The 70,856-nt window shown below is 42.5% G+C and overlaps 3 protein-coding genes across 12 annotated transcripts; 1 reads left to right on the top strand and 2 right to left on the bottom strand.

Moving 5' to 3' along the window:
• Positions 1-571: 571 nt before the first annotated feature.
• ALG5 (ALG5 dolichyl-phosphate beta-glucosyltransferase) lies at positions 572-12,912 on the bottom strand. Of its 2 annotated transcripts, XM_066618018.1 has the most exons (10): positions 12,825-12,912; positions 10,109-10,280; positions 9,932-9,978; positions 9,723-9,791; positions 8,563-8,655; positions 6,985-7,098; positions 5,590-5,649; positions 3,897-4,048; positions 2,844-2,929; positions 572-1,183 (listed from the first exon to the last, which is right to left on the bottom strand). In XM_066618018.1, exons 1-10 carry the CDS (start codon positions 12,885-12,887, stop codon positions 1,071-1,073), a joined length of 969 nt encoding a protein of 322 aa, XP_066474115.1. In that variant the 5' UTR covers positions 12,888-12,912; the 3' UTR covers positions 572-1,070. The 2 variants fall into 2 exon arrangements, with proteins under 2 accessions (XP_066474115.1, XP_066474116.1); XM_066618019.1 differs by lacking the exon at positions 12,825-12,912 and having other exon boundaries at positions 10,111-10,191.
• A 2,703-nt stretch (positions 12,913-15,615) lies between these two features.
• Positions 15,616-34,343, top strand: EXOSC8 (exosome component 8). 2 transcript variants are annotated; one of them, XR_010793926.1, is made up of 12 exons: positions 15,616-15,703; positions 18,147-18,183; positions 20,656-20,719; positions 22,240-22,313; positions 24,046-24,091; positions 26,050-26,155; positions 26,237-26,282; positions 27,983-28,079; positions 29,239-29,356; positions 31,195-31,301; positions 31,473-31,588; positions 32,198-32,279. XR_010793926.1 is itself a non-coding variant. In XM_066618020.1 (11 exons), exons 1-11 carry the CDS (start codon positions 15,681-15,683, stop codon positions 32,311-32,313), a joined length of 834 nt encoding a protein of 277 aa, XP_066474117.1. In that variant the 5' UTR covers positions 15,616-15,680; the 3' UTR covers positions 32,314-34,343. The 2 variants fall into 2 exon arrangements, 1 of the variants encoding a protein (XP_066474117.1); XM_066618020.1 differs by lacking the exon at positions 31,473-31,588 and having other exon boundaries at positions 32,198-34,343.
• A 5,636-nt stretch (positions 34,344-39,979) lies between these two features.
• On the bottom strand, positions 39,980-70,631 carry SUPT20H (SPT20 homolog, SAGA complex component). 8 transcript variants are annotated; one of them, XM_066618016.1, is made up of 24 exons: positions 70,548-70,631; positions 69,238-69,335; positions 67,370-67,405; positions 65,862-65,920; positions 65,709-65,775; positions 63,925-64,051; positions 63,387-63,490; positions 63,052-63,168; positions 62,686-62,742; positions 60,988-61,127; positions 60,479-60,635; positions 59,814-59,870; positions 58,890-58,961; positions 56,199-56,356; positions 54,934-54,966; positions 53,091-53,208; positions 51,963-52,068; positions 49,130-49,282; positions 46,846-46,915; positions 46,112-46,266; positions 44,068-44,123; positions 43,020-43,130; positions 41,771-41,876; positions 39,980-40,749 (listed from the first exon to the last, which is right to left on the bottom strand). In XM_066618016.1, the coding sequence occupies exons 2-24, from the start codon at positions 69,238-69,240 to the stop codon at positions 40,703-40,705; spliced, it is 2,109 nt and encodes a 702-aa protein (XP_066474113.1). In that variant the 5' UTR covers positions 69,241-69,335; positions 70,548-70,631; the 3' UTR covers positions 39,980-40,702. The 8 variants fall into 8 exon arrangements, with proteins under 8 accessions (XP_066474113.1, XP_066474108.1, XP_066474112.1 ...); XM_066618011.1 differs by having other exon boundaries at positions 46,846-47,158; XM_066618015.1 differs by having other exon boundaries at positions 51,963-52,071.
• Between the last annotated feature and the right edge of the window lie 225 nt (positions 70,632-70,856).

The raw sequence follows: 70,856 nt of genomic DNA on the forward strand, positions 1-70,856 counted from the left end.
CACATTTGCAACCCTCACCGCCAGCACAGCACCAGTGGTATGAGCTCAGGATTGGGCTCTCAGTCTCTTACAGCGCACACCTTTGCTTGCTACTCAAAAATTAAAAGTCCCATAGTTCAACAGGCTTCTTCTCAGGTAAGTGTGTATAGGATTACTGCCTTAGTAACTACAACTACAGCAGCCTTATATCTCCAAACGGTTTTGACAGCACCATTTTTAAATTTAATATTCCACAATTTAAAAATAGATAAAATATCCTGGAGAATATTGAGATTACAGCTGTAGTCAGTGAAAGCTCAAGACAAAGTCCTACTTAATGCAGAAAATGTGTGACTGTGCAATCTCTGTTACACAAACATTCCTTTGTTTTAAGCTTATTTACATTATTGGGCATATCCTCCATCTCACACATTAGTGCAGAATACATGAAGTTGGTGCAATCCAGCTATCGTTAAACACTTTTGCACCCTCAATTTCAATTTGTGCATCCCAGTAGCAACAGAACCTTAATTTGTCTAATTTTGTCCACATGATCCATGGTACAGGTACTTCTAGAAAACAGGTGACAACATTTTTGAAACTTGAGTGGCCAGTTTAATGTTTGAGTAAAACAGATGAAATGTCCAAATCGTTATTTCTTAAGAGTGCTGGCAATGTCCCACTCAAAGAGATTCCCAATTCACTTCAACAAAGATGATACCCTCTGCATTCAACAAATGTTGGTCTGATCTGGTACTTAAATATACAATAGCTGAAATGACAGACATGACAAAGTAGCAGTCTTTTTTTAAACATGTGTTCTTAGGTCCCAAAAGAATTTTGTCCAAATGGAAATGTTCAAAGGTCACAACCAAAGTAAAAAGACTTACCCTGCCCCCCCCTCACCACAAAACTTAAAAAAATTCAAAAAGGCTTACATAGGGCATCTTGGCAACTTCAAAAAGACTCACAAAATCAGGCAAAGAGAAACAGTAGAGGAGTCAACTCGGCTTTGCCCATATTTCATACTGCTGAAATCATTCACCATAATTTGGACGTAAAACAATCCCATTTGGGCAAGTGCAAATAACCTAATTAATTTTCCTTCTTTCCAGCTGCCAGGCACCAGTCAAATATCGAAGTCGTATAAACAGAAGGTCCCTGCCCATCTGCAACCAACTCCAGAAAGGAACCAATTTTGAACCTAGGATTATTAGAAACAGGAATAAAATTATTATTTCTTTAATGTTCCCACAAGATATACATGTATAGAGAGATTTGAGTTTCTTTGCGGGTATCTGAAAAGAGCTGAAGAAAAACAGCACTTCTCATTTGGAAATCGCATATTACATATGACTAATACTAGAATAGGACATGCACATTCTCTTTGGGCATGAACATTCAATATAGCCTTAGGATCTTTACCCAGCAGCAGTTGAGCAAAATCAAAATCTAAGGCCTGAGAAACATAGCAGCATCTAGTTAAGTGCCAGTTTTTACATTAAAGTATAGGTGTTCCACATTTAGCCATTTAAGGATAGGGATCCTCATTGTTATGCGATTAGGTGATTAAGGGAACATTCAGCCCAATCTAGTGCCTTTGTTGTGTAAACAGACACTCCTTGCCAGACACTAGCTGGTTGCACAGGCTCCTGGAGATATATTGCCTCTTCTTTGCATTAAGAGCCTCTCTGTTGTGTAAACAGACACTCTGCTACAGGCTAGGGGAGAGTGAGACAGGAAAAGTTGCCCTCCTCCAGATGCAGGTGCCATTTCTGACAATGGCACTTTTGCAGTAAATAGCCACTGGGGGAGATTTTTGGAAGGAGGATAAAGTTAAGGGTTAAACAGCCCATACCTCAGCGCTAGATTCCTAATCTGAATCAGAGCTCCTGATGTTAATGTCTGTCTCAGTCCTGGGAAGATGGGGTATGCAGACTTGTTTGTTTGTAATGGCAGTTGTTTGCTTTTTTGCTCTCTGTTATGAATTTGTAAATTTGTACTGAATTTGTAAATCAACAAAAGTGTCTTTTGTTTGTGGAAGAAGAATTTAGGATATAACCCAACGCTTTTACAAAATTGAGGCTCGATAAAATGACTGGAGTAACTTAGTAACCACGTTAATTCTTAAGCAGTATGGAAGAGGGATAACTATTGCTAAGCTAGAAATAGAGCAGGTATGACATGACACCTTTCTACCTGCTGATGAGGCGTGGGGGGGGAAGAGTGGGGAGGGAAGGAGGCTCTGCCCCACCAGATTCAAGGCGCTCCTGTGCGGCTCAGTGCCCTAATGAACACCATTACTTTACCGCCGACCTTTTGGTGGTGGTAAAGTGAGTAGGTACATTGCGGGGCTGCTTCCCTTACAAAGGGGAATGGGACAAAAGTCCCCTTCTCCGGAGGTGCCGCCTGCGGTAGCCCGAGGTGCATAGGATCCGGCAGCAGTCGTTCTAGGTACGGCCAAGGCTGGGTGCCCCGGGCAGCTCAGGATTGGGCTGTTAGTTGGGTTTGTTGGGACATAGTACAGCAGTTCTGAAACTTACTGTGGTCACGGCACCCTTCATTCGCAGTGGCCTCTTCTTTCCGACTCTCCAAGATGCTGCCATCTTGGATCACACAAGATCTTGCATGATCCAAGATGGTGGCACCCAGGAGGGCTGGGAAGAGGCTGCTGGGATATGCCGCGGTTCCTGTGACGTGGTGTCCGCAGACACCATGGTACATAGTCTGGGAACTACTAACATAGTATATAATATTTTTATGTTAGGAAAAATGCCTGCTTACTGACAAGGAACCCAAATAAAGCAAACTACTATTTTCTGGAACAGTCCTGATGGATTAAAGAAATATAAAGACAGACTAACCTTCAATTTCTGTCCAGTTGACTGCAACCTCTGCTATTGGTATTTTAAAGCACTGAGCTATATAAAGGAGTTCTACATCAAATGCCCTGTAACAAAATGAATACTTATTGGTACTAAATTGAAATCACATTAAACTTTTCATACATATTTGTAGAATCAAACATCATCTGAACATAGCAAGTGATTCAAATAAACTAAAGAAGATCATATGTGCAGCAACCATTGGTTTGTCTCTGGTAAAAAAAATGAAAGGGATTCAGGCATGTCAGTCCTCCTTTGTAAATTGCTATTTGCATATACAGTGCACCCATGGTATCTGCGGGTTGGGCATCCGTGGATTTGACTCACCTCGGATGCCAGTGAATACTGGGGTCCACATTTAAAGCATATTAACAAACCAAAAGTGCCAAAATAAGGTTTTCTACCTTTGTGCAGTCAAACCACACTGTTTCCCGGCCTCTAGAGTTATTTTTAGACTTGAAAGACCCACTTCCAGGTCACATGGAGGTCCCTTTCTGCTCCCAGTATTACCCCAGAATATACCAGGGCAATGTTGGAAGGAGAAAGGAAACTCTGTACAACCTGGAAGTGGGTCTTTCAAGTCTAAAAATAGCTCTAGAGACTGGGAAATGGCATGGTTTGACCACGCAAAGGTAGGAAACATGATTTTGGCACTTTTATTTTTAAACACAAAAACCAGAAATGCCTGCTGGAAGGCTCCAGCCAGAATGCTGACGCATGGGGAGGTTGAGTGGGACCTCCCCATGTCTCAGTAAACAGATTGGATCGTAGATTCATTATCCGCAGTTTTTGGCATATGTGTGTATGTAAAATGCATAACACTATAAAAAACAAATAATATTTAAAAAGCCAACCAGTGGCAAATAGAAACTATAAAACATTAAATAATAAAAACCAGACTGCAACCAGCAAATGTACCCATAAAAAACCCCTTTAAAAGGGTTTTAAAGGCTCTTTGAAATAGGAAGTAGCATTTGTTAATTTTATAATTTGTTGGTAGCTCTAATACCTTTTTACAAATACATTACCTACCAGCGCTCGATATGGAGAGCTGAAAAAGTCCGGGAAGCTGCTTCTCGGGTTAATAGTTTAAAACCACATTGGGTGTCTTTAATTTTCTTAACACAAAGAAACCACACTAGAAAATGAAATCCATACATGAGAAGTGTTCGGAAGTAAGCCCGCTGCAGGGAAAGCGAAAATATTGGTTACATGTATGGAAGAAACTGTTCATGTTAAAAAAAAGTTCAACAAATTTCCCCATAAGTTGCATGGTCTTTCCTGAAACTGTATGGGTTTCAAAGTTACATTTTTGTGACTCATATTTTAAAACAAGTTAACATACAAAATTTGCTGTAGAGATACACACACACACACAAACACAAACACACACACATCTATGGATCAAATAGCTGTGAAAGGTACTAAAGTAAAAACTACCCCCCAAAATGTTGAAAATGACCATATCTTTTATTGCCAACATATTTTAAGGCTTACAAGAATTTTCAAAAGATACATATTTTACAATAAAATCAAGACCACTGAAATGTGTTTCTATGTAATGCTCATTCAACAATGATAACCGTTGAATGATCCAAGACTAAAACACTGTCTCTCCCAAAAGCTTACCCGAGTAATCAAGGTAGCACAAAATTATTTGTATCATAAAAACAGACAAGCATAACACTTGGTATGAATGGAAAAACAAAACAAATTCATGCCTTTACTAAACAGGATTATTTGGACTCTTTTTATGAATACGTATCCATTCATCTCATTTGTAGAGAATGAGCTGCAAGTTAAACGTTTTCCTAAAAGACAGTTGTTGTTCAGTCAGAATTATAACATAGTGCCCTTTGTTAGTGTAGTATGATTGAGGCTACAATCCTATCTTCACCTGAAAGGAAGCCCCATTGACTATGACTCAGAACTGTGTAGACATGCCTAGAGCTCTGAGGCTGCAACCCTATACACATTTACCAGTGAGTAAATCCAGTTTAACTCAATGGGGCTTACTTCCGAGTAGGCATGCACAGGGATTGCACTGTGAGCTTTAAATGAAGCTGAACTGTATCACAGTACTATTGTGTATCTTTCCTATCATGCTTATATTGCTATTTTTGTATGTTCTTTTCTTCAAAAAGTTGTATAAATGTGTTTTTAATAAGATCATAGTTTAAAAAGAATACGAACAAAACAATATTAAACTATAAAGAGGGCTTTACAGCACAGAACAGAGCATGCTTTTTAAATTTATTTTAAAATGTATTATTCTGCCCATTTGTAATCCTCCCTTTCCGATAGAGATTTCTTAAGATATACTATAAAATACCCATAATGACTTAGTTGCAGAATTCTTTTTTAGTGGTAAATGAGAATATGTATTATGTTTTCAGCTACAGATGTTGACCAACGAAAATCAGTTCTGCCCATGAAAAAGAAGCATTCAAAACATCCAGTCCTATCACAACATTGTTCAGAAGCTCCAGATTTAGAATATCTTTTGAGTATTTACTCATCTGAATGCTTCGTCCATAAAAATTACTGTCCTTGTTCAACCCATTATCATCCTGCTTTTATTGGAAGCCTCTGAAGAATCAGGCAATTTAAAGAACTAGGGGCTGAGTATTCAAAAAAAGAAGGCATGTTCTCCACTACTTCTGTGTTAAATGAACCAATGGTTTGATAGTTTATGCTGGAGAAAAAGTAGCAACGACAAGTTTACCTGTGCTATTGAGTCTTTTTCTAAGTGAGCTCGAGAGCCGCAGGCAATGGCCATCTGGTCCTGAGGGGAAAAGTGCATTAACACCTGTTATATACCAAACCAACTGTAAAGAACTGATGGCCTCCCCACATTATTTTTCTACATGCAACTCATCCTCAGATTAAAAGACTTTTCATGTATTTTAAAAGACATTTAATTAACTAATAGAATATGTAACCACCCACTAAAATCTAGCCATGTACCAAAAGACTGAGTATGAAGAGACATTTCTTAAAGCAACATAGAATGGAGTAAGGTACCAATAAGCAATCAGGTTGGTTAGGTACCAAGCTTACTACTCATTCACAAAGCAGAGGCTTATAGCCCAGTGCAAACCTCATGTGCTGCACCAGCCTAGCGTGTCATAAACATCATGTGAAGCATATCTGCAGCAACTGGAGAGCAGGCAGCACCGGGAAGCCCTGTGCTGACGCGCCAGCAGTAAATCCCAGAGCAGTGCCCAACAAAGCAGGTAAGTGTCTGCTGGGCAGCCCAGGGATAGAGAAAGGGCAGAGATCAGGCCTAAGAAGGGAAACGGGATCGGCGGCAGCAACCTGCACCATATTCTATTCCTTCTCCTGGACTTGAAAGCCCAATATGGGGTTACTTGGACACGGACAAGCAATTTTGCTGGTGCAGATCCAAGTATCCCCATTGCACAGACTAGGACTTTACACTAGCCATACAGATGTCCTCTAACTCCAAGGAGACATCCAGCCTGCTCTTAGCAAGCATAGGATACAGTGTGAGCTGTGCCAGTGCTGGTTAGGATTGGAATGTTATTTAGGTATTGTAAGTGAACTGAACTGATAAACAAAAAACAAAATCTGAGACAACTCCAAGTGTCCTGCAAACAGTAAGAGAAAGGAAACTAGAAAGCAAGAGATGCTGATCACAGTATGTTGGCTTAGAATGAAAATACTCTCACATGTTAATATTCAATTATAACACGGGCATAAGAAAACTAGCCAAGTACAGTTCAACAAAGAGCCAAGTACTGAGCAGTCAAGTTCAGAACAAGCATCTGTCTCACACATGGGAAAAAAAGTGAGGCACCAAACCAAAGTACAAACGATTATGCCTTTCTACTTTGGATGCCCACAAGATAAAGCTGTACACTCAAGTCCCCCTGACTTCAGTGAGAAACAAGTGTGCTCAACCTTCTTTGGTTGTGAATGTTAAAACATTAAAAGGAAAAGGATTACATGCAGCACATTTGCAATGGCACATACAAATGCCTTAGCTAACAGACATGCAAACTTGAACCAGTTTTTTTAAAAAAGTAGGTATATACCAAATTCTATCTACACATTAATCCACCTGAAGAAAAGAACTGGTGACTAAATATGAACTCACAGGCCAGGGCTGGAGATTTTCAAGACCTTTTTCTACTTTTTCAATATCTTCAAATTTTGTGGCTCCATCAGCATCTGCCATCAGTATTTTTTTTCCTCTTGAACTGAAGACGCCCTGCAGGTAAGAGAATAATTGAAGACAGCGTTTCCCAAACACAAGCCAATGTGCAGTGGGTTGTGACCCAATGGCTCATTGTCATGCCACAAAGCAATACTGGGAGTCACTGGAGGCTGCTTCAGGGTTGTGCTGGGCCTGCGACCCACTCCATTGGCCTCCGAGATCCCCAAAATGCCTTGCAGAAGCATCAACAGTTATTTGGAAAATATTGAAACACAGTCCCACTTGCGGTCATGGACAAAAATTAACAGCTCCACATCAAAATGCACTGAGCAAAGGGAATTACAATTCAGATGTGCACAGAAGCCTGCGAGATTGGGGTGCAACTATTTATGTAGTTATTATTGAACTGCCCTCTGATACTGATACGGGCAGTTCTGGAAAATGAGAGGATCTCTGACACTGTGTCTCTTGAGAGGATTCTTTGAAAAATACATTTATCTCTTGCCAAACAGATAATTCACAACGCATTGAAAAAAACTAAAATTGGTTGACTGTAGTCAAGCAAACTGAAACTACCTAATTCATTTTCCAGGTTTCAAGGCCATGTTCACCAAGTCTAGACAGTAACCCAACATTTTGCCCTCAACTCTGTAAAACATCAAGAGAATAAAGAAAAATACAACTAAGTTAACACCTGGAAATCCTGAAACCCGATAGAAGCAAAAATATCACACTACTACATAAAAGAAACTAGGGAAAATATCCCCACCAAAAGCTCAAAGGAACCTTTAGCATAGTCAGCTGCTTAACTTGAAACTACAATTACATGCATATTCTTCCATTTTAGTTTCTATCCTGCTTCTTCCCAAGGCTCAAATTGGTTAGCAGCAGTTTACAAATTCAAACACAAAGGCGTGTTAAATTAAATACAGGTGGGCAGCCCAATCCTGAGCTGCCCGGGGCGCCCAGCCTTGGTGGCACAGACAATGGCTGCCACTGGATCCTGCGCACCTTGGGCTACCGCAGGCGGCACCTCGGGTAATGGTTCGTCCCCTTCTCCCGGGTAAGGTAAGCAGCCCCACAATGCGGCTACACTACCTTTTGGTCGGCGGTAAAGTAAAGGCGTTCATATAGGGCGCCGATCCCTGCATAAACGCCTTGGATGTGGTAGAGTGGAGCTCCACAGACATGCCTCCCTCCCTCCCCCCAGCACGCCACCCGCCCATCCACCTCTCTATCTCCTGCCTTCCCATCACCCCCCCACCCATCCATTAAATATATCCCATCCTATAAAAAAGATCACTTCAGAAAAGTCCTACTCATGGAAATTCATGTAAATAGATATTTGCCAATAACATGATGAATACAGTGTACCCAGGCTTCTTCAATTACTATTTTAAAATTAATTGAAATGCTCAGAGCACAAACCAAACAAGGAGGACATCCCTGGCCAATTTACCCCTCCCCCTGAAATAATAATCTGGGTTACAGAAAAGAAAATTGATTAAAGTTTAATACCATCTTGACAGCTCCCCCCTTTCCACGATTCTTCACCAAAGTGAGGACCCTCACTTTGTTACTACCGTATTTTTGGGTATACTTCAATGCAACCTACGGCAAAAAAAAAATCATAATAGAAGAACTGGATGCCATTCTCTTTTGTCATTTATGTTCATGACATTACATGAAATCAAATAAAGATATATTGGAATGCAGAACCTGCTTGGGTGATAGAAAGGAAGCTCAGCAGACACCCTGGGTTTCCTTCCTTCCCCCTTGCCAAACCGCTTACTCTCAGCCTAATTTTGCTTCTACTACAGTTAAAACAAAAATTCATTTGTTTGAGAATACAATGTAAAACAGGTTTACACCACCTACTAGTCAATATTTTAGCATTATTATTATCATTATTAACAGTATTTATATACCGCTTTTCAACAAAAAGTTCACAAAGCGGTTTACAGAGAAAAATCAAATAACTAATGGCATCCATGAATTAGATGTACAAGGTTTATATATTAAGTTAGAAGCTCATATCTCATCTTTAGGAAAACATTCTGGGAAGAATAAAACACTGTTAATTCAAGGAAATTAACAATTCAATTGTTTTCACAATGAGAAAAATTACAATGAAAGTGAAAAGGCTGAGTAGTGGCAGCATAGCAGAAATACTTATTTCAGGGAACTTCTGTTTCCAGGAATTCTGGCATTCCATTTGTGCAAATTTGGATACAACCCAACATTTTTCTATTGCCTTTCTGTGAATGTGTTTCAATGGTTTAAAAAAAGGTTATTATATGGCACCTTTATGCTTCACCTTTATCGACGTATGGTTCAAGTGTTATGGACATACGGGGCAAATGTTACTTCACGTATGCAAATCTAGGTGCAACTTATTAGACATAAGTAATTCGTATCATCTTGGTGGGCATGTCAAATTTATTTTAGCAGAGCTATTCCCAAATGTGAATTATTGCTCAAAATAATAACATGAGTACAATAAACATAAGATCTGGAATAGAAAGCATTCTTTTTTTTTAATCTTTCATGTTCTGGGCCTTGACACCATGCACCATGCTATCAAATATTTCCAGAACAAGGACTAAAAGGGTTTTCAAATAGAACAGACACGGTCAATATTATAAATTAGAGACTGTGTGGCCAAATGTGACTCCTACCTTTGTGGTTTGATCTCTGCTGCCATCATCAACCACTATGACCTCATATGTAAATGCAGGATCTTGCTTCTACAAAAAGGACAACAAAACCTGAGCATTTTCTCTGACATCATATCCTTTCCCATTATGTGAACCAGGACACCAGCAAAATGCAGGTGATGTTTATATCCATGTACTGGATACTGCAACAGAATGTGAATTTTTCATACCTGTCTCTTCTCTAAGTAGTCTAAAGCTTCATTCATCATTGATGGTACTGTATAGAAAAAAAGCACACACACGCACCACAAAACCAAGATCTGGTTTAAATAAAACTGCATTGATGAAAAATGTCTAAGATAAATGATAAAACAATGTTATACAGAAAAACAAGGATTTATTCTTACACCGTTCCTCCTCATTATATGAAGGTACAACCACAGAAAGCTCAAGCGTTGGGGGGTCATGAATGCTGGGCACAAATTCCTTCTTGTTTTCAGCAGTCAGAAAGAACTTTTCGTCATCATATCTATTAAAGTGTGGCGTCTTTGTTGCAGTTATGTGTGCAATGACAACTATCTAGGAAGGAGGAAGAAGATTCAAATGTAAGAGTTAAGTTTGCATAATATAATATTCATAAACAGCAGTCTCAGGCAAAAAAAAAATCATTCATTTTAAAAATAGGAAGATGAATAATCAGGATAGCCAAATGCAACAACAGCAGCTAGCAACCAAAGGCAAAAGTGTTGTGCATTCTCAAATGGCATTTGAGGCACAACACACACACACACAATATGAAAAGTTACTGCAGCACAACATGCTTGAGCTCTTACAGCAATTTTAAACTGCATTAGTGCCTTCTGCTATTGCAAGTGACGCAATATAGCACAAATTTATAGCACAATGTTATGCTTGTCTATTTGAAAACATGCCCCACTGAATTCAAAGGTACTTTGTCGCTTGTAAGTCTGTTTAGGATTCCAGTCATTGCACAGGCACACCAGCAGAACTTAGATCAAGTCTCCAGACCTGTAGCCCAGCAGGGTGAATGCAACCCGTCAGGGATTTGATAAATTTCCAGTTTTTGCTATCTGCCTCACAGCTACAGGAAGGAACTACACAAACTGGATTGCCAAGCACCTGGTAGGACTAAACACAAAGCTCACAGGCTGTGTGCAAACTGGTGATTTACAAGCCATGGAGGATGGATTAAGCCTGTAAACTTCAGACAACAGAGAGGTCTTTTCTTAATTCAACTCAGTAAAATGCCAAATACAATAATATATATGTATGTCAATTATACATATATAATTATACATAATTATATAATTATACATAATGATTATTAAAATTACTATAATATAACAAGTTATATATATACATAATTATAGACATACATATAAAAATATAATTATACACAAATAACTATTATACCTGATGAAATAATCAGCTACATCAGTTTCCAAACTATTTTCCTCATCAGCAGAATTTTGTCTCTGTGATCAATTTGTTTCCAGTTATCTGACAGAACGGAAAGCACTTTCTGCTGCATTTTCCAGGATAATTAGCAACAGATTAGCCATAAGGCATATATTACTGCACATATAGGTGGATTCCAGTGCTACCATTTGGGAAATGTAAAGCTATCTGTTTAACGCCATTGCCCAAGAAAAACTGGGAAACAAAAGAAGTTACAATTTGTCCAAAGTCCAATTCAGCTACTTGACAAGGAAGAAGGCTGGAGATCAACCATTTACTAAACGCTCCTACAGAATGATGGACTTGGGCTGAATCCACATCAATCAACATTACTAACTGATGACTTTTCATGGTGATCAGCCTCAACTCCTCCTTGATACAATAGCCACAATAGTATTCTTTTCTGGCTTGCTGTCACCATGAATAAGAGAAGCACCACAAATCAAGAGCGGCCAAGAATGATAAGGGTGAAATTGCACTGAGGTTGCTACTATAACTACATCCCAAAACAAGCCCCTTGCAGAGTCTATATGGGCGTCAGCTGTAAGATCCTGGGAGCAGAGAAGTGCTGGTGCTCAACCCTGCCTCTCAGGGCCTCTGTGAGGAATTTTATCAGGGGATACAAAGTTTATTTTGGGCCCCTTCCCTTCCTAATTTTTATGAATTACAATATATAAAACAATACAGACATACAAAATGTGAATGCCAGTCTTCCCACAATACATGCAAACATTTTCTGGGATCCCAGGACATTTCCAGCTCCCCTCCTTCGGCTCCTGGCTCCTCCTCCAGGCCAGGGTCCATGAGAAGGGGAGTGCAGGGGGTACATCCTACCTGGGCCTACCTGGTCCTTTTGACCTTCGGCCCAGGTAGGATATATCCCCTGCACCTCCCTCTCATGGACCTGGTGAGATTGGAAAGTGCAAGATCCCAGGAAACATCCCTCCTTTGGCTCCTGGGCACCCTTTTTGACCCTGGGCCCAGTTAGGATGTACCCCTTGCACCCCCTCTCATGGACCTTGGTGAGACCAGAAAATGTAAGATCCCAGGACATTTCTGGGTCACCTCCTTTGGCTCCTGGACACCCTTTTTAACCCTGGGCCCAGCTAGGATGTACCCCCTGCACCCCCTCTCATGGACCTTAGTGAGACTAGAAAATGTAAGATCCCAGGACATTTCTGGTCCACCTCCTTTGGCTCCTGGACACCCTTTTTAACCCTGGGCCCAGCTAGGATGTATCCCCTGCACACACACCCCATGACCCCGGTAAGACTGGAAAATGCAAGATCCCAGGACACTTCCTTTGGCTCCTCGGCCTCCTTTTGGACCCCAGGCCCAGTGTCTCACCCCCTGCACCCCTGTGCCATGGGCCCTGCTGCAGCAACTGTGGGGCTGCCCAGCACAGTAGGGAAGGGAGATCTGCTTTGTTAACTTGTCGCAAGGCCTTGAAGGGCTGGGGAAGGTCCCAGGGGTGCCTCCTGGCTCAGATGGCCTGGAGATGACAGAGGGGAGGAGGAGGAGTGGAGGGGGCATGAGGCAGTGCGAGGGCCAAGCTGGCTGGGCGTGGGTTGGTCTCTCTGCCTGCACCCTCTGGGCGAAAGGGAAGGCTGAAGGCCACCAGAGCTCTCTCTCTCTCTCTCTCACCAGACCCAGGCCAGCGATTGCCAGCGCTGCCAGCCCCTCGGCCAGCCACAGCACCTCCATCATCAGCCACCTCCACGCTATTGCTTCACTCCACTTCCGCCAGCAGCTCCTAGGGACACGGAGGCGGAAGGACAGATCATAGAGCTAGACGTGGTCTAGAGAGACACACAACTTCTGGCGTTAGACTGAAAGCCGGAAGCGCACAAGAGTCGTTTCGCTCTACCCCATAACATCTCTATGGCTTAACTTGTTGGCAACCTTCAGTCTCGAGAGACTATGGTATCGCGCTCTGAAATGTGGTTTTGGAACATCGTCTAGTGTGGCTGAAAAGGCCAATCTGGGAGTGACAATCCCTTCCACACTGGGAGCAAGTGCAGTCTGTCCCTGGTCTGTCTCCCTGCCTATGGGCCTGCCTTCTTTGCCTCTTTGCCTCAGACTGTTGGCCAAGTGTCTCTTCAAACTGGGAAAGGCCATGCTGCACAGCCTGCCTCCAACCGGGCTGCTCAGAGGCCAGGGGTTCCCACCTGTTGAGGTCCACTCCTAAGGCCTTCAGATCCCTCTTGCAGATGTCCTTGTATCGCAGCTGTGGTCTACCTGTAGGGCGCTTTCCTTGCACGAGTTCTCCATAGAGGAGATCCTTTGGGATCCGGCCATCATCCATTCTCACGACATGACCGAGCCAACGCAGGCGTCTCTGTTTCAGCAGTGCATACATGTTAGGGATTCCAGCACCTTCCAGGACTGGAACGTCCTATCTCTATGGCTAATCCCCACCAATCACACTTCAGCCTGAGAACTTTAGGCTGGAAGGTTGTGCAGATGTTTCCACAGAGAAACTTAGGCTGCAGTCCTAACCACACTTTCCTGAGAGTAAGCCCCACTGAACAAAATAGGACTTACTTCTGAGTAGACCTTGTGAGGATTGTGCCTACAGAGAGCTAAAAGCTGCCACCCTATCCACACTTACTTGGGAGTCAGCCCCATTCACTGTAATGGGATAGTAATGCATAGGATTGGGCTGAAAGACGTGCTCTTGGGCTGCAGTCCTGTACACACACTTTCCTGGGGGTAAGAGCTCCATTGAACAGAATGGGACTTCCTTCTGTATAAGCATGCATAGGACTCTGCTATTGGATTTTTTAAAATTAAGCTGAAAATCCTATATACAGACGTTCCTGGGACGAAGCCCTATTGAACAGACTGGGACTTACTTCTGAGTAAGCATGCATAGGATTGTGCAGGGTCTAGGAGAGGGGGGTAAAAGGGGTAATTTGTACCTAGGCCCAGGGTGAAAAGGGGGGCCTGGGAGCCAAAGGAGGGGGCCCAGGAATTTCCTGGGATCTTACAATTTCCTATCTACTCAGACTTGTTGCCCTCAGGGATGCTGGGGACACTACCATGACTGGAGATGATGTGGACACTACTGATGCCACATGGGTTGGTAGACTTGGGCTCCAAAGACTTTTCCAGCTGTCCCAACCCTCTCCCCACTCTGTTTTGTCCCACCCTGCCCCTATTCTGCTTTCCCATCACCACCCTCCCTGCTCTGTTTCACCCTTTGCAAAGGGTGTTCACACTGTTTCACTCTTTGCAAAGGGCCCCCCCCCCAAGAAACTTTGTACTCTCTGATAAAATTCCTCTCAGAGGCCCTGGGATTTCTCAGAGCACCTCTCAGATGCTATTGGATTTTTTTAAAGTTAAGCTGAAAATCCTATATACAGACTTTCCTGGGAGTAAGCCCTATTGAACAGAATGGAACTTACTTCTGCATAAGCATGATTAGGGTTGTGCTCTTGGATTTTTTAAAGTTAAGTGAATTCTATCCACACTTTCCTGGGAGTAAGCCCCATTGAACAGAATGGAAGTGACTTTTGAGTAAGAATGCATGGGATTGTGCTGTTGGATCTTTTAAAGCTAATCCGACATTCATGAACAGTTCTCCAAGGACACGAGGATCAGGAAATACAATGTCCCCACAAGGACATCCGTCTCTCCAGTTTTTTATCCCCAACCTCTGTGAGTGTGTTGCCCTTTGCCTTGGTTGTAACAGGGTCACAAGCTTCGTTTTATGCTGTCTGACATAAGAACATAAGAAGAGCCCCGCTGGTTCGGCCCAAAGGCCCATCTGGCCCAGCTTCCTGTATCTCATGGAGACCCACCAGATGTGGGGGGGGGCACACAAGACAACCAGAGACCTGCATCCTGGTGCCCTCCCTGCACCTGGTTTTCTGAGGAAGCCAACTTGTAATGGAGGCTTTTAACCCGTAATGGTCTTTTCCTCCAGGAATGTGTCCAATCCCCTCCTAAAGGCCTCCAGGCCAGACACCATCAGCGCATCCTGTGGCAGGGAGTTCCACTGACCAACCACACGCTGGGCAAAGGAATTTTCTCCCTCCTCTGTCCTGACCCTCGCACCCCAGTGAAGACAGCGGCCTGTGGCTGAGCTTTGCCTTGGGACCCATGCCAGAAGGCGAACGAAGCCCCTGAACACACCGCCTCTCCCTGACCAGCCTGCAAATGGGCTCCAACGAGACCGGAGTCCCACGAAGCGCCAACTGCGCCGTGCCAGGCTGGTGTGCAGAGGCGCTTCGCCCCACCAGTGGGGCCCGCTCCTCGTGCCTCCTTTCTAGGGGCAGCAGTTGTGACTGTGAGCTCGCAGGAGACAAAAAATGGGGACGGGAAGTCCCGTCTTAAGGCCATGACATTATCACTCTAGGGTCCGCTCTATGCGCTCCACCGCAGAGATGTGACGTATTTCCGGTTAGTGCCGGAAGTTTAGGCTTTCCAAACTCGTGCGCGGCGCTTGGTGGTCATCGTAGTGAGGGAGTCGCCGCAGGGTAGGCTGCAGCGGCTACGATGGCGGCGGCGGGAGGTTTCAGGTCGGTGTCTTAGGGGACCCTCTCCCACCTCTTGGAGGTTCTCTCCGTCCGCGGTCAGCTCTGGGAGCTGCACCCTTTCTGTCCCCTGGTCGGACACGTGTGTCTCATTCAGGCGTACAAGCAGCACACGCGTGTTCTGCCCCAGGTTTACCAGTCTTGAAGAAGGGGCTCTAGAAAGAAAGTGTGTGTGTAAGAAAATTTGTGTGTATATATATATGTATGTGTGTAAGAACATAAGAACACGCATGTGTATATCTAAGAACATATATGTGTGTATATGTTTGTGTGTGCATGTTAGAACACGTGTGTGTGTAAGTAAGAACTTGTGTGTGTAAGAACACGCATGTGTGTAAGAACATATGTGTATATGTTTGTGTGCATATAAGAACGTGTGTGTGTAAGAACATAAGAACACGTATGTGTGTATCTAAGAACATATTTATGTGCGTGTATATGTTTGCGCGTGTGTATAAGAATGTGTATGTGTGTGTATCTAAAAATATATATATGTGTGTGTGTATGTTTGTGTGTGTATGAACATGTGTGTGTGTTTGTGTAAAGCAATAATAACCAGAGAAAAGACCCTCAAACACTTATCTCCCTATATTGACATATGCTTGCAAACTGCAGGAGCTCAACTCCTTGCAGGGCATTTAACAGCTATCTTGCAAGCTGCCAAAGCTCTTTGCAGGGTAATTATTAGCAGCGACAGCATCTGATTGGGCTTGAAGGCAATTAGTTATCTGATATTTCCTTCACCTTTTGGTGAGCTGCCAAAAAAAGTCAGATTGAGACTCACCATTTGGGAACCACTGGTGTAGCAATGACTTTGGGAGCAAGCAAGGACTCAAGAGTCGAGCTGCTGGATGTAGCACAGGAGCAGAGGCACTCTGAGGGTTGAGGAAAGGAACTGAAGCAGCAAGGAGTCAGAGAGGCAGAAATGAAGAAACAGCAGGCAGGTTTCAAAGATAGAGTAGCAGGAGGGAAGCCTGTTGTACCAACCTCTCTCCAGCCTTTTATTCACCCTCCTCCAACAATACAGAGCAAGCTGATGTTACTTTCGGTTAAAGATAACACTAGCTGGCAACAACACATTCCTAGGTCTGACTGATTCCTGTCTCATCCTGTTGTTTACAGCACTGGGCTCAGACACTCAGCATAGTACCAAGGCCAGCAGAGTTTGCTCTGTGCAGAAGCAGGTATGCCTGCTGTTGCCACATATGCTAAAGCATTTCAAAGCCCAGTGCTTCTGCACTGCTACACACTGGTATACATGAGTAAATGAGATTTAAAAGAATGAATAAGTTTTACTTGGATCTTTTTTGTAATCAGTATGATGTGATCCAGAACAAGAGAGAAATGTGACAGTTGCAAAGAAACAATGCTCTTAAACTGAGAATTAATATATAAAGGCGTAACAATAGAGGAATGAGTTTAACATTAAGAACATAACAGCCCAGCTGGATCAGGCCATAGGTCCATCTAGTCCAGCATCCTGTATCTCACAGCGGCCCACCAAATGCCCCAGGGAGCACACTAGATAACGAGACCTGCATCCTGGTGCCCTCTCTTGCATCTGACATACCCCATTTCTAAAATCAGGAGGTTGCACATACACATATGGTTTGTAACCTGTAATGGATTTTTTCTCCATAAACTTGTCCAATCCCCTTTTAAAGGCATCTAGGCCAGATGCCATCACCACATGATGTGGCAAGGAGTTCCACAGACCAACTACATGCTGAAATAATTAAATAATTATGGTTTGAGGGTGACTGAAATGAGGGTTAGACACCACTCTGGCCATATGGAATGGAGTGTGGTGGACAGAACTGCACATGTTAACTGTCCAACTGTGTGGTTGGGAAAACATGTTAAGTTGCTGTGGGCTGGATTAAATCTTGTGGTGGGCCGAATGTGGCCTCTGGGTTGTAGTTTGATGACCCCTGGCTTAGAACATGTATCGAGTGCCTTCCCCTGGCCTGCCACAAAAGACTTCCATACCGCATATTTAATTTACAGAGTTCTCTGACAGCAAAATGTGGTGATGGCCACTGGCTTAGGTGGCTTTAATAAGGGGTTAGGCAGATTTGTAGGGGACAAGCCTATTAACCATGATAGCTAAATGGAACCTCTGTGTTCAGAGGCAGTGTATCTCTGAATGCTGGTTGTGGGGGACAAACAAAGGAGAAGATTTTTTGTCATAATGGTCCACATGTTTTGCTATACCCAACTGTCTGTACCCTTGTGCAGGTGACTGGTAGAAAGGTATGAATTTTTATGTGAACGATTGTACAGATCAATTTTTATGGATGTGTACACTGTGTGCAAGTTCTACCTTCACTGAATGGAACTGTTCCCAGGTGCACACTAACAGTTAACATAGCTGGATGCTGTTTAATGTGTGAACAGTCCTATAGTCTTTATTTTAAATTTGTTTCAGAACTGTGGAACCTTTGGAGTATTACAGAAGATTCTTAGTAAGTACAATATAGTCTTTTGATTTTTTGTTTAAATATTGCTGATTTTGTGTTTTTTTAATGATCTGTAGGGGCTTTTTCATCTAATTTTGAAAATCAAATGACATTTTGATTTTCCAGTCTCTCTTGGCTGGGGCAGAAAACCTACCCTTTGAAATGAGAGACTGAAATTGTATCTTCCACCATGCATATCTCTTTTTTGATGTCAGCCTAAATGAAACCATGAGGATCATAAGCGGCTGTATAAAATCCAATCCTATTTGTTGGCTCTCCGTTTTGAGCCACTTAGCACCACCAGCCCTACATAGGCAAGAGGCTTTTGTGAAAGAATATGGAAAAATAATCAACAATCCACTTTTACCAGTGCCTGCTGATCTTCCTCATCTATCAATTGGTAGGCTTAAATCCAAGAAGCTGTCTCTGGCGCTCGCACAACATCTGCATAATAATTTCAACATCAACATGCAAAGGAACATTAAATGAGCAGTCTGACTCCCAGAAACAGGTAGATACATAGACTATTCTACACTTAAGGTGCCAGGTTTTGACTTACCTTGCCAGCACTGGAAAACTTTGAACAGGATTCGTACCTTACATGGTATTTGTCAGAATTCAGTGTTTAAATGGGGGTTAGTATCTACCCCACAGTGTGATTGCGAGTTTCCCTGCCAAACCATATACCATATTGTGTCTGGCTGCAGTTTGAGGGTGTATACTGGCCCCTGTTCTGACTTTTTCAGCGAAGGTAACTCTATCCTTGAATGGCTGGACAAACTGTACGTTGATATTTGATCTAGTTTAAATGTTATACAAGTCCATGTATTATATGCCATACGCTAAATAAATAAATAAACTCCTTTTCTACCTCCACCAATGAGATATCCACATCTGACCTTACTCTCTGCACACTTGAAATTCAACACATGATGGTCCAAAATTGCATTATCAGTTCCAAGCATTGGAATAGACCTGGCTGCTCACACCTTTTGTATATTGAATTTTTCTTGTATACACACACAGGGTTTTCCAGAATCACTGTGCTTTGTAGCTCTGCAGACTCACAGCCCAATCCTGAGCTGCCCGGAGCATGGGCCTGCCATGGCGCCAAAAACAGCTGCTGCACTATCCTGCGTGACCCGGGCAGCCACCACCGTCTCCTTGGGAAAAGGGCACTTTCGTCCTCTTCCCCTGAGTAAGGGAAGTAGCCTCATGATGGGGCTACTTGATTCTGTGGCGGCTCTGGAGCTGACGCAGAATCAAAGAGTCCCATGCTAGGCCGCCTGGCTCGACCCAGGCCTGAGTATCCGGTGGAGCTGAGATCTGCCAGTCCCGCCCTGCTCCCTTCCCTCACCACACCTCCTCTGCCCCCCCGCCCCCCATACACCTCTCCACCGACTGGCAGCAGACCGTGGGGCTCATGCTAGGCTAGCTACAGTTCTGGGCCCATGGTAAGGGCTCACAAACGTGCCTTATGGTACCTTTGCAACAGTGCACACTGGCAGTAAGCCGGTGCGTAGAGCTCAGGATCAGGCCCTCAATCTCTCTCCACTGTGCTTAACAATTAATTCTCCAATGTAATTAAAAAGCAGCAGCTTCCCAATTTTTATCACTCTGGAACTAGGACTGATTTGATGTACATCACTGAACTAAATCAGAGCTAATTCCAGAGTGGTAAGTATGGACAAATGGTAAACATGACAGCTGTAGCCGTTTAAAAGTTTTGCATTGATTTCCAAGGTTTTATGTAATGTACCCAACTTTGGGGGGGGGGGCACTTAACCTTAAATTTCTCTGCTTGGTGGTTTAAATATGACAACAAGTTAAATATACTGTAAGTTAAATATACTGTAAGTAATCAACTCTTTGGTTGATTAGCTGAAAATCTGTTTAATGAGAAGCTATGAGATTCCAAGGTTACCCTTGGCAGATTAAATCAGTCATTTAACTTTTGCCCTAATTTTATGTGTACCTGTTTGTTTTGAAAACTAAAGTTTCTTTAGTGACGTTTGCTTCTACTATGAGAATTAAATATGCCCATTTTCAGACCGAGCAAGCTTGCTGCTATCCACTTAAGAACAACTTTGTAATTATCCAAAAGTTGGAGCAACTTAACAGTTTCAAGTTTATTAACAGTGCAATCCTGTGCATGTTGACTTACAAATGTCCCATTCAGTTCAATCAAACATACTCCCGAGTAAGTGAGTGTGTTTAGGATTCTATCCTAAGATAACTGGTCAATCTATTATTTTCCCAACATCACTGAAGTAATAGGGCCTGCAGACATGGGGCCTAGCATCAGTTGTATAGTGTGCTTGAGAGGCCATTAATGCTGATAGTTCCTGAAACCTAGAAAATATTAAGTTTGCTCGCATTAGATTGTTCTTTGAGTTTGGTGTAATTAAGCTCTTCTTTTGCAAGCTGACAAGATCTTTGTACTTTGTAGTATATGCCTGACTTAAAAAATTTTTTTAGAAAGAAAATTGTCGACCTGATGGAAGGGAGCTTGGTGAATTCAGGACAACAACTGTCAACATAGGTAAGTCTTTAGTGTGGAACAGCATTTGCTAATAGTTTTTTGAGTGAAGATGAGAGGATAGTTTGGTCTTCAATATCGATAGTGTTGATTCATAGGAAGCATAATAGGAGGCATGGGTAATAACAGATTGTGGTTGCTCTGATATGCCAAGAAAAAGGTAGAGAGAATGAAACTCTGGTTTAATTTTTCTGGATCTCTCAGTGCTTGCATGAAAGCACTGACCTGATTGTCTAGATCAGGGGTGTCCAAAGTTTTTGGCAGGAGAGCCACATCATCTCTCTGACACTGTGTTGGGGGCCAGGGAAAAAAAGAATTAATTTACATATAAAATTTGAATACATTTACATAAATGAATATATTAAAGATGAACTTTTATGAATGAATGAAGGTCTTGCAATAGCTCAAGGCCTATAAAAGGCCTTGCACAAAGTAAGGCTGGCCTTTCCTTTGCTGCAGCTACTGCATCACAGACGTGAAACAGCAAGCAGTGGAGGAAGCCCTTATCCCACAGCTCACTGAGAGGTCAAACAGTCAACCTCATGCTGAGAGTGGTTGCATCGGGCAAGTGTGGGCTCCCACAAATCTCTAGAGGGCCAGAGGCTCATTGGAGACTAGGGGCTCCCTGAGGGCCGCACTGAGAGGCCTTGAGGGCCGCATGTGGCCACAGGGCCGGGGTTTGGGCACCCCGGTATAGATGACTGAATGTCTATAAGTCAGACATCCTTAACTTGGACACTACCTGTATATTACCCTTGACTGCAAAATAACTTTCCCATTCAAGAGATGGTCAATGCTAACAAATTTTAGTTGTTTTTAAATTTGTCCACTGAAAATGTAAAATAAAAGTTTTTTCCAGTTTATCCATGGTTGCAGTTTAAACATTTAAACTTTAAGGTAAAGCCTGAACCATCTAGCATTTTTTATTCTGTGGGCAGCATTGAGCTTCTCAAACCTGGGTGTCGCAGCATCCCTGCCTGAGAACCTCAGTTCCTGGCCTCTTAAGCAGTGGGGAAAAGGGGAAGGCAGTGACATGATATCCAGGATTACGTCGCTAATGGGGCGAAGCAGGTTTTTTTTACTTACGGGGTGCTGCCGCAAGGTGCAGGAGGTGTGGGGAGCCCTGCTGAGCAGGGGCTCCCCGCACCTCCTCTGCAGGCACCCCCCAAGTCTTAAAATACTGAAAATAAGTTATCAGAAACCACTTCCAGCTTGCAGTTGCGAAACCAGAAGTGGTTTCCAATTGCTTATTTTCAGTTCTAAGGGAGCCCTGTGGAGGGCTCTGCAGGGTTCCCCACACCTCCTGGAGCAGCTCCCTGTAAATAAAGAACTTTCTTTTGCCCCCATTAGTGATGTAATCCTGGGAATTGCATTACTGCTCTCTTGGACCACCCCCCCCCCCCCGGCAAAGTCTTACCTTGGGAGTTTTACCCCTGAGAAGTTTGAGAACCGCTGGTCTGGTCTATAAAGGTATTTTCACAGGTAGAAGGTTTAGATTTTACAAGGCATTTCTCTCTTTCCAGGTTCAATTACTACTGCAGATGGCTCCGCTCTTGTGAAGCTAGGAAACACAACGGTGATCTGTGGCATAAAGGCAGTAGGTTTATAAACACTTTTTTTTAAAGTGACCATAAATTCAGTTTATGTGGTCCTTGTAGAACCAGTTGGACCTCAGAATTCTGTAGTTTCTTCTTGCCTGCTTGGTTGATAGTAGCAAGGTAATGCAGTAACAAATTGATATAGTGCCTCCCAGATGCCTTCTTTCACTGGAGAGTTGAGGTGTTGAAGTGGGAGGGTACAAATATGTTTGACTTGACAAATAAGTTTGTCCATAGGTAGCATGCAACCTGTGCAAATGATTGTAGCATACAGCATTTTTTTTTTACATGCCAGGATAACTGTGAAGAAATTCTTCTTTCTGCTGCTATTGTGTCTGTAGAACTCCATCCAGAGAACTATAGTGGATGGGTGTAGCCTGGTAAACCTGGGGCTGACTCTCACTCCACCCCCAGCAGGCAGAATCCTTTGTATTTGGTTCATATCCAGAACTGGGGGGTTTTAAGTTCAGCTTTTGTTTAAAATGTGTATCCTGGCAAATGTGGCTGTATGGAGACTCCTTTTATCCTGTATTCTTCAGGATGTTTCAGTTAAAATTGCCTACTGAGGCAGGAGTTTTGTATGTAGCATTTGACAGCCAAGGAGAAGCATTTAGGAGCATTGGGTGCTCGCAGTTATTTCTGTTTTCTTCTGATGCTGCATGTCTTTAGCTGCCCTCAGCCTCTTGGGAACAGGTGGAATGACAAATAGAAATTCATCAGGAGAATTTGGAGTTGTCCAAGAATGAGAAGAACTGACAATTTAGCCTCCAATTAAAATGTGGTTTGATGCGGCAAAGAGTAAGGAGCTATACCTCTGTTTAAAAAAAAACACAAAATACCTCTTAATTCCAAATCTCCCATTAAGACAATTTCTGTTTGCGTCTGTTTTGCCAAATTCCCAGTCCAAGCTTCGCCTGGAGAACCTATGCCCACTTTCAGCTAATTGGCTCCCTTTTTTTCTCCAGCAGTGGCCCTAGTTCTGCACTGCTGGACCCCACTACCAGGGTAGCTCACCTGTTCAACCTCCAGAGATCCTCCTTCCTCCTTTCTCCTGCTAGCAGCTTCTCCAGCCACCACCACAACACCTTGGTCCTCAGTAGGTCTTGGGCATAGCAGCCATACACCAGTCTCCATTAGTCTCTGTTCCAGCAGTCCCCATTCCAGCAATCCTCAGAAGTCCATTCGCCCATCTGTCCATTAGTCCAATCTGTCCATTAGCTTGACCAAGGTCAGTCAGCAGGTCCAGTAGTCCATTAGTTCCTCAATCCATTAATCTATCAGTTTAGTTCTCTCTCTCCTTCCTTCCAGCTTTCCTTCTTCTGCTACCTACACCCTTTTTCCTTCCTGCAGGTGCTGCTTTTAACCCTGAAGGCCTTTTTGTCTCCCAAGTGGCTGTAGCTGTGCAGCACACTCACTGCAATCTAAGGCCCTGGTGCTAACCCCATGCTTGCCTGCCAGAGCAGGGGGCCACTGTTGACACCCTATCTCTTTGAGGGATCTTGCGCATTTCCATTACAGGGTCTTTGTTAGATCATTATTAAACATGATTGCATAAATATTACCCTCCTGATGTTTGCATATTAGTGCCAAATTTTCCATTAAAATAATTAATAAATTGCTGTTAAATCCTTGTACCCCAAAAGGGTGTGTTAGGCTTAAGGAAATTTCCAGAGAGATCATTTCTTCCGATTCTTATATTTTTTTACCCCCGCCTCAAAATGTCTCATGCAGGAATTTGCAGCACCTCCGGTTGATTCCAGTAACAAGGGATATATTGGTAAGATTTCTTTGCTCCCTTTTTTTCTCTGATGTTGCTATAGTCATTTTTTCAGTAAAAGTAGTTTTTTGACTGGACAATTCTGTTACATGATTAGGGACTCAATCCTATCCAGTTTTCCAGTGCCAGTGCTGCTGTGCCAAAGGGGCATGCACTGCATCTTGTGGTGGGGCAGCAGTCACAGAGGTCTCCTTAAAGTATGGGAACATTGGTTCCCTTACCATGGGGCTGCATTGTGGCTGCACTAGTACTGGAAAATTGGATAGGATTGGGCCCTAGAATTCTCCTCCCATTTTTTTCCAACATTGTACTTGTTCTGAAACCATGCTTTTGTTTTTATTTTTCAACATTCAGTTTCCCTTCTCATATGACCCTCATTTAAATGTATCATTCATTCATCCATTCCCTTAGCAATAGTTAATTGATTTCACATTAACTGATAGTGAGTTTTTTTTACCACCTCCTTTTTCAGAGTTACTTAAATGTCATTATTACATTTACCTAACATGGGTGCTGGAAGGTTGGGCTGGGCTTCTAAAAGTGAGAATTATGGGCCTGCTAAGGCATTTTGGAGAGTGGGAGAAAGGCAAAGTCTTTTTTTGTTGTTCTAATAAAGTTAAGACTCTGCCCAATCCTAACCCAGAATGGGCAGGCCTGTTATGTATGCTACGTGGGGTTGGGCCTGGCTGCGGCTCAGCCTGGGAAAAGGGCAGTTGATTCCCCTTACCCCAGGTAATGCCACAGCAGTCCCAGTGGGGCTACAGGTGCAACCTATTTATCTATGGATTTTTTATCTGCAGATTTGTCTCAGTTGGGTGGGGGAAAACTGAAAGTCACACACTCCTTTGCCTAAAACATTGCAAAAGGCTCTGCCTCGCCCAGGCAGGGAAATAGCTCTGGAGCCATGGAAGAGGTTCCCCTTGTGAAGGACCAGTAACACTCTTGGAGCCCCTGAGCCAGCAAAGAGGCTGAAGAGAGGGGCGGGGAAAACTCTGTGTAACCAGAACACATGCAGCAAGGTGGAGTGCACACACACACACACACACAGAGGTGCAGGTGCAGGTGCAATAGCAACAGAAGGGATTGCTTTAAAAAACCCAGGGAGTGTTTGCCAAATCCCCCCCCCCCTTTGCAGGCTCTCCTGCTCCAGTCGCAAGCCTTCCCAGCAAGCAAAGCATGAGATTTAGACTACAATCCTCTCCACATTTTCCTGGGAGTAAGCCTCATTGACTGGAATGGGACTTACTTCTGAGTAGAAATGCATAGGACTGGTCTCTTAAAAGTTCAGCATCCTACCTGTGAAAGGGGAAGGGGGGAGATTGATAACAGCTGCCTTAATTTCCTTCCATCCGGAAGTGTCAGACTGCAGCATATTTGCTTAACTCTATGGCAGTGTTTCTCAAACTGTGGGTTGTGACCCACTAGTTGGGTCGCAAGACAATTTCAGGTGGGTCCCCATTCATTTCAATATTTTATTTTTAATGTATTAGACTTGATGCTACCATGATATGTGATTGCATTTGGGGAAATATTATAGACCTGTACATTGAACAGACTACTCTGTATATGCTTTTAATAATGATAGTAAATGGGACTTACTCCTGGGTAAGTGTGGGTAGGATTGCAGCCTAGGATGATTAAAAATTTTCCTGCTTGATGACGGCACTTCCAGATTCTCATTCTGTCCCAGTGCTAAATGTGTGAGAACCACTGCTCTATGGAATTTAGCACAATGTGTTTTTTGTTAATTGCACTGAGTCACAGAATGGAACAAATGTGGATAAATAGGCTCCACCTGTACTTGGATCTGCACTACCTAAAAAGTTGGTGCAGATCTGCCCTGCCCAGGTGTGGAGTTAGGATCCAGCCCAAGAACATAAGACTGAGAGATGGGTGTTGTACTAGATGTCTTCTATTAAATCTTCTAGTTTGATTACTAATTATTTATTTCCCCTCAGTTCCTAATGTGGATCTCCCCCCACTCTGTTCACCAAGGTTTCGACCTGGACCTCCAGGGGAAGAGGCTCAGGCAGCAAGCCAGTTTATTGCAGATGTGATTGAAAAGTAAGTATTATTATGCTTTACATTTTCAATAGAGTTTGTGAGATCAACTGGGTTTCTCTTTTAACCATATGGCTGCTTTAGTTCACAGCTAGTAATGAAAGAAGATCTGTGCATCGTGGATGGGAAGGTAAGGAAAAGTTCAGTTTTCTCAAATAGTCAAACCATTATATACTGCGACTTGATAAGGTTTTCAGTGTTCCAGAATCAACTACAGGTGTGCACCACTTAACAATGGGGATACATTCTCCTATTCCCATTGTTATGTGATTAGGTCATTAAGTGAACATTCATTCCACTCTATTGCCATAAGAACAGCCCCACTGGATCAGGCCATAGGCCCATCTAGTCCAGCTTCCTGTATCTCACAGTGGCCCACCAAATGCCCCAGGAGACACACCAGATAACAAGAGACCTGCCCTCCATTGCATTGGCATTCTGACGTAGCCCATTTCTAAAATCAGGACGTTGCATATACAAATCATGGCTTGTAACCCGTAATGGATTTTTCCTCCAGAAACTTGTCCAATCCCCTTTGAAAGGCATCCTTGCCAGATGCTGTCACCACATCCTGTGGCAAGGAGTTCCATGGACCAACCACACTTTGCGGTTGTGTTGTACCTTTGTTGTGTAAACAGATATCCCTGCCAGACACGAGCAGGCTGCACAGGTTACTGGAGTGCCTCTTCTTTGCATTTAAGAGCCTCTCTTTTGTGTAAACAGACACTCTGCTGCAGGTTCTCTAGGAGACCTGACTGCCTCATTAAAAGTATCTTTGTTGTGCTTTGACAACCATCATATGCAGTCCGTCATCAGGTGAATGGCTGTTAAGCAATGCACGCCTGTAGTTCAGTTTCAGCTCACGTGGAAAAAGTTTACATGTCATTTTGGGTCCAATCCTACCCAACTTTCTAGAGCATGCAGCCTTGCCAATGCGACACATACTGCATCCTGCAGTGGGGGGGGGGCAGTCATGGAGGCCTCCTTCAGGTAAGGAAACGTTTGTACCCTTACCTCAGGGCTACACTGTGGCTGCATCGCATCTGCATCGCTGGTTGAAAGTTGAATAGAATTTGGTCCTTTCTATTTGTCACATAGGTTGTGGCTCTGATAAATGTGATATTTTTATACTACTATTAATGCTGCTAATATTACATAGGAAAGCCTATAGCTATGAAGAAAATGGGCATGGGCTGGAGGTAGAATAGGATACCCTGGAAAAGCAGTGTGTTCCTGGATTATTTGATTGTGCGTAATATAAAATAATGAAAACACTCGAAGCTTAAATTTACAAATATAAATACAATTCACTCCCATGTGTCCACATTCCCCCTATCTAGTCTTTCGGGGCCACCTTCAGCTGGGCTTGGCTGTTGGGTGATAGCCACACGCTGCACTGCCTGTGATCCCGTAGGCCTAAACAGCATAGATTATGCCTGTCTGTCCAGGAACTTATAGTTATTTATGCCATTAATAGTCATGTTTGGAAGCTCTTATGGTAAGGCATGGTTTGTTGATCCACATATGCAGATATTGTAATCAATGGTACAGTTTGTGTGTCAAAGGGTTAGAAAGAAAATGAATATTCATGGTAAGTCTTCTGTTCCTATTTAAGCATAGGCAGGCCTCATTCCTTGTCCTGTGTAAAGAACTTTGTAAACATTTTTGTTGAAAAGCGGTACAGTATGTAAATATTCTGAATAATAATAATAAGGGAAAACAGATTTGGAGAAATGTATGGATTTACACAGTTGTTTCCAAAGCTTCACTTTTGTTGTGGTGCCCTTCATAGCTTTTTCAGTATTTATATCCGCAACATTCTTTCCTTAGCTTGCGTGGGTTCTGTACTGTGACATTATATGCTTAGACTACGATGGGAACCTCCTGGATGCCTGCATGTGTGCATTCGTAGCAGCTTTAAGAAATGGTGAGCTGGATTGCTTTATATTTGCAAGCTACATGAACATCTGGCATGGGATTAGTGAGAAGCCAGGCCCTGGCTGGCTGATGTTTCTGAAGGATAAACTTAAGGGGGCAAATTGGAGGTATGAACAGGGTTACCAGATACAAAGTAGGACAGAGTGCCTATACCTTTAACCAAAGTATAGAAGAGGGAATTTGGGCAGGTGCAGTTTTTTAAACCCTTCCATGTTGAGTTGCATCTGCCCAAATTCCCTTTTCTATACAATCGTGAAATGTATAGGCACTCTGTCCTACATTGTCACCCTGGTTATGAAGGATCCCAGAATTCCCTTCTTGCAAAGCAGAGTCTTGCTGGAGACAGCAGTTGGAGTTCTTTCCCTCCTTTCCCCCTCTCCTCCAATTAGCATAACACGAGAAGAACTGGAGGGTAGGCACTTTTGTGCCTTGCAATGAGAGATCACATCTGTCCTTTGGAATACATACGCCTTCAGTGAGAAAAAATGCTGCAATCAAGTCACCTTTTTTTGTTAACTTTAAAAGAGTGAACAAATTTTTCTCTGCTTGGAGATTTTCCCAGTAACAAAGCTCATGGATGTCCATAGGACTTTTTCACTTCTTCACACTACATCAAAGACAAGGTCACTGCACACTGGTCACTGAGTTGGTTTTTGGCCTTTTACATTTTCCTGAGCTTCTACTTTAACTTTGCTCTTAATGGGTTTGGGGTTTTTTGTGGCCATTAGGTTGTATTTGTAGACTATAACCCTAACTTGACTTAACATGTCAAGTTAGTCATGATTAAGTCCCACTGAAATCAGTGGCACTTAAGTTGGTCACAACTAACTTGTCTCATTAATGATGCTTAGCCTTGACTTTTTTGGGGTATAACCCATTGAGTAAAGTATTTCCAGGTGAATGTAAATGACAGATTATTATGATTTCTTTTATGTATGCTGCCTTGAGCGTACGGAAAGAAGGCATAGATATTTCTATAATAATTTTTTTAAAAACCACCCGGAAGTATGGTCTTGCATACTACTTTCTCCTCATTCTCTTTTTCTCCTTCCCAATGTCTGCATCCCTCTCTTGCTCTGCTTGTTGCTCAGCACAAATCTCTGTTTAGAGGACAACCCTTACCTGCTCAATGTTTGCTCTTGTTTCAGTACAACTGCCTGCAGTTACTATAAATGAAGAAACTGGTTTAGCGGAAGTTAACTTGGAAGAGAAGACTCCTTTGACTATGAGAAAGCAACCTGTGGCTACATCATTTGTATTGTTTGAGTAAGTAGGTCACTGTTTTCAAAGTTATACCTTAAAGCACTGGTTCTCGAACTTTTCCGGCTCGCACCTCTCCTGATCCTTGCAGCCATTGGCCACAGCTCCCCATTACAACACCTCACCTCAGTTACCCGCAAAATGGGGATGAAGGTGTTATAATTACACACTAGAAACAAGGCTGCCAGCACTCTGAGGCTACAATCCTAACCACACTTACCTGAGAGTAAGCCCCATTGAACAAAATAGGACATACTTCTGAGTAGACCTGGTTAGGATTGTGCCCTGAGTTTGTTAGCAGCACACCTGGAAGGTTTTGGAAAGGGAGGGGGCTTGATGAATTTGCTGGGGGAGGGAAAGACTTTGTTTTGTGTGTATCTGCTAAGTGCAAACTGAAACCTAGAGACTGTTTAGCTGGAATCCTACCCTCACTTTCCTGGGAGTAAGTCCCATTGAACACAATAGGACTTACTTCTGAGTAGACCTAGCTAGGATTGTGCCTTTTGTCTTACAATAGCAGCCAACAGAGTACCCCCCCCCCAAAAAAAAAAAAGCAGGAGGAAAAAGGAATGGTTAAAAAGGAATGGAGATTTTAATTTTTAATCAATTTTTGGAGACAAAGCCATCAAGAGTGGTTTTTTTCTCTTTTTTGGAGGGAGGAAGAGAAAGGTGAAGATCCTGGGTTAAGCTGACATAGACCCCACGCCTATGTAGGTCTATTCAGAAGTAAGCCCCATTTGAGTCAATGGGGCTTACTCCCAGGAAAGTGTGGAAAGGATTGCAGCCACACCCAGCAAGATTACAACTCACCCCAAAGTAGATGGGGGCTGCTCACTCACATACACCCAGCATGCAGATGCCACCCCTGTTCCCCCCAGGCAAGACAGAGGAATGCAGGCTGGGGCATTTGGACACTCCCCCAAGAACATGCTGGGCTCCCCAAGTGGAGGACTTACTCTTCCCTCCTGCTTTGAAGCCTGCCAGGAGTGTCCCTTTGCTGATGAGATGCAGCACCTCCGAACTCTTCTCTCCTCCAGCCTTGACCAATCCCAGGATGCCCAGGGCAAGGGGCACACTGGGAATTGTAGTCCTTGGGGCGAGGTTGCACATGGAGAGAGCTCCATGATGAGATGCGGCACCTCTGCCTGCCCAGCCAGCCTTCTTTCCCCAGCATGTTTCACACGCTCTCCCAGCCTCGTGCTGCCCCACCCACCTCGTTCACAGCTGCAGCACATGCAGCAGAGCAGCCCAGCCTCTCTCTAAGATGCCTGGTGATGCCCCTGGAGCCTAGCCACGCCTCCCTAAGGGATGCACAGATTGAATACCTCAGCCTTAAAATACTGTTAGTAAGAAAACAGAGGAGCTACCGAGAAATAATAGTGTGGATAGGGCTCCTGGTGCATCTTTTTCAAACAATTTGGACTGAACAAAGTGAAACAACTACCTATCTTCAATTGTCGGTATGGTGGTGTGACTTTTACTTGTGTGTGGGGGGGGGGGAGAGAGAGGATAGAATAAGCCAATTAAATTTCCTTGTTGGAGGAAAAAAAGTTAGGTTTTATATCTCAATCTGTTTTTATGTCGTCCTTGTACTGTTCTCATGTACTGTATTGTCACTCAGTGAGATATTAGAGTAGCAATCTGAATCATATTTACTAAGGTGTAAACCTCCCTGAAGACAGTGGGGCTTACTTTGGGGTAAACATGTACAGTATAGGATTGTGTTATATCTCAGATTTCTGTAATGAGCATTGTTACTGGACTATCAGTATCTTGACAATGTTATGCTTGTGCCTTTTCACTGAGTCACTCTGCTGTTAAGATTTTTTTGGTCTCTTCAAAAGTTCTTTAGTAATTGTTGACCCGACTACAGAAGAGGAGGATCTGGCAACTGGAGTTCTAACTATTGTAACAGATGAAGAAGGCAACTTATGTTCTGTTTATAAACCAGGTACTTTTTAAAAGGCATGTCTATTGGAGCCTTGTCAATATTTTGATATTGACATTTTCATTAACAATATTTTATACATGAGCTGCAGTTCTGTAAGCAACGCAACACACTATTGGTTCAGTTGTGTGTGTTTAGGTATTTTTGTAGTTTGTGTGCTTGTTTCCATCTCAGATGCTGCCTCTTGGCTGCTGGCCAGGCAATGGTGGAAAGCAATGGCAGCAGAACGTGCAAAATAGTATTGGGGGAATAGAGTGGTCTGCCTTACTGCTGTTCACCGCTGCTTCCTGGTAAGCTTGCCAGGAACCCATAACCCAGTGAGGAACAGGTGGCACCAGCAGGCCATCTTTTCTCCCCCCCCCCCAGTTGATTAACAATGGCTAGATGTCCCAGCCCCAAATGCAGTGATGGGGGATAGGATGTATGCGATTTATAAAATGACACTGGGGGAAGGAGACAGTAACCTGCTACATGGTTTTGCGTGGGTGATTTTCAACCCTTTTCATCTCACAGTACATAGAGAAGGTGCTAAAACGGTGAAGGCGCACCACGCTGCTGGCTGGGAGCTCACACCCCAATTGCTTTACCACGAGCTCCTGCAGCACAGCTGCAGACCATTCACAGTACACCCATGTGCCATGGCACACTGGTTGAAAATTGCAGGTCTATGGTTTGCTAGGCAGTGGTGGGAAGCAGTGGGTTCTTGCTGACTTAGGAGTTAGCCGGGCACTGGTGTGGTTCCTTGCATGCCCTTCCTCCCGTACGTACTCCACCAATGGAGATATCTGGACCATATGGCTCTCTAATACAACGATGCTTATAAAATCCACCAGTAATGCAGAATTGTGATGTTGAAATTGTGATATCAATAGCATATTCATTGCATATGTCCTTGGCAGGAGGAAGCACAGTGACAGGCGCAAAACTTCAAGACTGTATCAGCCGGGCAAGAACAAGACACGCAGAAGTGAAGAAGCTAATGGATAAAGTGATCAAAAGCATAAAACCATCATAAACTCCTTTTTAAAGTGGTTTTGTAAAAAAAATGTATTTACCACAGTGCTTACAAACCCTTATTTCAGACAAATACAACATTTACAAACTTCCATTATTTCAAAAACATCATTCCATCTGGATGTATGTACACTATTGCCTGTGGGGCCAATGAATAAAATGCTATCTGCAAATATTGTAGATAATTCTTTTAAAAAAATCTTCATTAGCAAAAATTCATTATTGAACCTTAAAATTAATTTCATCAGAAAATTTACTACTGATCTGATTTAATTTTTTAAAAAATCCGGTCCTTAAATATATATTTTTTTCAAATGCAAATTTTAGGACTTTAGAAGCACTGAAGAGTTTCTTTTCCTTTAACTTTTTGATCGGATGCCTGAATGATGATGCTGTAGCTGAGCTGGTGGTTCTGCCGCCACTAGTGTGATTTGGTGGTGCCATCATTGTAACTGCTGCCCGAGAAGAAGGTAATAAACTTACTGTGTTCCTTTTTAGGGCTGCATTTTTGCTCAGACAGAATGAAAGACATTAATGGAACACAAGTCGGTGTCGGAAAGTTGGCATCTTTCTACAGCTTGTGGGACAAACAAGCCAGGGAATGGCTGGCATTTGAATAAGTCTAGCACTATTGATGGCAGAAAAACTTGACAATATCTACAGTTCAAAAAGAAAGAGACTTATTGTTTTGTTTTGAACAGATGAAACTTCATACAAACCCAGTGATCAGCTTTAATGAATGGCTCAGGTGCACCTCCCCATCCCACATTTGACCATGTTCAACTCTGAAGATGGACGGTAAACACAAGAAGTCTTCCCAGTCCAGTTAGAAATCACGTGTTGTTCAGGCAGGGCTCTCCAGTTCCTTATGGATCTAATGTAACAATTTAGTCCTGATAAAACCCAGGAAAGGAAGGCACTGTATGGGACAGAGGACAGTCAAGCAGCACCAGTGGCACAGAAACCAGTTGAGGACTTTTGTGTTATCTTCCAGGGTGTTGATTCATGATAGCTGCAGTTCTTCCTCTGTTTATTTCCAATAAGTATGTCCAAACAGGACCCTGATAGGGAGAGGAAAGAAAAAGGGGAGGGAAAGGCAGAGAGAAAACAGGAAGGGAAAAACCTGTGACAGTCTGAATAAAGAACCCACTCTGGATGTTTAAATCTTGCTTGTTACATCTTTCTTACTGTTGAGTGGATACAAAACAGGAGTGTATATGCTCAGTACTACATACGGTATATGGATATGCTTAATCAGGCAAGTATAAGCTTACCCCATACAGTAACTATAGTCAGTGTCAAATCAATCACACTGGAGACCAGTTAATTTAAAGCAGAATTGCTACACATTAATTTGCTTAAACACCCTCCCCCATGGAACTGTGTCATTGCCACTGATGTACAGGTATATGCCACCTAATGACCTTTCAGTCAACAACGGACCGCATATATGATAGTGGCCACCATGGGGTGTTCAGAATGCCAGAAACTCTGAGGTCTTTATCAAATCACTGACCAATGGTCAGTTCCCAAATTGTGAATCAGAGTGCAGAAATTTTTCTGCTGCAATGAATTCTGCGTCATGACCCAGCTGCCACTCTATGCCGTTCTGACAAAGATAAATGTACCTTTGCAGAACGTATCCCCATTGTTTAGCAACACATACTTGTGTATGGAACACCACCCAAAACAGAGTACTCCATTCATGTCTGAGCCTACAGAAATTAGATGAATGGGAAATGGGGCTCTGTGAGATGAGGGATACAATGAATGGTGCTGTTCATGTTGGTTCCTTTACGCAGCTTCAGCATTGTGGGATTCACATGTGGAATTTTTAAACATGCAAAAATCAGAACTGGTATTCCTTAGTATGACATGTTGTAATTTTCATGTCAAGTTGCACCAAATTACGCGTCATAATAATCAGCAGCTGGACCAAGGTGCACAAACAATTAACATACTACAAACACTCCTTGAATGTTACCAAATCAGGAAAACTGGATTGCTTGAATAAATAAGTTCTATGCTCCAGTGCGAGAAACTTTATTTGCAGTTCAAGGGCAACCTTGGATTGGCTGTGGAAGGGGCAGGGAGATGGGACAAGTGATGAATAGGCAAAAAGGGGGAAAGAATGGAGAAGGTGATAATCACTGCCATTTAGCCTTCTTTCAGTGTGCTCAGGGGAAAGGGAGGAGTGAAGCCTGCAGGGAATGATTGATGGATTGTCAGCCCTCTCTGGCATTATTAAATGACTTTTCCTTTAATTTAAAGGGCCCTTTTCATCAGCTTTGAGATAGAAGAATCTGTGGATAATTAGGTTATAGCTGTAATCACTTGTATGACTGTCTCTGCAACAGTAAAAAGCAGTTTTTTTAAACTGTGATTTTAAAGGGGTGCATTTTTCCCTTCTCCAGGGATCAGCACATTCCTTCTCATTTGCAGGGGCCATTCGTGCTGAGTCAAATTCATGTATAAGAAATCCGTGTATAACAAGGCTGGACCTGTATAAGAACATTCTATTGGTCATAAAATCTGAACTGAACATCTAAACTTTCTGAAATTTGGTATGTAGTTAGCAGGTTATGATCACCACTCCTCAAATCTGGTGCAAGATAGCTGAACCTTGAGAACATCATAATATTTGTGACTTTCTAAAGTGACCAATTCCTTTTAGAATTCCTGAAACTGATTTTCCAAAATTGATTTTTTTTTTTTTTTGGAGGTGTTCTTTTGAAGAAAATCTGTTCAGTATTCTTGATTTATTAGCCTGAAAGTCCTATGGCTTTTAAGCGCTGACTGTACTGACATTTATAAAGCAAGGTTGTCCATGACTTTGTGTACCTTGGCTCAACGATCTCCAACACTCTTTCTCTCGATACCGAGCTAAACAAACACATCGGTAAAGCAGCTACCACGTTTTCCAGACTCACAAAGAGAGTCTGGTCCAGCAAGAAGCTGACGGAACATACCAAGATCCAGGTCTACAGAGCTTGTATCCTGAGTACACTTCTGTACTGCAGCGAGTCATGGACTCTTCACTCAGGAGAGGAAACTGAGCGCTTTCCACATGCGCTGCCTCCGACGTATTCTCGACATCACCTGGCAGGACAAAGTTCCAAACAACACAGTCCTGGAACGTGCTGGAATCCCTAGCATGTATGCACTACTGAAACAGAGACGCCTGCGTTGGCTCGGTCATGTCGTGAGAATGGATGATGGCCGGATCCCAAAGGATCTCCTCTATGGAGAACTCATGCAAGGAAAGCGCCCTACAGGTAGACCACAGCTGCGATACAAGGAATCTGCAAGAGGGATCTGAAGGCCTTAGGAGTGGACCTCAACAAGTGGGAAACCCTGGCCTCTGAGCGGCCCGCTTGGAGGCAGGCTGTGCAACATGGCCTTTCCCAGTTTGAAGAGACACTTGGCCAACAGTCTGAGGCTAAGAGGCAAAGAAGGAAGGCCCATAGCCAGGGAGATAGACCAGGGGCAGACTGCACTTGCTCCCAGTGTGGAAGGGACTGTCACTCCCGAATCGGCCTTTTCAGCCACACTAGACGCTGTTCCAGAACCACCTTTCAGAGCGCGATACCATAGTCTTTCGAGACTGAAGGTTGCCAACTACTACTACATCCATTTGATGGGCTGATGATTTCTGGAGTCTTTCCTTTACTCTCCACATACAGACATGGCTTGCTTAGCAGAAAGGATGCAACACCATTTGTCCAATCTCCTTCCAATTTGATACAAATTAACTAGAGGTCAGGATCTACCCATTTCCTCAAATTTACTGGAGCTTCATTGAACAATTATCAAGATACAGCTTTTTCTAGCCTCACCCTGCTTTGTTCAGAAATGAAACTGATTTTGTAACCTTCCTGAAGTGTGAGACTAGTGAGAAGTCAAGTTCATTCACCCTCCAAAACACAGTGCAGTTGTGAGCTGAGCAAGATATAGAGTACTTTGAAACTTACCCAGCAGCAGTGATTCCTTCACTGAAAGTAACAAGATGGGCTCCCATCACAGGGACAGGTGACTTGGTTAAGCCACTTTGAATACAGTTGGGATTGATTCTGAGTAAAACATTCACAATATTGCAATTACTTAAGAAATTTTATTTTCACAGCACTTTGACAAGTAGTACTCTAAAGGAGGTAGACACATTTTCTTCCTCTGTTTTGCCTCCATGATGAGAAGGGATATGTGAAAATCAACTCATTGATGAGACCGCTTTGGAGACAGGGTCCTAGAAAGTTGTCTCTTTTCAAAAAAAGTAAAACTGAGGCCACTGAGAAAAGAGTAAACTAGATGGCCTTGGGTCTGATCCAGTTAACAATCCTGGTATTCTAACTATTCAAGTTAAAAATGATAACTGAATTCTTCTGGCACCTCTAGCAAGTGATTGAGAAAGTATCATCTGTTGAACTTCTGCCTCCCTCCCCATTCCACACTTAAGCTGAAAACAAGATAAAATATGGGTATGTGAAGCTCAATTTGTAAAGCCAGCATAATATCTGACACAGTTCAATGTGCTAGGGGCTCCTAAATGGCTTAGAAAATCAAATATTAAAAACTGCTAATTTCAGTCAGCATCAAGGTGCTACCATTTTCCCTCATCCTCCAAAAAACAATCTAGTAAGATAAAAGCTATTTTTCACTGCCAAGCTAAGCCCGTAGCAATTGTAAACTTGTGCCCTGCCAAGCTGTAGCATCAAATAGATGACATGTGATGCTCACATCAAAATACTTTCAAATTAAAGACCCCTTTTATGCTGATATAAAATATCCTTTTTGTGTGCTAAACCCTAAGGCTTTGTTCTCAACATTTTGCTGTTGAGTCCCCTACTTCTTATGCTCTCAACCAGAGAAACTAGAGGATAGACCAGAAGTAGTCCAGCTGTTTGAAGTATAATGTGCACTTGCTAAAGTATAAGAGGATGCCTGTGTACTGTGCAGTATAGTACTTTCACAGAGCCCTGTGCCTGAGTTTGGTTTCAGCCACTAGTACAAGACAAGCAGCAGCATCAATCTGGGAAACAGAAAGGATTGCCACCCTGATAAGTCATAGCTGGACTCCTGGGCAGAGAGCTGAAGACCCAGGAGCAGAAGGGAAGATCACTATTCAGGTAATATTCAGTCCCTATTTTATGGAAGTGAAAGCCTGGGGCAAATTTTTTTTTACAAAAACGTTCTTTCAGAATAAGTGAAATTTTGAAGTAATATTTTAACATATTATTAAAGCCAATCTAACTGCGACAGAACTCCTAGCTCCAAAATTCGTAAGTAGTAGAGTTGGTGGGGATAGCTTTGCTTCTGCTTCTTTCTAGCTATCCAGAGAATACAGAGCATATTCTACACCAGAGCTGCTGACTCATCACTTGCTCTGATATTTTCATCCTCTGCACCACAAATGAACCAATCATGTCTGAAAACACGAATCAAGGACACAAGGGGAAAAAATTGTGAAAGGAGAAGCATCTTGTAAACCTTCCATCTTCTAAAGCTTCTGAACCTCAACTAGATTGTTTAGAAGCTAAGATGCTTTCAAATACTGATTAGAAGGGGGAAAAACCTTGTTACTCATTTAAGTACTTTCAAAGATGTATTACTGAGACAGAGCAAGGTATGAATAAAAATAAAGATACGTTTGGTATTGCTAATTTTCTCAATAGTTTGACAGTTTGCAGCCTGCTCAGCATAGTTATACAGAAGCAACTTCCAAGAAATTCACTGAGGATCTCTCAATTAAATGTGCACAGGACCGCAGGCTTGCTATGTACAGTGATAATATATTAATATCCAAAAATATTGCCCCTCTCCTATGTTTATCTTCTGAGTTTTGTTTCTGAATGATAATACCAAAGTCTACAAAATGCTTCCACATTCAGATAACCCCTGCTAATTGGGTAAGAGGCACTTTTTCAAGTGGGTGCTCCTTTTTTTTAGCAGGGGGAGAGTAACTGGCCCACCTCACCCCAGCAGTGTCTGTTCTAGTGGCTGTCTGCTGGTATTCATTTGCATCTTTTTAGATTGTGAGCCCTTTTGGGACAGGGAGCCATTTAGTTATTTGATTTTTCTCTGTAAACTGCTTTGTGAACTTTTAGTTGAAAAGCGGTATATAAATACTGTTAATAATAATAATAAAAGCTTTGATTACTATGATATTTTCACTCCTTAAAGTTCATTTTTCCCCATCTGTAATTATTCTTTGAGTAAAACCAGGCCTTTGCCATTTTGTTGCCCGGACATTGATGGGCCCACCTCTCAGTCCAATTAATGGTATTTATTTATATACCACCTTTCTTTGGTCATCAGATTTCTCCTCAGATGGCAGAGAAATCCAAGGCGGTTTACATAGGCAGGCTGTTCTAAACCTTTGAGATAGAAGAATCCCGTAGGGATTTTTACAATTGAATAGTTCTAGTCTTTCATAGAACTCCTCCTTCCAGCTGGATTCCATCCCGGTCTGACCCTTCACCTCCCACGCTCCACTTGACGGCAACTCCTCTCTGCCACAGAGGGTCAGCTCATCAGTATATCAGCATGTTGTTCGGCAGCCTCAGCCTCAGGTCTTCAGGCACACAAGGGGGCAGCTCTACCAACTGAGCCAAACCTCCTGCCCATATGATATCATGTGATGATAAATCAGTGGTATCTTTGGCATGAAAAATACCAGAGACAGACTACAACTGCACTAAAGGAAAACCAAGGAAGCTAATCAGCAGTGATCAGTAAGATGGTCACCACCTTCTTGTCTCCCAAGTTCTAGCCTGGTAAAATTTTTTGCTGAACATTTATTGCATTGAGATGTATTGCTGACGTTTGTAGTCAGCCTTGTTTGTTATAAATACTAGGGCTTTCAAAGTCTTGGTTGTGTTTTACTGCATTTAGTTATTATATTTGTAAGTTTGCTACCCTGGTACGTTATTCTTGAATGGCAGTCTACAAACCTTTTAATCAATCAACACTGCAGTTGTGAAAAAACCTGTCTGAATCAGTAATGCAGGCACACAGTAACTTACGCAATGCCACTGTCTCTCAGTATATTGTGATATGCAGGTATGGCTACAGCCTCTTCTATCATATCTAGGAGGCTATTCACTTTGGCTCCAAATCATGGGGCAAAGTGCTAGCTGCCAAATCTGTTCTTAACTCAGCAAAGGTTGAAAGCAATTACCTGCTTGAGGAACATACAGAGCCACTTATTATCATTCCTCCTGCAAGAAGTTTTTCAGGAGCTTTGGGAGTAAGTAGCAGGGATCTGGAATGTACTCCCTGAAAAGTAAGATCCAAGAAGTGTAGCTGACTTCAGCATGCTGAGGTTCTTCCAAATCCAGTTAAGGAGGCCACCTGCAAAACCTTACACCAATATGGAAGATTGTTTATTTTGGAGTTCCAGGAGGTCCTAAAGGGACAAATTTTGGGTCTCCCCATGCTCTACAACACTGGCAAGACAAAGAAGCAATTTATGGATGGCTAGAGATAAGGGCTATCAAACACATGCCAGGCAGGCAGAGGTGTAGGCTCTGTTTTTTGTCAAGAAAAACAGAGGCAAGGGCCATCCTGAGCTTCAGAAGAAAACACACACCTTTGCCTGTTCTGAATCAATTTCACTGGATGACTCCAAGTTCTAGTATTGTAAGAAGGGGGAAAAATCTCTATCCACTTACTCCACACCAAACATAATTTTATGTACCTACATAATATCTCCTCATGTCACACTTTTTAAAAATGAAAGAGCTCCAGCACTCTTTTCCTTGAAGGGAAGGCATTCCAGTCTTCTGCTCATTTTCAGGTCTTACAGTGTCTTTTTGAGGAGACAGGGTGACCACAACTGTGCACATTATTACAAGTATGGCCATACCATATGTCGAAGAGACTCAAGTCTTCCCTAGTATGGTGGCTCAATCAATAACATTCTACTACCTGAGAATCATTATCATAACTGGTGTAGAGCTGGGGAGCAAGGTGAAAGACGGTGGGTTTTTCTCCTGTCTCCCTTGCCCCCTGTAAAGCCAGCCTCAATATCCACAGGCTGAGTGCAATCCAACAGAAAAATTTCCATTTCCAAGGAGCCCACAGTAAGGGGGAGTTAAGTCTTCTGCTTTTCACAAGGAAGCCAGTTGGTTCTTCTGATGGGCATGTCTGTCTCCTTGATGTGAAGGGCCCCCGGCAACGTGCAGGCATACTGGTTCAGTAGGAAGAATGAAGCCAGGCTATTTCAAGGTCTTTTACATCACTGCACCATGTAAAGAAAACAAGCATTTTCTCACAAACCAGAGATTCCCTGGCAAAGGGTATCAATGCTGCGCTAGCTGCAGCTCATCCAAAGAATCTCTTCTACACCTTTCTCTGCCTCGCAAAGTTGTGATGAAGGTTCAGGCAGAGAAAAGTCAATGTCCTCCACGTGGTTCCCAAGTGGTTAGGTGCCCCTGGCTTGCTGGAAGAAAAAAAAAAAAAAGACTTCAGGTGTGGCTTCCGTGAGATTTCTGGTCTACCCCAACCTGGTCAGTTGGTTGGTCATGCCTAACTAGACCTACTTTAGAAATTGGTTGGAGCCTGAGGGGCAGAACTAGGAGGCTTAGCATATTTGGCTAGAATGTCAAATATCTTCCTTGCAGCAAGGAGAAAACGACAAACAGGTAATCAAAATACCTGAGCTTGGTAGATTCAATGATGCCAAAGTTTCCTATGACAACCTTGAATTCTGTTTTAGAATTTCTCCAGGAGGGGTTTTGATCTAGGTCTTAATCTTAATACCCTACCAAAAGGAAGTGGTAGCTTATGGTACATAGCAATGGGGTCCCTTTGGGTTCTCACCCCCATCAAGTGTTTTCTTAGAACTGCTACTAATCACACTGCCCCCCCCATCAGGTGTGTTTTCCTACCTGATAGGTAAAGGCATCCCTTTGAGCTCTTGAGAAAGGCATGTCTTTTTGCTTCCTATCAAAACTGCTTTCCAGGCAGTCACTATCTCAGAGTTGGCAGTTCTCTCAGCAGATTCTGCTTTCAGAATCTTCCAAAAGGACGAGTAATCCTTTGGCCTAGTCCTTTCTTGGTCCACAACGTCAATTCCCACTTCCACTATGAGCAGAAATTTGTTCTGCCCCAATTCTAAGCATCATAGGGAGGAAAGAATGACATTGTTTAGATTTGATATTGCATATTACTATTTTCACAAAATTTCATCTTTTTTGGTCAAAAATATTCTGTCCCTCGCTTCTCACTATTTCAAAATCTGTAGCAACTTTACACAACAGGTTGTCAACTCTTGTTCAATGTGACACAAAGTCTACTGTCTGTGTACTCATGGGCTAAAATTGTTACACTGTTGATATATGTCAACAACAATGCGGAGCTTCTGGATATCTACCAAGACATGCTATTTCATGGATTTTTTTGTGGGTAAGAAACAGATTGCAGGGGAATTCTCCAGGAGGATGCTTGCTAGACTCACATACCTGCTGCTTGGGGCTGCATAAAGCTTCCTATTCCACCCAGGTTAACTACAGCGGTTTGCTGTGCAGATAAGGCCTCATCCTGATTTGTGCAGCCTTGCTCAGAACTCTGCCAAAAAAAAAAAAAAAAAAGCAAAATAAAGAGTGGAAAAGTATTAACTGCATTTCATTCCCATTTTAAAATAAGCTTCCTAATGATTAGGCTTCAACAGCTACAAGCATGTAATTGATTATTTGATTTAAAATACTGCATATTTCCATGTTGGTTCCTGATTCATCTGCATCTTCTGTTGTGTACTATGCAAGTAAATGGCCATGAACTAAGATGACACTATTTTCTTTGGATGCATAACACATGCCATATTTGATTATGTGTGCATTTTGCACTGGGTACCAGACAGGAGAGCATAATATCACACATTGGAATTGGACAGATGGTGAAAGAATCCCACAGGCATTGAGCAAAACTACCATTTGAAATTGTCAAGCAATCGCCCTCCCCAACAAGCTGGTTGAGGAGAAGCCTTGCCTGGCTTTCATTTCTTGAAAAACTCCACTAATGGCCACATCTTGCTTGCATAGCATATTTGAACCTGTAAGCAAAAGCCACATCCTGGAAGCCTCCTGACTTGAAGTACACAATGCTAGCCATTCCCAGTGTTACAGCTTTATCCATAGCACTATCTTCAATTAAAAAAGATTTCAAGAAGAAGGGCTAGGAAAAACCCTGTGGTTAAGACCTTGGAGAGCCTCAGTCAGTCAGACTAGACAATATTGGGCGAGAGAAATCAAACAATCTGAGTCAGCATAAGGTGACTTCATCTGATCAGAATTTCTAAAGAGAAGAATAACTCAGGGGCCATGTAAAATGTCCCAGGTTCAATCTGTAGTCGAAGGAGGATATCTGGTAACATAGTTAGAAAATATCTCTTCGTGAGAACCACTTCATGTTAGAATAGATGATGGCTGGCTACATAGACCAACAGTCTGAATCAGTACAAAGCAGTTTCATGTATTCATGCATCAACTCAGCTCTCTACTGAGGTCAACTCTATTTGAATTTGGCTTCAGTGGAGTCCTTTCCATGCACGCTGGTCATAAAAAACAAACCATCTTCCTATTCTTGAGTACTGCAAGGTGGACCACAAGAGTGTGCATGGGTTCTTAGTTTGTATTAATCTGCAGTATTTTAACATATACAGCAAGATAATGAAAGGGTGAATAGAGGATGTGTTCCTACAGATATGCCTACCTGATCCCCCTGCTGCTGAGGACTCGAGGTTGCAGGCTGCTGTGAAGCAAACTGGGAGAGCTGCTGCTGTTGTTGCTGGAGAGGGTTGAAAATCAATGAGCCACCTGGAAGCTGTTTGAGTTTAAAAATTAGAAGTAAAAGTCAGTTTGCACTCTTCTATGAAGAGCAAAAAGGAAGATATAAAGATTTATCTAAAGAACAGTATATGGTTTGTAAATTCAATCTACAATTTCATAAAACTGAGATTGGGAATTTTTGAAAAAATTGGTTGATTTTCAGAGATTAAACCAGTATCAAATTCAGATCTTTGCTACAGGAAAAGTCACCAGAAGGTTTAAAATGGCCACCGCAAGGCTCAAAATGGTCACTGAAGAAGCTGGGATTGTTTCACAATAACTGCGGATAGGTGAGAAGGGACTGTGAATGGTGTGAGGTAAGTCATAAGTGAATCCACAGGAATGCAGTGCATGAACACCAGGAATTTACTGTACTCAGGTCAACTGCTGTTTTGGGTCCAGCAACTTCTCGGCTTTTAATGCTGAGAAGACTCCAGATAAACTAATCATAGGGGAAAATAAAAAAGTTCTTGAGTTATGCACAAAACAAAATGCAGTCACTGAATTAATCCGGTCAGGTCATTATGATGGCTAGAAACACAGAACAATCTGCTTTGGGGTTTGAAAATTAACCAGAACTCTAGTGTGCATCATATACTGCTTGCAGTGTTATGGGGTTTGTTTCTGTTTAGTACCAATATAATGGCTGGAGAAGACCTTTCATACTTGGAATAATGACCTTGCTTCACCATGGACCACCACAAGCAGCACAGATGAGGCACAACTTTCACAAAATGTTCAGCTCTTAGAAAACAGCATAACACAGGCTCCTATTCACATGTGACACACAAAACCAAATCTTTTAAAGAGCCAGGATGCTTTTCATTATTGATCAAAGAAGATGGAGACCTTCTTGCATTCACACCCAAATTACACACACCACAAGAGATCAACATAGAAAACCCAGTTCAAGTACCACACCACACAATTACCTGTAGTAGATTCAAAGGGCGAAGGCCAGGAGCATTTTTTAAACCAAATGGGCCACCTGCAGAGATGAATGCAAAAAGTATGCTGAGATTAATGTAAAATAAATAAATAAATGTAAACAATTCTATGTTTAGTTAAATCTAAAGGGAGAATAAAATTGTTGGAAAATAATGCAGTGAGAAATTATAAAGCAATCCTATCTTGCAATCCCATCTTGCCAATTTCAAGTAAAACTACAGGTTTTTCCACAATTGTCTCAATGTCTGCTTTAAGCTGATGCTAAGGCAAACAAATACCTTAATCAAATAGGTTTGCTACTTCACTAATTTGTTTTCACAAAGCATAACTTATTGAAAAAACAGTAACAACTTTTAAAATACTTTCTAGATTAATTCCCAAACTTTTTAGCACTGGGACCTACTTTTTTAAAATGACACTCTTATCAGGCTTAATTAGACTTTTACAAAAGTTTTGCTTTACCAGCCACTCAAGCCTCTGTTGTTTTTTTATCTTTTATACTGGGGGGGAGCCTTCAGGAGTGTTTGTTAAACTCCACATTCATTGGATTGGGACTACTCAAGTGGCCTTGCATTCCCCTTTAAAGGTGACTGAGGCACACGTGTGGCTCAGTTTCACTTTCCATAGGGCTCAATACATTTTCCTTGTCAGCTTGGCGGAGGGAGACTTCCTTCTCAGGAGTTTGTCGGGGCCTGCATTCATCACATCAGGACCATTTTGGTAGTGTTGTGTTCCCTTCAGTCTGCTTTTACAAAATGGACTAAAGCATGGTCACCTACTCATGAGTAAATGGACACATCCTGCTCTGTTTCGGTTTCCATAAGGCTCAATTACTTTTCCTCGTCAGCAATCAGCTTGCCAGTTTTGCGACCCAGCAAAAATCAGGTCATGATCCACGGGTGGTTCCCAACCCACAGTTTAGGAACTATTGTTCAATCTAGACCCAAGAACAATCCCTTACAGGCACTTTACAGAGTAAACAAGGAGACGACATGAAGGACTCCCTGGTTCCTGCAGCAAGCACGATGGAGTGTTGGATGTGATCTTTTCCACCCATGGCTATTTATGTTCTTGTTTGGAGATGCTTATTCTTATTATGGGTAGCTAGTAGAAGTTTCGAAACACACTGGTATGTTTACCCCTAATTGCTGTAAGACACTGGGGGACAAACAGCACTCAGTCTTGTCCTGGCTAAGAAATGACATCATCATGAAGCAGAAAGTTGCCACCTACACAGTGACATTCTTGGCTTCAAGGAATACTTCTCAATATTTGATTGTGGCCAAGTATCAGGTCGTCAGCTGACAATTTTTGGCCTATCAACAGAACAGGGTATCAACTGATTACGCAATGTAAGCAGTCTGAAAAGAAAGAAACTATGAGTTCTTTTAGTATTAATGTATTCTAGTATAAAGAACTACACTGAATCTCTGGCAGAACAGTGTATTAACTATATGCCAGTGATTCCCAAACTGCATTGTAGTGCCCAAGGGCACCATGGCAAACTCACAGGGGTGCTGCACACCATTCCTGGTGGCCTTTTCTTACCAGCACTCCCGGGTGCCACCATCTTGAATCATGCAATTGGAGATAGTAGTGCCTGGGAGAGCTGGGTGATGATGCTACTGCGATAGGGCACTGTGACCATGATTCGTTTGGGCACTGTTGGTATATGAAATGTAAAGCAGTCTGAAAAGAGAGCTCTATGAGTTTTAAGTCCATTTAGTATCAATGTACACTAGTACAGTGTTTCTCAAACTGTGGGTTGGGACCCACTAGGTGGGTGGCAAGTCAGTTTCAGGCGAGTCCCCATTCTTTTCAGTAATGAAGATAAAGACAGCAATAGAACAAAAACTAAACTTGGAACATCAGCAGATAAAACACAACAAATTGAAAAGAGGTTTATTATACCTTGCAGACAGGATTTAATACCAGTAATTCAATTATCTTTCCTTCAAAGTAAAAGCAATCTCCCGCCATGCATCACTACGATCACTGCCAGTAATTGTGGCGGACTTTCATACTGACCTGACTGAGCAGTGGGTGGCACCGCAGCAGGCAATGCACTTGGAACCACATTTCCCGAGGGTAAAATGCCACTTAGGTTTAAGCCTGCGGAGGTTATTGCACCAGTACTACAACCCAAGACGGGGTTTGAGCCACTCATCAACGCCTGTGCTCCACTGTGCGAAAGAAATGTGCACATATTATACCACCACAGCATAAAACGGCATGAAGCAGCAGAGTTGTGCAACTCACAGCAAAAGTATTCGGTTATTAGTATACAGTTTGTATAGCATATATGCATGCAGTTCTCTTACAGCACAATCCTGTGCCTGTCTACTCAGAAGTTCTATGGTGTACATCGTGGTTTACTCCTAAAAAAGTGTGCTCAGAATTACAGCCTTACTCTTTGAACACAATTCTTTGAACCCAAATGGCAGTGAGTCTAAAGCACAGGGTGCTACTTTACTCTAGACTCCCAGATCTAAAGAGTAGTAGAATTTCCTGCTTTAGACTCACTCTCATTCGAAATGTGTTCATCCTCAACTATGTGCATAAAGCACTCACTTCAGCATACAGGAATCAGTTGTGACTGAAAGGTTTTTTCCCCTTGATAATACAATATCCTTAATCAGCTGAATGGCCAAGCCCTTCTCAAGCCCTCTGAATGTGTTACCTACTCAGAACAGCACAATCAGCAGCATAATGCTAAGAAAGTAAAAGATAAAGTATGAAGGACAGTATGGAAACCAACTTACCACACAGAGCCCACTACATTGATGAAGTTAAATCCAGTGGTGTTTGTCATGACCTGGTTGGAAGAGGTTCCTGTAGTAACGGATGTTACCATGGTGGAAAGAGGAATGGTCATTACAGGCAGTGCCTGGCTCAGAGACATTTGCTGCTGAGCAAACGGGGTTAGCAAAGTGGGCTGAGGGGTGCAGCCTGAATCTTGGGGAGGAGGGGTGGCTGAATGGGTAATCAGAGTTGAGCTCTGAGCATCAGGAGTGTGTGGGGTCGATGAAGGGGTGTTGGTTGGAGTAGGAGTAGATGGTTTAGGAGTTCCAGACCCTGCTCATTGAGAAAAATAAAAAGTGCCAGTTTGTTATAAAAGGCCAGTCCTTCTGTAAAATAAGGCTAATGGAATCTTACTTAGCTTTGACAGTTTGATCCAGTATAAAAAAAAAACCAAAACAAAAAAAACATCCACACAACCCCAAAGAGCGAGCTACCAAGTGTTAATAATTACTACTCCTAAAAGATGGAAGGATGCAGCAAAAGGGACAAAAACCACCGATATGCTCAACGCTGCAAAGAAACTCGAACTATATGTATTCAATTAGGTCTAACACTGACAACACATTTAAAGCCATGCTCCTGCCATGAACTCCTTCAAGTCTGTTTGAGGGATTTCTTTAAAATCACACCATTTCGCTTTCAAAAACCACAGCTGAACACATATAACGTCACATCTGCGCACTGGCATAATAGTGAAGCCGAAAGGAAAACAGATTGAACAAAAACATGGGTTATGACTAAATTGGGGAAAACAATTATATAATCGGGAATGAACAGATTTGCCTGACTTTTGACCTGATCATAAAGGAAGAACAAAAGTAACAGTGCTTGTGGCAGAGGACAGACTTTCTCTGTTAAAAATTTATTTCTAGTAAAAATTTGGCATGAAGGCATTGTATCAATGGAATGAAAACAAAAAACCCAAAAGCTCTTGAGGTGTTTTCATTCTATGTTTTGCTATATTTAGCTTTCATGTCCTGCAGAAAGAAAGGAAAGAAATGTGAATGTCCAGAAGCCTTATTTACAGTATTATTATTATTATTATTAACAGTATTTATATACCGCTTTTCAACTAAAGTTCACAAAGCGGTTTACAGAGAAAAAAATCAAATAACTAATGGCTCCCTGTCCCAAAAGGGCTCACAATCTAAAAAGATGCAAAAGAACACCAGCAGACAGCCACTAGAAAAGACACTGCTGGGGTGAGGTGGGCCAGTTTACTCTCCCCCTGCTAAAAAGAGGAGCACCCACTTGAAAGAGTAATTACTCTGTGCAACAGATTTACACAATCCATACTAGCGACATAAAAAGAAGGGGAATGGGGGCATGTGTTGTGGGAATCAAAATGCTGGAAAATTGATCAAAGGTTCCTTACTGGTTTTCTTTGTGCAAAACAAGAAGGCAGAAAAATGACACCTTTTGAGCCATTAGACAATTTAATACTATGCCATAGTCAAGCCACAAGACTACACCATGCAGCAAGACTGAAGCACATAATTGTCTAAAAAACTACCCATGAATTCTCTCTCCCTTTATAAGTCTGTGTTTTAACCTATATATAAAATAAAAATACATGCAAATACTGTAAACACTAATTAAAATCTACACCTGTTTACTTGAATAACCCTGTCCAAAAATTCAACTTGACCATCACTCCTCAGAAAATCAACAGTTAATAAATTTCATTCCTGTGCCGAAATCATTCTCACACTTTTGTCATCAGCAATGATTTGTAAAACAGTGTAGAAGTGTTTTTAAAAATCAATTTATAGTTTATTGTACTGCCACCTTGGGACCGATCATGTTATACACATACAAAGAGATACAACTGCATCATATTTGACGACATTTTAAAAGTTTCTGCTGCTTAAAATACGGTGAAATGGAACTTGATCTTAATGAACCACTACTGATACATGGGTGGAAAACGCTACACTTTGGAAGCTTCTATGGTCACATTAATTATCAGGCTGAGTCAGAAAGAAAGAGAAAGACCAACATCAGTTGCATAAAACGGATCAAAACGTATACACAAAGGGTGCATACATATATATTTATACAGAAAAACAAATACAGTTACAGCAAACAAAGTACATACAGTCAACAAGAGGCCTGCCTTAAGTGCTGCGCAACTTTATATACAATTTAGGATAGCTGGACAGTTAGGTTTTCCAATCAGCCGGTTAAGAAGTTTACCACGAGAAGCCTATGAAGACTTAATGGAGAATTTAGGGCGGGACTCACTTTGTGAAGAGCTTGCAGGTGACATGGCAGCTGGAGAGAGCATGCTCAGTTGATTCAGATCCAGGGACTGCTTCCGAGACACACTGGGAGGCTTGGGAGGAGGAGTTGGGGATTTTAGGTGGCCACTTGACTGCTGTGGATTAAAAATATTACCTGGAAAGCACAATTAATTCTTGTTAATTTCTGAGAACCAACATCAGAAAGACTTTTTTCACAAAACTGTCCTTCATCAGGTGTGCACAGCTACTGTCATCTATAGCAACTGGTAACCAAATTTTCCCTGGATTTGTCTACTGCGTAAATAGCTCTCTCAACCCCTTCCTGGGTTAAGATATGGAGCATAAATTATCTTCATGGAAGACCTTTCAAAGGGAGGGACACCTGCCAATCTCTTCCACAGGTGGGTGGGATGGAATCTCCTTCCTTGGTCAAACTGCTTGTAGTGAGGGTGCAATAATGATATTACCGAGGGGACATCGGTCCATGACCATGGGTGTCAATGGGCAGGAGGGTGCCAGCATGGCTAATGAGCCAAGTTAGAGAGGCCATAAAGAGCAAGGAAGCTTCCTTCCGTAAATGGAAGTCTTGCCCTAATGAGGAGAATAAAAAGGAACATGAACTGTGGCAAAAGAAATGTAAGAAGGTGATACGGGAGGCCAAGAGAGACTATGAGGAATGCATGGCCAGCAACATTCAGGGGAATAATAAAAGCTTCTTCAAATATGTTGGAAGCAGGAAACCCGCCAGAGAAGCAGTTGGCCCTCTCGATGGTGAGGGTGGAAAAGGAGAGATAAAAGGACACTTGGAGATGGTAGAGAAATTAAATGAGTTCTTTGCATCTGTCTTCACGGCAGAAGACCTCAGGCAGATACCGCTGCCCGAACGGCCCCTCCTGACCAAGGAATTAAGTCAGATAGAGGTTAAAAGAGAAGATGTTTCAGAACTCATTGATAAATTAAAGATCAATAAGTCACCAGGCCCTGATGGCTTCCACCCAAGAGTTATTAAGGAATTGAAGAATGAAGTTGCTGATCGCTTGACTAAAATATGCAACTTATCCCTCAAAACGGATACGGTGCCCAAGGAGTGGAGGATAGCAAATGTTATGCTGATTTTTAAAAAGGGAAGGAGGAGGGACCCAGAAAACTATAGGCCGGTCAGCCTAACATCTATACCAGGTAAGATGGTGGAATGCCTCATCAAAGATAGGATCTCAAAACACATAAACGAACAAGCCTTGCTGAGAGTAAATCAGCATGACTTCTGTAAGGGTAAGTCTTGCCTCACGAACCTTATAGAATTCTTTGAAAAGGTCAACAGGCATGTGGATGCGGGAGAACCTGTAGACATTATATAGCTGGACTTTCAGAAGGCATTCGACAAGGTCCCTCACCAAAGGCTACTAAAAAAACTCCACAGTCAGGGAATTAGAGGACAGGTCCTCTCATGGATTGAGAACTGGTTGAAGGCCAGGAAACAGAGAGCGGGTGTCAATGGGCAATTTTCACAATGGTGAAAGATGAAAAGCGGTGTGCCCCAAGGATCTGTCCTGGGACCGGTGCTTTTTAACCTCTTCATAAATGACCTGGAGACAGGGTTGAGCAGTGAGGTGGCTAAGTTTGCAGATGACACCAAACTTTTCTGAGTGGTGAAGACCAGAAGTGATTGTGAGGAGCTCCAGAAGGATCTCTCCAGACTGGCAGAATGGGCAGCAAAATGGCAGATGCGTTTCAATGTAAGTAAGTGTAAAGTCATGCACGTTGGGGCAAAAAATCAAAACTTCACATATAGGCTAATGGGTTCTGAGCTGTCTGTGACAGATCAGGAGAGAGATCTTGGGGTGGTGGTGGACAGGTCGATGAAAGTGTCAACCCACTGTGCGGCAGCAGTGAAGAAAGCCAATTCTATGCTTGAGATCATTAGAAAAGGTATTGAGAACAAAACAGATATTATAATGACATTGTACAAATCGATGGTAAGGACACACCTGGAGTATCGTGTCCAGTTCTGGTCACCACATCTCAAAAAGGATATAGTGGACATGGAAAAGGTGCAAAGGAGAGCGACTAAGATGATTACTGGGCTGGGGTTCCTTCCTTATGAGGAAAGGCTATGGCGTTTGGGCCTCTTTAGCCTAGGAAAGAGACCCCTGAGGGGGGATATGATTGAGAGATACAAAATTATGCACAGGAAGGATAGAGTGGATAGAGAGATGCTCTTTACACTCTCACATAACACCAGAACCAGGGGACATCCACTAAAATTGAGTGTTGGGAGGGTTAGGACAGACAAAAGAAAATAATTCTTTACTTAGTGTGTGGTTGGTCTGTGGGACTCCTTGCCGTAGGATGCGGTGAAGGCATCTGGCCTAGATGCCTTTAAAAGGGGATTGGACAAGTTTATGGAGGAAAAATCCATTACGGGTTACAAGCCATGATGCGTATGTGCAACCTCCTGATTTTAGAATGGGCTATGTCAGATGCAAGGGAGGTCACCAGGATGCAGGTCTCTTGTTATCTGGTGTGCTCCCTGGGGCATTTGGTGGGCCGCTGTGAGATACAGGAAGCTGGACTAGATGGGCCTATGGCCTGATCCAGTGGGGCTGTTCTTATGTTCTTATGACCAGACTTACCTATCCTATTGCCTAGGTAGATGAGGCTGGGTATTACTAATGCAGAGAGCTGTATATAAAAGATGCATGTATAAGTCTATGGGCACATTCTAAAGTATATACTTTAAAGAGTGGCAAAGTCACACTTATGAATAGTTCTCTAGAACCAAATAATCAATTCTCTATAAACAAAACGAAGGAGAAATACTAAGAAACATTTACCTGAAGAGCTACTTCCTGAACTTGAAGGTAGTTTGATGGGAGGTGGTCGATGTTTCACACCTTTTCCAAGCACTGAAGACTGAATATAACCCGATATGCTCTCAGGCTGCTAAAAAACAACAAAGCCCCATCAAAAACTAAGCTACTACCATATAAAAGGAATAGAGCAGTGACTGAACAGAGTGTAGGAGTGGGATTCCATCTACTTCTAGCAAAGTCTAATGTAAATTTCACTACACTTTATCAGGAAATATTGACAAAATAAGTAAGGAAACTACCAATCCAATCTAGATTAATCTATTCCATGTTTCATGCCATCCATTCTCTTCCCTCAGCAGTGGGAGGATTCAAGGCAAACTAGTAAGAGAAAGTTCATTCCTTAAACACCAATTTTGTTCCAAAGAAAGATAATGGGTTGGTTCAGATGGCACAAGGAGACAAGATTCATTTTTTTTGATAACTCTGGTTTATTTTTCTGAGTCAACAGTAATTTAATTTTAGGTGAACAAACCAGAATTAAATACAATAAACTCATGGTTTGAACTGGGTTTTTTATCTAGAGCTTTCTTTTTAGCTATGGTTTTGTATTACATTTGAATTGGGAACCATGACTGAATTTTGACTTATTTAAGTGGCTCCATCCTTACAGAGCTGGCACCTACAGAGACACAGGCAAGATTAGCAGTGAAACAGATGCTCTCTAGACTAAAAGCTGCCCCTGATGACACTCTAGCTCAGCCATTTCAACCACTGTGCCATGGCACACTGGTGTGCTGCAAATGGTCCCCAGGTGTGCCACGGGAATTTGGGAAAGGGTCATTATCAGTAGGACCATTGGGGGATGTGAGCCCCCACTGACAGCACAGTGTCAGTTATCTGGTGTGCTCCCTGGGGCATTTGGTGGGCCGCTGTGAGATACAGGAAGCTGGACTAGATGGGCCTATGGCCTGATCCAGTGGGGCTGTTCTTATGTTCTTATGTCAATGTCACAGTGCCTTGTCAATTATCAAAAAACTGATGGTGTGCCTTGACCATTTTAGTGCCTTGCCAGTGTGCTGCAAGATGAAAAAGGTTGAAAATCACTGCTCTAGCTGAACAGTCTCAGACTGAATAGGAAGAATAACTTACTTCAATTTCCTTCCCAGGAGTCAGCTGATTTAGATGGACTGATCCACCTGAGTTATGAAACATCTTCACAGGACACTTAGCTTCATTCTGAACGAGCTCCTGATATTGGTTGACTACTCTGTAACATGGCATTAAAATAACTCATGAGATCAGAGAATTACTATATGCAAGTGTGATCACCTGGGTACAAAACCAAAAATGCAAAGGACTTATTTCTTGTGCTTTCTCTATCTATTCATTACGTCCAAGCAACAAATCATTGGGCTGAAAAGCAACTCTATGTTTAAATTCAAAGACAATTAAATGAGAATTACATGCAGTACAGATCATTACGCAAACTGTCATAATTTATAAATATGTTCAAATTTGGCACATTCTTCTATCATGCACACTGTATTTGTGTATGTCCTTCCCAACCCCCACCCCCGGAAGTGCAGTCAGCCTTTTTGTCTTTTATGTAAAGAGCCGTGTAGGGAAAAGATATAAAATATCAGCTAAGCATGAAAGCAAGCAAGGGAAATTCAGGCAAGCAGCTATGCACAGCACATAAGACTCACTTCCTGACATCAAACTACCCCCAACACCATCACCTGCATATTTTCCAACACTAAACATTGAGGGCTAACGAATAAACATTGGAATTTTGTTAAGTTCTGCATAAAATTTAGCTTATGCTGATATTTAGAAAACTAGTATTCCTGGCTGCAGGCCTAGTGTTTCTTCTGATACAAGAGTGTTAGTTCAAGAGAACGAAACACACACAGCAAGGGATAGAATGCACCACTATTACCACAGTAGCAATCTACCCCCACCTTTGCTGGGGACAAGATAAACCAAGGGCTGCCCTAAGGGAGTGAACTGCAGAGGCAGCAGTAGCCCAACATGTCCCCTGCACTCTCAAACATTGACTAACACTCTGAGGGGCAAAAGGTGAGCAAGGCTCGACTTTTGAGTATGATAGTACAGAATGGAAGAGAAAATGAGTACAGCATGGAAAGCTGCCTTTAAATGTTTGGTAAGAGGATGAGTAAGTACCAAGACCTTTCTTCCTTTTGAGTGACAGGCTTCTTCAGCCATGGGTGTTCAATGCAGAAACGTTTTAACAGAGATTGTATGAACCTGCGGGCAGTCCAATTCTAAAGGTAGCACCACTGCTGGGTGTAGCAGCACTTAAGTGGCTACCACTGCATCCTGTGGCCCCATGGCAGCCACTGGAGGTTTGGAGGTTCCACTGGAGGTTGAAAAGCCCAAGCCCTCCGCAATGGGACTATTTTGCCAGTGGAGACTTGAGAGACTCCGTGTCGGGCCTTCCAGCAAGACAAGGATTCCCTCCTGCCTCAGTTCCTCCCCCTGCCCCCAAGGCCCTCACTGTGGCCCAGAGTTCTTATCTAGATCTGGGTAGCGCCTGGCCAGCACTGTGCTCAGCGCCAACTGGTGCTGGACCCGCACCAGTGCTAACTTGGCACAGGGTGTCACGGGCATGCCTTACAGCACATTTGCAACACCCAGCACAGTGCTGGAGGTCAGAAATGCCACTGGCCCAGGTCAGGACTGGGCCCCAGGATTGGGCCCTACACACACTTCCTTGGGAGTTAAGCTCCACTGAACTCAGGACAAGTTTAGAACAATGTTAGCCTGGTAAAATTCAATCCTGTTGAATAAGCAGTAAGGTTTGAAAAGAAAAAAGTTTTTACCAGGACAAACTGCTTTGCTTCATAACGTTTTGTACACAGGAAAAGATCTTGTATACCTCATCAGGCTTTGTATTCACAGTCAAATAAGTAGCATACAGCACACCTTGAACAAATCTGTAGAATCATGAAATTACTGATGAATGGCTTACCTTTCCGCTTCTGACTTTGAGCCAATAAGAAAACTAAAAGAGAACACAAAGTGGTAATTATAGATGAAGGTAAGACAAGAATAGGTGATATAGAAACTCAGACCTTTTTAGACCTTTGGGGATAGGGAATCATTTATTTATAAACTGCTTTATGAACTACTTTTTGCTGAAAAGCAGTATATAAACATTCTTAATAATAATAATAATAATAATAATAATAATAATGACAAAATGAGCTACATGCTGCTACCAACGGCAATTAGCCACGATAGCTAAATGGAACCTCCAAGTTCCATTATCAGATGGAATATCAGATGCTGGGGATAACCCACAGACAAGAGCTCTTGCTTTTATGCCATGCTTGTAAGTTCAAGAGGCATTCAGATGGATAAGGTTGGAAGTGTGAAGCTTGTCTGCATTGTCTGCAACAGGCTTCTTTGACATAAGAACTTTACAAGAGCTATGCCGGATCTCTCTCAGTCCTGATCTCTCAAATCTTCAGGCCATTTCCTCAAAACATCTCAACCTTGCCTTTATCTCCACTACCCCCGACTCCTCCTGCCATTCAGTCCTCATTTGTCAAGCCTTGAGGAATACAGCCCTATATTTTTAACCTTACAGAGATGATATTGCAGCCACTTCCTTGTCCCTCTCTGTTGCTGCAAAAACCACTAGAATTACCACTGGATGAGTGGGGTTGGGGGGCAGTGCAGAGGAGGATGAAGCAGGGTCCTTGGGCCAACTTCATATCTGTCAGAACTAATACAGCTGCAACAGGCCGCAGCAGATTTCAAAGCACCTGTGAAGCAACTTTCTAAGGCCCTGTGTGAACCAAGGTCTTGACCAAGCTGAAGTTACAGAAGGTCAATTATTTGTGTCACTTTCATATAGGTCAGTTTCAATATTTTAAAGCTGAAGTAATATTTGTCCAAATGTTGACCAGTCAATCTGTGTTCAGTCAGTTGGGCTACCTTTAGCCTCCTTTAATTTTCTCACTCAAGCATGTGTTTAAATTGAGATCTTTTCGCTGCAATCTTACACACGCTTACCAGAGAGTGACCAGTAGAAACAGTGAGGCTCATGTTTGAGTGGACATGCATAGGATTGCGCATTAACAGGCAAAATGCCAATCAGCTACATTTTAGAAGTATTTCCCCAATTTTTGAAGGAAAAAAGAAATTTCACATACGCCATTTATCTTGTTTTTTAAGTGTCAGTATTATGGTAGACATTTTCCCCCAACAATTAAGATTAACACCACTTACTGTGATGGAGTTGTTGGGTTCTCAGTATCTTCATCACTTTTAATCATTTGTATTTTACCATAGTACAATGGATTTCCCAGCGACTGAAAAATTGTCAGTTTTGTTTTCTGAAGCTGACTGCCAACTTCACATTCAAAGACATAATCGTCTTTAATCTCCTATCAAAGAAAAAAAAAATACTTAAGCAGCCAATCTCCCAAAAGCTTCTTGAACACAGAATAAAATGAGATCGAGTTGCTGAAGAGATCAGAAATACAAGAATTTGGGCAGAACGCCACCTTCCTGAGGATAGAAAGTATTTTCAAAGAATTCAATACTCAGACTGAGTCACAGTCTCTTCTAAATTGATAGTTTTAAAATTAACCAATGTTATTTCTCCAGTTGTTTTGTTCAGTTAAGGAATGACAAACTAACATGTGACTCTCTTCATCCTCAGGGAAAGATTTTCCTTTTAAAACTGTGCAACATGCTACTTATTCAAAGACTGATTCTGTTCTTCCCATTTATGACTAAAATCATTGTTTGCCAAAATTGAGATTAAACTGGTACCTGACCTTTTAAAAAAATGTGGAGAAAATCAGGAGATCTTTCTCTGGGGAAAACATTTGAAGGTTAACTCTAATAATCTTGCATTATATTTGGCCGAGACCCAAGAAAACAGAACATCTTGAATTTTCAAAAATTTTTTTAATATGGCAACAATGGATAATGTTTCTGTTCTTTTAGGGACGCTTTGAAATCCACAATTCTTTAATTATTCCTTTAAAAGCACACAAACATTAGGAACAAGAGGAGCAGTGAAAGGTATTTGAAAAACATACAAACAGGCTGGAGAGAAGACATGAATACCACCCTCCTCTAAATTTACATTTTTATTTATTTATTTAACCTTTATTGGCATAAAACTAAATTTATATGAACAGCTGAGAGCAGTAAGACAGACTTATTTGACACCCATAAGGCTGAAAAAACATTTAACTGAATTCAATTCCATCTTTGTTAAAAAGGACAGAGACAGGTGACTATGGCCCCAGTTCAGATGCTATGTGGCACCATGGTTTAATCCTGATTCTCTGCATTAGTGCCATACCTTGGGCTCACACACAAGGGAAGAAAGGTTTCTACTTCTGATCCTCATTTAAACAAACTAGGATTCACTGTGATTCACACCCATTCACACCCAGCAAACTCTTCCCTGTTTCTAATCAGAGTTTGAAAACAAACCAGCACATGCGACTGGGAAACCATAATAGAGAATTGATGGAGATTGATCAGGAACTGGAAGCTGGATCCTGCCCTGGTTTTGGTACTTGGAAATTAGATATTCTTCTTTTCCCCTTTGTTGCCTTTGCTCGCCTAATCCTTACCTGTTCCATCTCCTGTTTAGCTGCTGACTCAGTAAAAAACTGAAAGCAGAAGGAAGTGCCTGAACACCAGGTCCTATTCTCCATGCTGCAGCTCTCCTGCAGCTCTCCTTCCTTGACAGGGGCCTAGATACATCTACTAATTATCATTTGTTTTTGGTGCATTTGTTTTGCCAGTTATAATTTGCTGATGGTGACGGGCAGCCCAATCCTGAGCTGCCCAGGGCGCCTGGGCTCGGCAGCACTGAGAAGGGCTGCCGCTGGATCCTGCGCCTCCCAAGCTACCACAGGAGGCGCCTCGGGAGAAGGGGACTTTTGTCCCCTTCCCCTGAGTAAGGTAAGCAGCCCTGCAATGGGGCTACTCACTTTACCGTCGACCAAAAGGTCGGCAGTAAGGTAAAGGCACTCGTGTAGGGCGCACAGCCCTACACGAGTGCCTTGGATCCTGCTGTGCGGAGCAGAGCTCCGCGGACCCACCTCCCATCCCTCCCCCAGGCACGCCTCCATTCCATACCCCCCCCTCACATCACACCTCCCCATGATGCCTCCTCCCTGCCCCCGCTTGCCATGCTGCTGCTCGGTGGTTCGGGAGACCACTGAGCCGCGGAAGCTGGGCAACCGCCCTGCGCTAGCCTAGCACTGGCTGGCGCTGGGCTAGCACTGGCGGGAGCCCGGCGGTGAGGGAGCCTTACAGCATGTTTGTGACATTGCTCGACGGCACGGAGCCATGCTGCAAAGCACAGGATTGGACTCCTTTTTGTTTTAATTATGAAAGACATCTTGAGTTCTTCCCGTAGGTGGTGAGAGACAGTATATAAATAAAAAAATAAATAAGCGCTAGATTGAGATGCAAACCCAGAGTATACTACAAATGTCCAAATTGGATCTGTTCACAAAATCATCCACATAGTTCCATCACCAGGCTATGCTGTTACACTTCTAGGGAGCAATCCTAACCAACTTCCTAGCACTGGCATAGCTGTGCCAATGGGGCATATGCTGCATCTTGCAGCTGGGGGGTAGTCATGGAGGCCTCCTCAAGGTTAGGCAATGCTTGTTCCCTTACCTCAGAGTCACATTGCCCTTATGTCAGTGCTGGAAAGTTGGTTAGGATTGCGGCCTTAAACTCACAATACCAAATGAGGGTTACAAGCCGCAACGTCTATTTTTTTCCAGTTCTGCTTTTTAAATGTGAAACAACTTGTTGCTATTGCTATGATTTTCCCTCAGTCAAATACACTCAAGTACTGATTGTTCCTGATGTTCTGATCTTTTGGAAAGAGATCTTATCTATAGACATGTTAATTAATGATCCATCATTACTCACGTGTGCTGGCCAGACACTTGGCTGTGAGTCATCAGGCTTAAGAGATTTTTCCACTTTAGCATATTTTTCCACCTTCAGAAGTATTAAAACACAGAGAAATGGATAACAGCATTACTGATTGCTGTAATTTTCTTAATTTACAATGAAGCTACAGAAAAGGACATGGGTGACTACTATACAAATGCTTTTAAAAAAAATTACATATTGATGCATATTGATGAAGCCGACAATTTAACTAAAAAAGAAAAAATGCCAATTAAAGTTTCTCCAGTTACAGTATTTTAGAATTACAGCTGGCCGTCCTTATCTTACACAGGTGCTGAGCCTGCACCTGGAGGGCCTTAAGGACTTCCCAGATGTGACCAAAAGCACTTTCTTGTCACCTCCAGTAGGCTGAGGCCAAACAGCCTTCCTGCAACTCGGAACACCTCCCAGTTGCATCCGGAAGGTCTTGTGTGGCCCTTCCGTGGATTTCATTATCCATGGAAACTGGTATCTGTGGAGAGATACTGTTTTGTCCTGGAACAGATCCCTCAAGGATACCAAGGGTGTACTGTATACAGCTGCATGATCCTAAAAAAAGTCTTCCAGAAAAATCTGAGAATGAACAAACCCTAGGGGAGGCATGAAAAACTTGACAAAGGTTTTCAATCCAAATTTTAGGCATGTTTTGTCAATAAATTAACATTCTCCTTAGTCCTTATTTACCTTCAGTAAATATTTTAAATACTCAGTGGTTGTTGCCAACATTTTCACTTTAGCAGACCTTGTATCTAATATAGATATTTTTATTTTAAGAATATTATTCTTTCTAAATCAACTAATTTATTCACATCCATGCTTAATAATTTGCCTTCCTTTCAAGGACTAATACTGAAGACATTTATACTGATGTTGATGCATTTTAGAAAGTTGGAAACTTACATCCACTTCAGCTGGTGCACTCAAATAGCAAGGATTCTGTTTCCACATATCTACACACTAAGGAAAACACACACACAAAGATATATAAACAATAGCCGTTAGTTTATCAGGCAGCCCAATCCTAGCCACCTGGGGCACCCAGGCTCAGCAGCATTGAGGAGGGCTGCCGCCGAACCTAGCGCCTCCCATGCTACTGCGGGAGCTGCCTCGGTCGTCCCCTTCCCCTGAGTAAGGTAAGCGGCCCCGCAATGGGAAAGGCGCTCGCGTAGGGCGCTTAGCCCTCTACAAGTGCCCTGGATGCTGCGGAACAGAGTTCTGTGGATCCTCCCCCCAGCACGCCTCCCGCCCACCCCCTGACACGCCTCCCTCCGCCCTCTCTCCATGCCCCGCCGGCCTCCCCTCTCACCGGAACGCCTACTCCCTGCCCCTGCCTACCGTTCCGCGGCTAGGCGGTCCCAGAGATTGCCGAGCCACAGGAGCTGGGCGACTGCCCGGCACTAGCCCAGCACCAGCTGCCGCTGGGACAGCACAGGTGGGAGCCTGGCGGTGAGCCCCGTGAACGTATCTTTCGGCATGTTTGCGACCGCGCTCGGTGGCACGGACCTGTGCTGCCGAGCACAGGATTGGGCTCTGATATATTTGTAAGTTTTAAAAAATACACCTACATTTCCAGCTTTGGAAATTTTGAGGTCATACTGCTGGGCTCCTTTTCTCTCCTTTCTTTTTTGCAAATAATCAAGCAACCTGAGTTGTGGTGGAGTCGCGCAATGAGACACATCCTGCTGTCGGTTCAAAGAAGACCTGGAGTATCTTTTGAAGCACCTACAAAACATTGAAAAGATGACTGGAAAGTGAATCTCTGTAGCTCTCATTTGTAAAAGTTCTTATTCAAAGACTATTGCCTAATGCAATTCTAGGGCCTGCTGAGCAATTTGTGTTTAAAGTGAGCTACTGTTTACCATTGCAAAACGTTTAAAACTATGTTTGACACCAATTTATGTTTTAAAAGCTGCCCCCCTCCCTCCTTGGAGAACTGTGCAGCAAATTTTCTAGATTGAAAAAAATGAAACAAAAAATTATTGAAACTGAAAATTCCCCCTTTAAAAACATTTATTCAATTCTAAAAAGATTTTTTAAAAATAAAATCCCATCACAGATTATGACTTCCCAGTACCGTTTCATTGGGCGAGTATTCATTTTCTGTCTGTTATAGAGCAGTCTGTTTGTGGTACAGGTTACAGCAATTGAAGGATCCAGACACAGAGGTTCTGCTGTAGCTAATATAAGTTGGCTTTCTAGTAAGAGTTTGTCTTCCTAAAATACAAACAAATAAGTCTTCCAGAAAGGGCAACAAAATATAAGGCGGCAACCCTATGCATGTTTGCTTGGGAATAAATGTTTTTATTTTCAAGTAGACATGCAAAGAAATGAGTTGATGAAATAGCACTTTAACCATTACCTTAAACACAGTTGAGTAAATTCACATGCATATATGCACAAATATTCCTCTTCCCACCCAAGGGGGAAAAAAAAAAAGAACAAAGACATTTTGCACAAACTTTCTCAGCCTGTGCATTGATCAAACAAAGTTAATTAAAGGTGAGGAAAAGGAGAAAGGGGTAAGTTTGTCCAGGATTTGATGAAAGAAACAAAGATTGACACAAAAATCTGGAATGAATTTCCTCTTCTGTTAGGCTTTTCAGCCCTGTTGTAGGAAAATAATTGCTCCTTGACTCTGGGCTGACATGAAGCACCCTGTCCAGGGTGCAAAAAATAAGGCGACTACTTATTAGCAGATAATTGAAGAATTGTTTTGATAGGGGGTATATTTTGGTGAAGGGCCACTGGCTAGGAGTTGACAAACACCAGAGAGTGAGAGCGCAAGAGCAAGAAATGCAGATGAAATGAAATGCAGATTAGAAATGAGAGAAATGAAAATGCAGATTAGCATTAGCTTTTCAACTCACTGTTAACTAGTTCTCAACAAGATGTCTCTGAACTCTACTGTTTCAGAGCCCAATCCTGAGCTCAGCGCGCCAGGTGGGCACCGGTGGTAGCCCAGCGCTGGCCGGCACTGGGTGGCCTCCCGAGCTCCACTGCTTGGCAGTTGTGCAGACTGCTGAACAGTGGAGAGGTAAGTGAGGGCATGGGGCAAGTAGGGAGGAGGCGGGTGGAGGTATTATGGGGAGGTGGGGAGAGGGGGGAGGCATGTTGGGGGGAGGGAGGCAGGACTGGTGGAGCAATGCTCCACAGGATCCAAAGACTCCCTGTTGGGCTTACCACCAGAAACAGAGGCGCTTGATTCACCATCAGTCTTTTGGTTGGGAGTGAATCGAGTAGCCCCATTGTGGGATTACTCTCTTTACCCGGGGGGAAGGGGACAAAAGTTCCGTTCTCCCAAGGAGCTGCCGGCGGTGGCCCAAAGTATGTACGAAGCGGCGGCAGCCATTTTCAGCGCCACTGCAGCTCCGCGCCCCAGGCAGCTCAGGACTGGGCTGTCAGACAGGGGTCCATATGACTGAATACTCCTCCATACCCCAAAAAGTATCTTGCCCATAGAAAACTAGATTTCTAGGACAAGCATTTTGGTCTCACTTTTTCCTCTGTTCTATTCAGATGGAATTTTTTTTTTAATATGAAAGAGCATTCAATTACATGACACTTCCACACAAATCTGTACAGCTCAGAAACAGGCTTGCTATGTCAGTGAGAACTCAGCCTACGTGTCTCCAACACATAGTCCCATGTGCCCCCGAGTAAACTGGCCTCTTCTGGGACTAGAAGTTTACACTGCACCATCAGTTGGCAAAACCATAAGTTGGAATATCGCAACACTACTAAAATCAACTCAGCATGTTGCTGCATTCGTTACCTGTGTCCATTTGTGGTGGATGTCACTTGTAATGGAATGCACATCACAAATCAAGGTCTAGAAAAAGGAGATTAGTTTTCATTACTTATTAAACAGAAGTTACCTAAATATATAGCAGAGTGTTTTTTGTAAAATTATAGCTAAGACCAGTAGTTCCCCAAACTTAACTGGGTCATGATGCCCCTACAGCCCTCCCAGCTCAGCTGGGCACCACCATCTTGGATATTGTGAGATCCAATACTGCAACACCTGGGAGCATGGGGGGAATCCTGCAGCACTCCTATGTGCTGTGACACCCTAAGGTGTCATGACGCACGCTCTGGGAACCCCTGGCCAAGACAATCTTGGAAAATGTGTACAACATACCTGCATTGTTGGGCGCAAAAGAATGTGCTTGCTTTGGTATGTTGGAGATTTCAGATTACCAGACTGTCTATAATCACGTATTTCTGTTATGACACATCCACAGTGGAAAATATTAATCTGTTCAAAAAGAAAAATATAATTATAAAACCATGATGGATTTCACTCAAGTATACTGTGGTTTTTTGCCAAACTGAATATAGCCATGATTCTGCAAATTGGCTTCCAGATGAAAGCAAGTGCAGAGAACCAACTGAACACAGTACATACAATTAATATACTGACATTGCTATCAAAACCCTGCAACACCATCACCACTACTGCAAAGTATTTCAAACCTGAGATTTTTCTAGGAGATCAACTAAGATTGGGGGTAGCTCCTCAGCATCCAAATATTCAAGCAATTCTCCTTCTTCATAAGGAAGGCGAATGGTTTCTGAGTCTGCATTAAAGCCAAACAAAATACTTGTTTATTTTTTTTCCAAGTATTGATGCCACAATGATTCCTGTTTTGGAAATGTATGAACTCTAACTAAAATAAGCTTTATAAAGCTGTAATACATTACAAATAGCTGCATGCAGTGCAAAAACATATTTAAAATTATTCAACTGAAAAAACTAACTAGAGAAAGGCAATTGTGACCTTTCTTCTTTTGAAGTCTTAAAATGAGCAAGAACCACTTCCTGGAACAACAATGCAAGTAAACAAAGACAGTACATGCAAGAGGTGAAGACCTTATGGTATCTTCCACAATCAGGCATTTATCTCTCATCAGAAGATAAAAGTAGCCCAAACCATTCAGAAAACGAGTACACTAAATGTTGTTAAACCAAGGCATACTCAAGAGGTCAACAGCTCTTCAAGACTAACTTTACCTGATCCATTTTTTCCTCGGAGCATTAGCGAATAACCCTCGTTTCCTGGATACAGGTTGACAACCAGGCACGACAGTGTCTCTTGCATAACCAGCTTCTCCAACAAGTTCACATTTCGTCTCAGCTTCTGCTTTAAAATGGGCAGCTCTCATGAAAATAAGGAATAATGCAACTAACAGCATCGTAAGCTATGGTCTATCACTAATTAAAGTCTACTTTTATGTCATAACTATGTTCCATCTGGCTAGTGTTAAGGATATTTTGTACTGCCAAATCCAACAACTACTAGAGTAAAACTATTCACTTTTTGAAGGGGGGAAAAACACCCAGTGAGTAGCATCCAGAGTTCCTCTTCCTTTGGAGCAGACAACTTGAATGCAACCCATCATCTATGAAGTTGCTATAAGGTGCTTCCAAGCGATCGCACACTATCACTCACCCTTCCTGCCTAACTCCCACATAAAAGTCCCTTCCTTGCAATTCTGTTTGTGAGCTCAGGTTGCAAGCTCCGTGGCCCTGTCTAGAAACTGAGTTGGAACTTCCCTGGCTGGCCCTGTGTCTCAGCTCTGTAGCTCAAGCCCCTTCCATGAAGCTCACATGCTCTCAGCCAAATACTAACTGCAAACATGCCATCTGGGCAGGAACTCTAAAAATCTAAAAACAGTGTAGTGTAATAAATAACATTTATAATAAATAACATTTATTACAACACACTATTTTGCACCTGTTTCACCTGGCATTTCACAGATTGTAGAGTAATATTTTATTCTGAAGAGGTTTTTTTAGTTGCTCAGGTTTTCAGCTGATGATGATTTTAGCCAATACCAACCTCATACTGCTGAGTTTGTTTGGAGTTATTTATTTGTACGTTGTTTTTATGTTATGTAAAGAACTTTGCACAGCTTTTATTCTGGAAAACTGATCTATACGTGCATCAAATAAATACAGTGTCTTTCTTTCACTAAATTTAGAGCTGCATACATAGTCTCCCATCCAAGCACTCACCAGGCCCAGACATGCTTAGCTTCAGCAACATTACTGTACCTTTGCTTCTCTGAATGTACTCAGAATACATAAGCATTCCAGAACCTCTTATGTTGTGCAGTCCAAGGTATGTCTACTCAGATATTAAGTCCCAGTGAGTTCAGTGGAGCTTACTTCAAGGTAAGTGTGCACAGAATTTACCTGGTCTTAGGGCCCAATCCTATCTAACTTTCGAGCGCCTACGCAGCCATGCCAAGAGGGTGCGTGCTGCATCCTGCAGTGTGGGAGGCATTCACCAAGGCCTACTCAAGGTAAGGTAATGTTTCTTTCCTTCCTTGGGGCGGCTTTGGCACTGCAAGTTTGGATAGGATTGGGCCCATAATAACTCAAAATCATTTAATTCAGCTCCTTTATTAAACTAACAAAGTCCTCTGATCAATTCCTCATTGTACGAACACATTTTATCAGACTGAATTCACTATACTGCATTCTCATAACAGTCATGAAAATTATGGTCTCTTGATGATTTTGCATGGGAGCTTTTCCATATCCTCTGTATTAGTAACCTCTGAATATCTCCAATTTGAAAACATCCTCTTAAAAGGTAAGCGTCCGTCTGAGATATTCTCTGGCAACCAGGGTTTTCCTATCATTTTCTAAATGGAGGGAAATGTTCAGCATTCCCCATCCAGCAAAACCTCTCAAAACTTGAGTCAGATCACCTTTTTAATCACCTTCCCACCCCCCACCCCCAAAGTATTCCTTTCCCCATAAGGGGATTTAAAATAGATTCCACTTACCTTTATTTCAGGCTCTTTATCACATTCTTCCAGATACAATTCATATAATTTTTGAAACACTGATTTTCTAAAATTGAAGAAAAAAATATCAAGTCGTATGTGTACAACAATTATGCCACCTAAGATAAACAAGGAACACTAAATATTTCCTACCTTCCACTGGATAGATACTTTCGCTTGGGTGGCTTCTGACGTGCACTTTCAATGATATACTGAAAATACCAAACACATGCACATGGTAAGAGCCTCAGAATCACTAAGATGGTACGTATGGATTTCCTGTAAATACCTGACTGAATTCCATTTTGGTCATTCTCCCTGCATGTGTACAGTTTATGAGTAGTGGGGAAAGCAACTCGACCCCACCTTCAATTACCCAACACACCATCCAAAAGGATACCGATGTACATACAAAGGCTCTCCACCCGATCAATAACCTTGTATGATGTCAGATCTGACATTCTGTGTAACACATTCATTGATGGTTAATATTACAACAATACTGTAAGAAGGCACAACAGTACAAATTTTGGAGGGTGTGTGTGTGTGTCCAAATTCAATGAAAAGAAATTTTTATTTCACATCTAAAATTAAACTTGGAAACCTTTGGACACATTACTCTTCCACTCTAACATATTTTTAATACGTAATACATAGCTGAGACTAAAACAGCTGATATTACTATGCCATTGCACAAATCCATGGTAAGTTCACATTTGGAGTATTGTGTCCAGTTACGGTTGCATCTCAAAAAGGATATAGTGGAATTTGAAAATGTGCAAAAGTGAGCAACCAAAATGTTTAGTGGCTCATTAGTGGGCTCAGGCACCTCCCTTACAAAGAAAGGCAACAATGTTTGGGGACCTTCAGTCTAAAAAGAAGGTGCATGAGGGAAATGATTGAGACTTAAAATTATGCTTGAGATGAATAGAGTGGATAGAGAGAACTTCTTTTCTCTCTTGCAAAATCCTAGAACCTGGGGACAGCCACTAAAATTGTCTGGCAGAATAGATAAAAGGAAACATTTCTTCAACCAGTTTGTAATTAATCTGTGGGACTCCTTGCCATAGGATGCTGAGATGGAATATGGCCTAGATGTCTTTAAAAGGGGACTGGACAGATTTATGGAAGAAAATTCCATTACATGTTACAAGCCGTGATGACTGTATGCAATTTCCAGGTTTTAGAGGTAGCCTGTCTCTGAATGCCAGGTGCAAGGGGGAGGCAACAGTATATCATGTTGTCTTGAGTACTCCTTGAGGCATCTGGTGGGCCACTAGCAGATCCAGAGAGCTGGGCTCTTGATCTTATCCAGCAGGGATCTTGTATGCACAGAGCTGCAAGCATCTTCTCCAGTAGTGGCTAAGGTTAATTACTTAGTGCACATCATCTATCAGGGTGGTATAATAATGTGAAAAAAGAAAAAGAAAACAGTGGGGAATGACAGAGGATGACCTGCTGCCGCCACCTACTTCCCACTGGGTTGTGGGCTCCTGGCTGACTTTGGGGAACAGGAGTAAAGCAGACCACAGGAGTAAAGCAAACCTACCCCTGATGCCATTTTACAAATTCTGCTGACACTGCTTTCTACCACTGCCCGGTTAGCAGCCAGGATGCAATGAGGAAAAGTATGTAATCTAGACAGTATGACTACTACTTACCTCAGCACGATCCAGTGCAAGTTCTAAAGTTTGATGCTGAAAGAATGACAGAAGGCTTTCTTAGATTCCTGTACCATATCACAGAGATTATTCAGGAAACAATGCTCAATAAAAACAAATGCCTTTAGTCTTATAGTTGTAGTCCTTTAAAAAAGACTGGAAGGAAATTCCATTGAAAGTAGGAATGGGATATTAGCAACAAATGATCAACAATAATTCCAACACCACCAATATTTAAATATGTGCAAATTTACATACATTACAAGAACTGAAAAAGGAAAGTTGCAGCCAATAATTGACAAGTGTCTATGGTACAGTTCAATGCAGCTGTTCTTTTAAGTATAGTTAAGAAATTATGAGCAGATTGTATAGTCCTGCTGGGAGCAAATACCTCTGCCTTCTTTTAGAAGTTAAACATTATGTCAACAAAGACTAGAAATGTAATTAAAAGCTAACTAGCACTCTCAACAAATTCTGGTTTCAAAGCACAGTTCAATTATGGTGAACCAGGAATCCTGTTGGTCTTAACCATAGTTAAGGACTGGTACTGGACTGGACATTAATGCTTAAACCACTGTTTAAGCAGATGCAAGATGCAGAATTTCCTTCTTAGAAGGGAAGAGTGGAAGACAAAAGCACAGGATTTCTTAACAATAATAAAGTGATTAGCCTGTTCTGGAAGGTGTTGCACTCTACCTTAAGTAGCTCATTGGTAACCTGGAAACTTGCCTGCCCCAGTTTCTTTTTGGATAAACTAGATGCAGCTGTGGACAGGAATGCAGTGGGCTAGCTTAGGCTGGTATGTCAGCTATGATCTTTCTAGAAGAAGCCAGTTCTCACCAGAATCACACAAGCCAATGTAACATCCAGATTAGATTACTAAAAAAAAATGCTCTCTACACAGGGCTGCCTTTGAAAAGTATTGAGACACAATACGACTTACTTTTATTTCAAAAGACTGATACCCTACCTATCTTGCATATAAAATTCTGATAACAAAATAAAATAGTAGTTTGCCTATATAACAAATAATTTCTATAATAATAAATTTTGTTATAATATTATAACAAAATATAATTATAGTTCTTTGTTGTGCTATAGCCCCATTCAGACAGAAATTGGTGCTATAGCTCACTGGCTCAGCCTGAATTGGTGGTCCAGGGAGCAAACAGAGCAGTGGCTTGCTTTGTAGTAACTGCTGCAAATTTGCCTCAGTGGCTTGAGCAACTTGATAGATGAAGTAGGGAGAATGTTTTTCCCCAACTCAAAGTGCTGCCTTCTGAAAACCTGACCACAAGCAAGATTACATCTCCTGCCTCAATCCCTTCAAAGTTTCTATCTCTGAAATCTAACCTCGTGCCTGCCTCAGACCATATGGCCTGCCATCCTTGGAAGCCGACTCTCATTTGCCCTGACCTCCCCCCCCCCGCTGCACCTTCTACACCACTTACATGCATTTTATTGTAATGTACTGCACAATAACCCTTTACCACATCTTGTTTGTCTTGCTCACTAGGAAAGAGCTTTGAGAAAACTCTCAACAAAAGCCATTGACACACATGAGCACACCCACCTCCTCTGCTAAAGACAGAGAATGTGTTTCATTGTCACCTTGAGAAATCATAGCTCCATGTTGTTTATTATTTATTAATTTAAAAGCAATCTTGCGTTTGTCCTATTTAGAGCCAAACTGACTAACAGTCAAAAATCTAAAAGCTTATTACAATACCAAAATATTAAAACAAAAACAAAGCAACAGTAAATATGTATCATGTCTAATTGATGAAACAAGCAGAAAAGCTAATCAGTTCTTCTCCCCAAGAAGTTCAAGAGCAAAAATTGTGCAATACAACACAGACAAATCTTACCATGATTGCTGAAGCCCAATGACAAGGAAAGCCAATGAAATGGTTTGACCTCAGCCCAGAAAGCAAAATGTCACAAATTTATGCCCATGTTTCAGATACTGTAAAGTTAAATGGGAGAATGAAAAGAAAGTTTTATCACACACACAAAAACATTTTATGTGCCTCACCCAAGCACTAGTTATTACTTAGGAGCATATGAAATGTACATACATTATGTACCAGGATGAAACATTCCACAGCAAAGATCTGCACCAAAATTAAAACTGAGTAAAATATGTTCCCCAAATTTCATGCAAAGCATTTTCTAAAAACTGATACATTAACTCAAACACTTGCGGAAACACATTATAGCAATATATTCAAATGTAGAGCAAATTTATACACAGTAATGAAACATCATTGATCCATGCTTCCCAAACTCTGGGGAACTCTGACCAACCAGTGGCTCATGAGCCAGTTTTGGGTGGGTTGAGAAAAGTTCTTGAAACCTTTTAAAAAAACACAAAAAACTTTGCAAGCATCCTTGCCTGGTTTGCAGAATAAATTCATTAGCTGGAATGCTAACCTGTGGCATGAGATAATCTTCATACCCCCAAATTAAATGTCATATTTTCTTATTTTTCCTAGTAACTGGCATGCTGTAGATCTTGTGTGAGCCCAGTTTCAATCTTTTGTTTGGCCTGGAAGTCCCTAACTGTACATCTTGCACTCCAGTTCAGCCTTCTGGGTTACTTGGAATAACTGCAAAGGTTTGGGGGAACAGTCCTTGAACTCAGTTTCTAGAGAGAGTATAGCAAATGTCTACACATACATACTAAAAGCAGTCATGGGGAGCACAGGATCCAGATTATAGTCAATGGGGCTTACTCCCAGGAAAGTGTAGATAGGATTGCAGCCTTGGAGTCCCAGCCGATGCATGTCTACTCAGAAGTAAGTCCCATTGTATCCTATGACGCTTACTCCCAAGAAAGGAGGCTTCAGAGCCCAATCCTATGCATGTCCTACTTACTCAGAAGTAAGGCCCATTAGAGTCAGTGGGGCTTCCTCCCAGGTAAGTGTGGATAGGATGGCAGCCTGAAAGCCCAATCCTATGCATGACTACTCAGAAGTAAGGCCCGCTGTAGTCAATGGGGCTTACTCCCAGGAAAGTGTGGATGGGATAACAGCCTTCCCAGCGGTGACAGCGAAACCGAGCCTGCCCCTACCTGAGCCTGCAGGGCACCGCTCCCCTCCGCTCCGCTCCCCTCCCCGTACCTGTACCTGTAAAGAGCCCCCCGCCTGAGGGACCAGCGGCCCACAACGAGACCTACCGCCTCAGCCCCCCTCTGTGCAACAATTACATCGCCTCGCCAGTTCCAGAGCAAGCACTTCCGGGGCTGGCCGCCTCGTTCGCGCAGGCGCGTTGGGGACGGTGTGGTTGCTGTAGCAACGGGGATGGCGCGTTGTCAAGGAGACAGGGCCTTGGAAACGGGAGGAGGGGGAAGGATGTGACGGAGCCGCAGAGCGCAGTGGAACCCTCAGGACTGTGACGGACGCTCAGGCTGCAGCGCACCTGCTCAAGTTCCTGCCGCAATAAATCTTTAAGATGTCACAAGGCTGCAAAGACTCCCCTTGTGGGA

This window comes from Tiliqua scincoides, chromosome 2 (assembly GCF_035046505.1).
Source record: "Tiliqua scincoides isolate rTilSci1 chromosome 2, rTilSci1.hap2, whole genome shotgun sequence".
Lineage (NCBI taxonomy): Eukaryota > Metazoa > Chordata > Lepidosauria > Squamata > Scincidae > Tiliqua > Tiliqua scincoides.

Bases quoted from the DNA above. Each gene is read 5' to 3' on its own strand.
- ALG5 (XM_066618018.1), bottom strand. From the start codon at position 12,887: ATGATGGAGGTGCTGTGGCTGGCCGAGGGGCTGGCAGCGCTGGCAATC. The intron at 10,281-12,824 runs GTGAGAGAGAGA...CCTCCTTCCTAG, and splicing joins CAATCGCTGGCCTGGGTCTG to ATAGTTGTCATTGCACACAT. The intron at 9,792-9,931 runs GTATGAAAAATT...TCCTTTTTGTAG, and splicing joins ACTACTTAGAGAAGAGACAG to AAGCAAGATCCTGCATTTAC.
- EXOSC8 (XM_066618020.1), top strand. From the start codon at position 15,681: ATGGCGGCGGCGGGAGGTTTCAG. The intron at 15,704-18,146 runs GTCGGTGTCTTA...AATTTGTTTCAG, and splicing joins GCGGCGGCGGGAGGTTTCAG to AACTGTGGAACCTTTGGAGT. The intron at 28,080-29,238 runs GTGAGCTGGATT...CTCTTGTTTCAG, and splicing joins CGTAGCAGCTTTAAGAAATG to TACAACTGCCTGCAGTTACT.
- SUPT20H (XM_066618009.1), bottom strand. The intron at 64,055-65,708 runs GTAAGTGGAATC...CCCATTTTAAAG, and splicing joins ATAAAGAGCCTGAAATAAAG to CAGAAGCTGAGACGAAATGT. The intron at 52,072-53,090 runs GTAAGTTATTCT...GTTGTTTTTTAG, and splicing joins CTCCTGGGAAGGAAATTGAA to CAGCCTGAGAGCATATCGGG.